Source organism: Coregonus clupeaformis, unplaced genomic scaffold, assembly GCF_020615455.1.
Source record: "Coregonus clupeaformis isolate EN_2021a unplaced genomic scaffold, ASM2061545v1 scaf0919, whole genome shotgun sequence".
Classification (NCBI taxonomy): domain Eukaryota; kingdom Metazoa; phylum Chordata; class Actinopteri; order Salmoniformes; family Salmonidae; genus Coregonus; species Coregonus clupeaformis.
The window spans coordinates 95928-167770 of NW_025534373.1; the positions used below are offsets into that span (position 1 = coordinate 95928).

The window sequence follows — 71843 nt, forward strand, 5'->3', positions numbered from 1 at the left end:
CTTGCTTGGTGCGAGGAGCAGGAACAGGCCGGGCCGGGCTGGCGACGCGCACTACTGGCTTGGTGCGAGGAGCAGGAACAGGCCGGGCCGAGTTGGCGACACACACCACTGGCTTGGTGCGAGGAGCAGGAACCGGCCGGGCTGGGCTGGTGACGCGCACCACTGGTTTGGTGCGAGGAGCAGGAACAGGCCGGGCCGGGCTGGCGACGCGCACCACTGGCTTGGTGCGAGGAGCAGGAACAGGCCGGGCCGGGCTGGCGACGCGCACCACTGCCTTGGTGCGAGGAGCAGGAACAGGCCGGGCCGGGCTGGCGACGCGCACCACTGGCTTGGTGCGAGGTGCAGGAACAGGCCGGGCCGGACTGGCGACGCAGCACCACTGGCTTGGTGCGAGGAGCAGGAACAGGCCGGGCCGGGCTGGCGACGCGCACCACTGGCTTGGTGCGAGGAGCAGGAACAGGCCGGGCCGGACTGGCGACGCGCACCACTGGGTTGGTGCGAGGAGCAGGAACAGGCCGGGCTGGGCTGGCGACGCGCACCACTGGCTTGGTGCGAGGAGCAGGAACAGGCCGGACCGGGCTGGCGACGCGCACCACTGGCTTGGTGCGAGGAGCAGGAACGGGTTGGGCCGTACTGTGAACACGCACCACTGGCTTAGTGCGGGGAGCAGGAACGGGCCGGACCGGACTGGCGACACGCACCACTGGCTTGGTGCGAGGAGCAGGAACAGGCCGGGCCGGGCTGGCGACGCGCACCACTGGCTTGGTGCGAGGAGCAGCAACGGTTGGGCCGTACTGGGAACATGCACCACTGGCTTAGTGCGGGGAGCAGGAACGGGCCGGACCGAGTTGGCGACACACACCACTGGCTTGGTGCGAGGAGCAGGAACAGGCCGGGCTGGGCTGGTGACGCGCACCACTGGTTTGGTGCGAGGAGCAGGAACAGGCCGGGCCGGGCTGGCGACGCGCACCACTGGCTTGGTGCGAGGAGCAGGAACAGGCCGGGCCGGGCTGGCGACGCGCACCACTGGGTTGGTGCGAGAAGCAGGAACAGGCCGGGCCGGGCTGGCGACGCGCACCACTGGCTTGGTGCGAGGAGCAGGAACAGGCCGGACCGGGCTGGCGACGCGCACCACTGGCTTGGTGCGAGGAGCAGGAACGGGTTGGGCCGTACTGGGAACACGCACCACTGGCTTAGTGCGGGGAGCAGGAACGGGCCGGACCGGACTTGCGACACGCACCACTTGCTTGGTGCGAGGAGCGGGACTGGGTTCCTTTATTAACCCCCGCTCCTTCTGCTGCCTAACCAGCTCCTCTCGCCGTGCCTCTACACTTTCCTTCTCCCTTCTAGCCTCCTGTAGCGCCTCCCTCTGACCGAATAACTCCTGCTCCCTCTGAACCAATAGCCCCCGTAACATGGTGGCCTCCTCTCCTAACCTGCAGCTTCGCCCTTCCACGGCCTCCTGCTGCCTCATCATCCACCCCGTGTGCCCCCCCAAAAAATGTATTGGGGTTGCCTCTCGGGTCTCCGTCGTCGGCACGGTTGGCGCCGTTTCTCCTCTCCTACCTGGGCATCAACCTTCATCGCCTCACGATAACGGACGGCCTCCTCCTCAGTAATTATCCCCCAACCGAGGAGGACATCTACTAAAGTTACCTCCCGTTGAATCCCCAGCGGATCTTCTGTCACGTTCGTTCATAGACGGGACGGACCAAGGCGCAGCGTGATTTGCATACATGTTTATTTGAACCGAATAAACACAACGACAAAACAACAAACTAAACGAAACGTGAAGTCCAAGGTAGACACAAACAACATACCTCACACGGAACAAGATCCCATAACCCACTAGTGCCAATAGGCTGCCTAAGTATGGTCCCCAATCAGAGACAACGAGCGACAGCTGCCTCTGATTGGGAACCACACCGGCCAACATAGATCTAGACATACTAGATCCTACAACATAGAACAAACACAACAAGGAATATACACACCCTGACTCAACATATAAGCGTCCCCTGAGTCAGGGCGTGACAACGGAAAAACATATTAATTATGAAATTATTAATAACATTCCACCCATGAGGCCAAAGAGGGCACTTTTGGTAATTGACTGCAGGAAAGGGCTACAAAGCTTCTGCTCCTCCAGCCTGTATAGCTCAGGCAACAAGCTCCAGCTGCCAATTACATCGTGGTAGTACAAGGCAACAAAGCAGGTCAGGCTCTGATGCTGCGGGAGAGCAAGGATGAGAGGGTTCGCCAGCCAGAGATCAAACAGGTATGACAGGCTCAGGAAGAAAGCAGGCATGTCAGAGGGAGGTATGAAAGGCTGAGGAAGAAAGCAGGCATGTCAGAGGGAGGTATGAAAGGCTGAGGAAGAAAACAGGTATGTCAGGGGGTGGTATGAAAGGATGAGGACTAAACCAGGCATGTCAGGGGGAGGTATGAAAGGCTGAGGAAGAAACCAGGCATGTCAGAAGGAGGTATGAAAGGTTGAGGAAGAATGCAAAACATTTCTGCAGCATTGAAGGTCCCCAAGAAGACAGTGGCCTCCATCATTCTTAAATGGAAGAAGTTTGGAACCACAAAGACTCTTTCTAGAGCTGGCCGCCCGGCCAAACTGAGCAATTGGGAGAGAAGGGCCTTGGTCAGGAGGTGACCAAGAACCCGGTGGTCATTCTGACAGAGCTCCAGAGTTCTTCTGTGGAGATGGGAGAACCTTCCAGAAGGACAACCATCCCTGCAGACGGAAGCCACTCCTCAGTAAAAGGCACATGATAGCCCGCTTGGAAGAAGGAGTAGCGATTACAGTGTCGTCCGGCTCATAGAAGGCACAGGGTGGCGAGTACCTGTCAGGTGAGCCGACAGCGATGTATTTTAGATATTATACTTCCTCACAGTCAACATTTGCTAAAGATAGTCCTCTATCCAGCGCTTTTGGAATTTTCCAGGCTGCCTGAATGTCTAGGTTTTGTTAAGATTACTTTTAGCAAGCTGGGCAGAGTGAAGAAACTATAAATGTTGATCCATTATCATTTCAACACAATTTCGATTTGGTTTGAGTCATTTCACTGTCGTTTGAGATAAAAAAATAAAAAAATAATCTGAAGAATAAAATGAATTATTTTGGGCCGGATTGAATGGGCTCGCGGTCCCATATCCAATCGATACTAGCCTAAACTATACCTAGGAAAAACAAGATTACAGTAGTTGCCTAAAGAATGACTGTGACCTAAAGGGGTGATGATGATGTCACCTGGAATTATGAAGTTCACACTGTACTGTATAAATGCGTTGTGCTCCTCAAACAAAGTCTGATGTAGAGTTTCTACTAATTCTTATTTACATATGATTTGGTTTTCCTCTACCTCAACAGGCACTATTATTGTCACTATATATGACAGTTAGGATATCTCCTTAGAAGGGTTGCAATATTCCATGAATTTACAATAAATTACATGGTTTTCCCAAAATCCTGGTTGGAGGTTTCCCTGTGTCAGGAAGGAATAAGCAGGAAATCCTGAATCTTCAAACCATGATTTTTGGATAACCAGGGAATTTATTGACATTTTGCAACACTACTCATTAGGTACCCAGCGGTGTATCACATTCCCACCATTAGTAAGTCTCAATGCATTGAAGTATGCATGACATTGTGTATTTATTCATTCTGTCACTATGTCTATTTTTTATCTTTAACTCTGCATTGTTGGAAAATATGTATTTCTTTCGTCTCTGTGTTTCATAATTTTCCTTCAGTTCGCAAGAAGCTGAATGTATCTCACAGGAAAAAGCATCCTAGCGAGCAAAACAGCGCCCCTCTGTCTCTCTACATGTAGGCCATCTATCTGATGCTGTCTGGTCCAAACGAGTTTGACATTGTTTCCGCCCCATAACATTGAAGGCAAGGAAAGCCAGCAAGCATCTAGCCTCCCTTGACAATTTTTTAAAAAATAAAACAATTAGCCAATCAGCGTTGAGCTAAACTGAGCGAGCTCAACTGTGAATGGTCCTGGCGCACCAAAAAAAAGTGTCAAGGGAAGTCAGTTTGGCTTTTGGTGTCACTCCTATCAATTCCCATTGAGAGCATACTTCATTGACAGAAAAACTTGAATTGTTGGATCTGGTGTTGTTGTCCTCAAGTGGCTAGCTAGCTAAAACTGACCCTTTCCTAAATTAGTCATGGATGGAGATAGGGATTTGGATTTAGTTATTTCTCCGTACTTGCCAATGATTATAATGGCGATTCTGATCCAACCATTAATTCATACATGGTTCTGCCCCTCACCTGAGAGGATGGAAGTTCAATATGTAGCTAGATGTAGTAGGCTAATGTTAACTAGCTAACGTTGCCCATGAATGGAGTTAGGCTAGCGAGCAAGCATTTTAGCCAGGTAGTCTAGGACAACAAAAAATAAAAGCATGAACTGTATGACAGAGTGATAGACCGTTTCCTCAACATGAAAGAGAGGAGGATGGAATTGGCGTTTCTCTACAAGTAGGGTGAGTCAGCATGTCTTTCTACTTGCATGCACACAGAAATCAGAACCATTGACAGCCACATCATATCTAGCTTACATTTATTGGACTCAATTGTTTTTGGTATCTTTTAGTTGTCACTGTATTTGACTAAGCAAAGGTGATTTGATGATGTTGAAGTTTCTTTGCGACTTGTGGTAACTCTGTGGTCCGAAAAATGTCTGAAACATTAACTTGCTTGACCATGTTGTAGGCCATGTAACTGTCTGTTACTGTACACGCAATATGATTTGTGGACTTCACTGGATAGAGTTATCCGGTTTTGTGATAAAACAAAGGTGTGGTTGAATTTATTCTGCAACTGTGTCTTCTTATTGTCTCGGCCTTTAGGCCTATATATCATGCTCGCAAGGCAAATGAATTAACAGGGTATAGAGCAAACAATGCAATTATCACAACACATAGGTTGTAATATGGCTTTTTTTGACTTCCCCAGTGATTTTTACCCACGCACCGCTACTGATAAGTAAGCATTTCACTGTTAGTCTACACCTGTTGTTTACGAAGCATGTGACAAATAAAATGTGATTCGATTTTGACGAAGCCTCCTCTGTCTCTACCTTCAACTGCCATGTGGTGGCGCCAATACTCTTCCTCTAAAGGGGGGTTTCTCATGGGTAGTGGAACGGTCCATCAAAACTGTTCACCAGTCTTCCTCATTAATGTGCAGATAGGTAGAGATGTTTATGAAAACACTTTTAGCATACTCACTGTCCTTATGTATGTCTAATTTCAAGAATTCAAGGTTAATTTGTTTCATAAGGTTAATTTAGGGGTAAATTCTTAGAGAACTGCTATACATTTTGCCAGCTACTATAGGGAAAAAAGTGACAGTTCAATAAAAAGTTTTTTTTTAAAATCAAAAACAATGAGTTCAGCCTTTGATCCTTCATTAGGGCCATGCACCTTGGTTGGACTGCAAATAGCGACAGACTGTATACTTTTATTTTGCATGTCGGTTACATTTACATTTACATTTTAGTCATTTAGCAGACGCTCTTATCCAGAGCGACTTACAGTTAGTGAGTACATATTTTTTTATACTGGCCCCCCCGTGGGAATCGAACCCACAACCCTGGCGTTGCAAACGCCATGCTCTATCAACTGAGCTACATCCCTGGTTAGAATCAGCGTAAGTCATCACATCTCAGTTAGCTGTTTAGTGCGAACCATCCCTCAGGTTTGGCATTAGCGGAGGGTTCTCAGGATGTACACTGACTGGTAACAGTGAGCGAAGGGCTGACATGGCTCGTCTGCCCTTTTTTATGTGCACATGATCTGGCTCCTCTTAGCTGCCCAGGTGACGGTGAGCCAGCTGAACCTGGTGTTCCACAGCGTGGTGGCTGCTCCCTACCAGTGGGAGTACCCCTACCTGCTCAGTATCATCCCCCTCCCTCTTCAGCTTCATGGCCCTGCCCAAAAACAACATCAGCTACCTGGTGATCTCCATGACCAGTGCTGGGCTCTTCTGCATAGCGCAGCTCATCTACGGGGTATTTAATAATAAATATGGTAGAAACTCCCACTAGACCAGTGATGGACAACTTTGATAGGGGTGGTGACCACAACAAATCTGAACTCATCAGGAGGGCCGCAATGGCTCCCACACATGCAGCCAGAGCCGGCCCTAGCCTTTTGGGGGCTTTAAGTGGAATTTTCTACCCACACCCAGTTTGTTTAACTCACTACCTAACCCAGGACCGAGTTTGGGAAACGTTATTCTAGAGAAGTATACCCTCTAGTGCCCTCAAATTCTAATCCAGACCTCAAAGCCAGTTCCATTGTTTGTTTTTTTATTCTTCCCCTCTAATCAGGAGATCTAATTACACCTGCTCTAGTGGAAAAAAGTTGGCCTGTTTACCAAAATATGTACTGTACCTTCCCAGCTGCAACCAATAATGTTTTGCATATAGAAGGTTAATGCTATTGGTTGACTGGTTATCACAGTATCCATCCATGTGTATCCAATTTATTCATCCAGTCATACCTGATCTATTTTCAAAGAATTTGTGTCATTGTCTTTACTGATCCTGTTGACAACGTGGGTTGTGTTTGAGCCAATGTACAGTACTTTTCCCTTAATTTCAATAGTAAATCATTAACTGGTATCTGCACGTCACTGCAGACTCTGTAACAGGTGAAGAGCAGAACAGTATAAGACCAACAGACGTCCTAATAATGTGCAGTCTGCTTACACTGCATGCCAGGAAACAGCAGAGATGAAGGAGCTATGGATTATGGCTGTCTTTGCTACAGGTAAGACTTGCTCTATATTTGATTTATTCAGGGTGATTTAAGATGTTCAGATGTACACTGAGTGCACAAAACATTAAGAACACCTGCTCTTTCCATGACATAGAATGGCCAGGTGAATCCAGGTGAAAGCTATGATCCCTTATTGATGTAAATTGTTAAATCCACTTCAATCAATTTAGATGAAGGGAAGGAGACAGATTAAATAAGGATGTTTAAGCCTTGAGACAGTTGAGACATGGATTGTGTTTGTGTTCCATTCAGAAGGTGAATGGGCAAGACAAAATATTTAAGTGCCTTTGAACGGGGTATGGTAGTAGATGCCAGGCGCTCCGGTTTGTGTCAAGAATTACAACGCTGCTGGGTTTTTTACGCTCAGCAGTTTCCTGTGTGTATCAAGAATGGTCCACCACCCAAAGGACATCCAGCCAACCATCCAGCCAACTTGACACAACTGTGGGAATCATTGGAGTCAACATTGGCCAGCATCCTTGTGGAAGGCTTTCGACACCTTGTAGAGTCCAAGCCCTGATGAATTGAGGCTGTTCTGAGGTCAAAGGGGGGGTGGGGGTGGGGTGTTCCTAATGTTTGGTATACTCAGTGTATGATGCTGTTGTTAAGTTTCTTGTCTGATTGAGAACTGTGTAGGAAAATTGTTTTCACTTACGATGTGCAAAGATGTATGATGCATTTAACTTATCAATAGAGTATATCCAATATATGACCTTAGAGTATTTACAGTTTGGTTTATGAATTTTAAAGTTTGGTTTATAGTAAATGATTGACTGATGTTTTGTCTGTTTGCTGCGAGGGATACAATAACATCAATGAAGACATTGTTTCAGACTTTATTATTATTCAAACACTATTTAGATTTACTGTTAAGCTGTTTACATACTGTGAATAGACTACTGTCAGTTCTCAGATACAGTTTATAACAGAGTTGCTTTTGCTATCAAATGTCTACTGTTTATTGGCAGTGATAATGACTTCTTTCTCTCATAAAGTACAGTAGAAAACATTTCTACACTGGTGAAGACAATGAAACTGGAACAGTCTGGATAATCTCCAAAATGTATAGCAACTGACACTATGTACCCTTGTTTATGTGGTTTACAGAGTTATTTACATTTTTGGGCAGTCTCTTTGCTACAGGGGGATCTCACCACATCCTCTGCCGTTCCAACCACCATTGACATAACTACTCCAGCTACTGCTGCCCCTTTAACCCCTTACCCTCCAACTACTGCTGCCCCGTTAACCCCTGACCCTCCAACTACTGCTGCCCCTTTAACCCCTGACCCTCCAACTACTGCTGCCCCTTTAACCCCTGACCCTCCAACTACTGCTGCCCCTTTAACCCCTGACCCTCCAACTACTGCTGCCCCTTTAACCCCTGACCCTCCAACTACTGCTGCCCCTTTAACCCCTGACCCTCCAACTACTGCTGCCCCGTTAACCCCTGACCCTCCAACTACTGCTGCCCCTTTAACCCCTGACCCTCCAACTACTGCTGCCCCTTTAACCCCTGACCCTCCAACTACTGCTGCCCCTTTAACCCCTGACCCTCCAACTACTGCTGCCCCTTTAACCCCTGACCCTCCAACTACTGCTGCCCCTTTAACCCCTGACCCTCCAACTACTGCTGCCCCTTTAACCCCTGACCCTCCAACTACTGCTGCCCCTTTAACCCCTGACCCTCCAACTACTGCTGCCCCTTTAACCCTGACCCTCCAACTACTGCTGCCCCTTTTAACCCCTGACCCTCCAACTACTGCTGCCCCTTTAACCCCTTACCCTCCAACTAATGCTGCCCCTTTAACCCCTGACCCTCCAACTACTGCTGCCCCTTTAACCCCTTACCCTCCAACTACTGCTGCCCCGTTAACCCCCTGACCCTCCAACTACTGCTGCCCCTTTAACCCTGACCCTCCAACTACTGCTGCCCCCGTTAACCCCTGACCCTCCAACTACTGCTGCCCCTTTAACCCCTGACCCTCCAACTACTGCTGCCCCTTTAAACCCTGACCCTCCAACTACTGCTGCCCCTTTAACCCTGACCCTCCAACTACTGCTGCCCCTTTAACCCCTTACCCTCCAACTACTGCTGCCCCTTTAACCCCTTACCCTCTAACTACTGCTGCCCCTTTAACCCCTTACCCTCTAACTACTGCTGCCCCTTTAACCCCTTACCCTCCAACTACTGACACTCCAACTACTGACACTCCAACTACTGGTTACCTAAATGCTTCAGGACTTCCAACTACTGGTCACCCTACCTCTATCACTATCACCAGTACCAGTCTCCCTTCTACCACCACAACCGCTCCTTTGGTCTGTATCAATGGTGGTGAGCTGCAGAGTGGAGACTGTATCTGTCCTGATGACCGGAGAGACCTGTTCAGAGGGTACATCCACACACTTACACTATACCATACCCTGGATCTCACATTCAGACTCCGCTCTACAATACTACACCACTATACCTAACCCTGGATCTCACATTCACAGTACACACCACACCACTACACTACTATACCTAACCCTCGATCTTACATTCACAGTCCACACCACTACACTACTATACCTAACCCTGGATCTCACATTCACGGTACACACCACTATTCCCTGGATCTCACATTCAGAATGTACATTTCATGTTTGCAGTCATACATTTGGTCCATGTTGAAATGCATTTTACTTCGATAGGGAATTTCTGAAATTCCACCATCACCTATGGATTATCCTTCCCAAGAACAACGGTTGGCTGGTCTGCTTATTCAGAACAATTGTGTGGTGAGGAGACAACCAGTGGTATGTTACTTTTATTCACCTAAAATGACAAAAATGTATTCATCTGTTACAGTCCTAATTAATGTTGCATTAGGTAACACAAAATCTTGAGTATCTTTTTGTCTTTGTTCCTCCAGCCGGTTTACCAGAAGCCTCAGCAAGATGTTTGAATGACACTGGCTCTCCGATGTTTGGTCCTCCTCAGGAGCTGCAGTGTGAATTGACCCTCAGTGGCATTCAAGGAAATGTAAGTCAATATTCTTATGATCCTGATTTATGACCAGTCTCAATTATGCGTTCTTCTTTCTTTGGGTCAGTTACAGTTATCATTATGAGGAGTCGATCTTACAGTTTGAAGATCAGTAACAACTGGCTTTTACCTTCAGCTCATGTATTCTGTTCCTTTATTCTGCTTAACAGTTGATGAGGAACATTCAGTAGTGAGTGCATACATTTTCATACTTTTGCCCTGTGGGAATTGAACCCACAACCTTGGCGTTGCAATTGCCATTCTCTACCAACTGAGCCACATAGTTAGTGTTGGCAATTTTAATATCCCAATGTACTCACAGTTCAGCATGTTGCTGACACTTGTACAATGTTCTGTTGAAAAAAAATATAAAATACAAATCTCTCTCCCTATTCAGATCTCCAGCAGTGATTTATTACAGCTAGCCTTCAGTACTCAGATCCTGACCTCCCAACCAGAGCTGCTATCAGCTGACAACATCACCACAGCAGCTCAGATAGCTAACACTCTGCTTCAGTCTGCAAATATCACAGAGGTATAACATGTTTTCAAATCAACTCTTGACTATGACATGTTCTGGAGATAAACGTGAGGTTGTTACTGCAGTGATTTGAACACTTGAGGGTCATCCCCTGGTTTTGATCATGTTGCAGGACATCGCAGTGGCAGCTGTAACTACCATCAGTCAGCTGCTGAATGCCAGTGAGGAGACTACACAGGAGAGTGATGCTGTCCAGAGGTGTGTGTATGTGTGTATGTGTTTCTGCATATGTTTGAGTTTATGTGTGTACTTGTGTGTCTGTGCGTGTCTGCATGGGTGCATGTAAACTAATGTTTTTCTGTGTTTCGCTCCCAGCCTCACAGAGACCCTGGAGGAGTTTTCCCTGGACCAGCAGAGTGACGTGTCCTTGGTGGTTCAGCCCAACCTGGCAGTCCAGTCTGTCCAAGTACCAAGTGACACAGTAGGGATCCAGTTTACTGCTCTGACTGGTGGGTGGGACTGCTAGTGAACCTACATACTGGCATTTAAAGTGATAGTTTATATCTGTGTTGACAGACTGGTTAAAACTTCTCATTTTTCAAATGTTTCTCCTCTGTTGATCAATAAGGTTTGGTATGGATTTGATTTGTTGTACATTTTACATTTTAGTGTCACGATCGTCTACGGAGGAGGACCAAGGCGCAGCGTTGAATGCGAACATTTTATTAAATGAATGAACACACGAACAAAACCAACAAAACGAAAACGTGACGTCCCTGGTTACAACACGAACCAACACGGAACAAGAAACCACAAACACAAAGTGAAAGACAGACAGTTAAATATGGCTCCCAATCAGAGACAACCAGCTGACACTCGTTGCCTCTGATTGGGAGTCACTCAGGCCAACATAGAAATACAAACATAGAATTACACACCCTGGCTCAACATAACAGTGTCCCCAGAGCCAGGGCGTGACAGTACCCCCTAAAGGCGCGGACTCCGACCGCGCCAACTAAATATCACAGGGGAGGGACCGGGTGGGCACTCCGCCTTGGCGGCGGATCCGGCTCCGGGCCTGATCCCCACTCCCTCTCCAACCCCCCAAAGTACCCCTGGTCCGGTCTGGCCCCGCTGGCCGGAGCTGGACTGCACACTGATGGAGCGGATTGCTCTAGCTCCGGCGTAACGCATCTGACCGGTGCCGGACCAGGCACCAGTGGAGCAGGCACGGGCCGTGCCGGACCGACGACGCACACCACTGGCTTGGTGTGGGGAACAGGCACGGGCCGTGCTGGACTGACGACGCACACCACTGGCTTGGTGTGGGGAGCAGGAGCGGGCCGGACAGGGCTGACGATACGCACCACAGACTTGGTGCGGGGAGCAGGAATGGGCCGGACTGGGCTGGCGACGCGCACCACAGACTTGGTGCGGAGAGCAGGAACGGGCCGGACTGGGCTGGCGACAGCCGCACCACAGACTTGGTGCGGAGAGCAGGAACGGGCCGGACAGGGTTGACGAAACGCACCACAGACTTGGTGCGGGGAGCAGGAACGGGCCGGACTGGGCTGGCGACGCGCACCACAGACTTGGTGCGGAGAGCAGGAACGGGCCGGACAGGGCTGACGAAACGCACCACAGACTTGGTGCGGGGAGCAGGAATGGGCCGGACTGGGCTGGCGACGCGCACCGTAGACTTGGTGCGAGTGGCAGGAACAGGCCGGACCGTACTGGGAACACACACCACTGGCCCTACGTGGGGATCAGGAACAGGCCGGACCGGACTGGCAACACACGCCAGTACCTCTCGCCGTGCCTCTACATCTTCCACCCCCTCTTCGACCAGTGGCCCCCGTAACCTGGCGGCCTCCTCTGCCAATCCGCTGGGCCGCTCTGCCGCGGTCTCCTGCTGGCCCGTCGTCCACGGCGTTAGCCCCCCTAAACATTTTCTGCGTCTCCCTACCCGTGGACCAGGTCTCCATGTCCCTCGCCAGCCTTTCACCCTTCTGCCACAATGTCAAGCCCTTCTCTTCCTCACTCGGCTTGACCCAGTCGAGGAGGCGAAGGAGCTCTGTTAGGGATCTCCCTGGCGATGGCTCCTGGACACGCTGCTTGGTCACATCTTGGTGGTTTCTTCTGTCACGATCGTCTACGGAGGAGGACCAAGGCGCAGCGTTGAATGCGAACATTTTATTAAATGAATGAACACACGAACAAAACCAACAAAACGAAAACGTGACGTCCCTGGTTACAACACGAACCAACACGGAACAAGAAACCACAAACACAAAGTGAAAGACAGACAGTTAAATATGGCTCCCAATCAGAGACAACCAGCTGACACTCGTTGCCTCTGATTGGGAGTCACTCAGGCCAACATAGAAATACAAACATAGAATTACACACCCTGGCTCAACATAACAGTGTCCCCAGAGCCAGGGCGTGACATTTAGTCATTTTAGCAGACGCTCTTATCCAGAGCGACTTACAGTTAGTGAGTGCATACATTTTTCTTTATAGCGCCATGCTCTACCAACTGAGCTACAGGAGGCCTGTACTACGGACAAGTGCAGAAAGAACACTATATTGTTCCTCTTTAAATTTATAAATCAAATTAATCTCCTTCTCCAGGAAGTTCTGGTAATTTTGTGGCCGACAGAATTAATCTCAACACCAATACCTCTGAACTGATAGCTGACAAAGGAGGTGCTACCGATGTCCAGATTGTCATAAAATTCACACCAGGTGAGCCAATGTTGGTATGCAAACAGTATATAAACTCAAGCTTCAATTTCCTTGTAGCGCTTTCACCGAGAGCACTTAACTACTCTTTGTGGTCGCCAAAATCAGGTCAGCAATGCCAAATTGAGTCACATGGGATATGGATAAGTGAACTATTGAGAAGTAATGTGGCTTCCACGATAAGTCTACAAGGCAAAGTCAAGCTACTCATGTATATGAAGTCCTGAGATGAACACCAATCTCTCTCTCCTCCCCTCTCTTTTTCTCTCTCCCCTTCTCTTTCTCTTCACCCCCTCTCACTCTCTTTCTCCCTCACTCCACTCAGTTTTACGTAATAAAAACACAAACTACTCCATTGGTTTTGTGCTCTACCAAAACGACCGGTTCTTCAGGTCCAGGACTTACACAGCTTCTTCAGGAACCAGCAGAAGGGTCATCTCTGCTAACCTGGGACAAGTGTCTGGGTTGCATGTTGAGATGCTCTTCAAGCCAACAGTAAGATTTATCTTGGAATCAGTAAACACAAAGTGGTCCAAATTCTCTGAGAAACCTAATGGGAAGTTTTCCATTATCTAAGTCACGTGTCAAACTCATTCCACGGAGGGTCGAGTGGCTGTGGGTTTTCGCTCCTCTCTTGTAAGGAACTCCCCTCATCTGATTGTCTAGGTCTTAAATTGAAAGGAAAAACCAAAAACCAGCAGACACTAGAATGAGTTTGACACCCCTGATCTAAGTTATCCATTTTACAGAGAGTTTGTTTCTGTTCCCACTTCTCAGGCTGTCCCCAACTCCTCCCTCTATGACTTTGCCTGGGTGTGGTGGAACTACACGTTGAAAGACTGGAGCACCTCTGGCTGCTCCAAAGTCAACCACTCAGAAGACGGCCTGCAATGTTTCTGTAATCACACTACTAACTTCGCTGTGCTCATGGTGAGTAGCTAGCTGCCTTCGGCTCCCTTTTACTGACCACACTTTGACCTGTGGAAGGGGTTCCCAAACCTTTTTGGCCCACGTCACCATCTGAAAACTCTCATGACCCCAAACATGTGAATTTCTTTTTTTGTAATTAAGAGCCTATGTTTACTTTTTTATTATGACAGTTAATTGCAAAACATTCTAACAGTATTTCTGATTGTATTCTCAACTCACCATCACATATTTTTAATGTGGCGCTATGACAGTCAATAGCAAAGTGGTCTGACATAATGTCTCTTATCTCATCACCACTAATGAGATGATGAGATCAGAGACCTGATGCATGTCGCATTGGAGCTTCTCAAAGTCAAGGGGTGTGGTTGACAGTGCCCACCTCATCTCTGCTGTCACTTCCAACCTGGATCGATATTTGGTTCTAATGCAGACGAAGTGCACTAAATCCAGCCTCACACAGATATGAGCTGGCAAAGGGTACCATGAGTTTTAATGCTCGGAGGTAGACGGCAGGGTATTCCCTTTGAGTCAGGAACCAAAATGCGTTATCTGCAGCATTGGGTCATATGACGGCTCGATAAGCTTTCGATTTCACTTACAGGCATGTCAACTGAGGCAGGATCACAGTCAAACAGATTTCTCTCCAATAAGAAGTCTTTCCTCTGAATCCACTGATTCTGTCACTCACCTGTAGAATGTTTTTGTATTTCCCCACGCATGCTTGCGTTCAGTTCGTTCAGTTTCCCAAATATGTCAGTTACAAAGGGAAGGAGACACATTTTCTTTTCATTACACAGAAAGTCAAGTCTATTTTTTTTTTAACCATTCGTTACCATGGAATCTGTTTTTCTTCAGTATAGCCATGCAGCGCATCCTCTGTACAGTTTCATGCTTGAGAATCGTGAGACAGAACAATACGTCCTCGTGAATAGCATCCCCCGACAGGTAGCGAACAAAATAATATGCATGGGCATCTCGGCCCTCACAACTAACGTCCATTTGGAAAGCAAAAGCTGGGGAGTATTTGAGTGGTTCTGTAGGTTTCATTTGGATTGCTAGCTATAGCATAAATTCTTCATTTTACAGTGTTATCTGACAAAGGTATTGATTAGTGTTTCTGCGCCTCGGTATCCCCCACACCTTGTTTTCACCATATTGATTGTGGCGGTAATATCTCTGAAATAGTGTGTGGTTTCATTCTGTAGTGGGCCTAGCCATTCACCTGGGAATAGGGTGACCACATGTCCCAGATTGTGCGGGACAGTCCCGCATTTTGGCCCTTTGTCCCGCAACTAAACAATCATGTCCCGCATTTTATCAACAAATTCAAATGCCACCAATTGTAGAAAAAACGTTGATTTGTCCAGTATTTCAGTCAGACATTCCAACTTGTTTCTTGCAGTCACGTTGCCCTTATGAAAAAGTATCATAAGGATGTGGTAGCCATGGTGATGTTAAACAGTTCTCCAATCATTGTTGAGATGTGGTATTCTTTGCAGCAGAAGAGGAGACATAGGCCAATGTCATAGGCCTATCGTCAACAAATATTTCTCAAATCCTTTCAGGCTAAATTCCTGCTAAACTTGGAGAGGACAGTTAATTTCCACCTTGTTACTCACAGATTGTATAAAACATCTAATTGATTGGCTGCAAGTTCAACAATATCTCATAGTTAGGTCTCCTAACTACTTACAAAAAGCTAGAAAAGTAGGTAAATAGCCACATTAGACTGAAATATATAATCATAGCAGTGGGGAAGTAGGGTGCTGCAGCACCCCGTGAAAAAATCACAATGACATAATAATTGTCACACCCTGGCTCTGGGGACTCTAATATGTTGAGCCAGGGTGTGTAGAGTCTATGTGTTTTTGTTCTATGTCGTAGATCTAGTATTGTGTTTCTATGTTGGCCAGTGTGGTTCTCAATCAGAGGCAACGAGTATCAGCTGTTGCTTGTTGTCTCTGATTGGGAGCCATACTTAAGCAGCCAGTTTTCCCACAGTGTTGTGGGATCTTGTTCCAGTTGGTTTGTGTTAGTACCATTGGACTTCACGTATCGTTTGTTGTTTTGTTTATCGTGTGTGCACTTAATAAATTAAGATGTACGAATATCACGCTGCGCCTTGGTCCTCCTCCTTCGACGATCGTGACAGAAGATCCCACCAAAACAGGACCAAGCAGCGTGTCCAGGAGCAAGCGCCGGGTAAGGAGCTGGAGAGGTTGGCGATGGCCCAGGTGGGCCAATGGTGGTCCTGGGAGGACATGCTCACGGGGAAAGGGCCTTGGGCTAAAGTTAAGGCTCTGGCGAGAGAGGAGCAACGGCGTCAACAGTGTCGTCGTCGGACGGACGAGAGGCAACCCCAAAACATTTTTAGGGGGGGGCACACGGCATGGGCGACGGGGCAGCAGGAGGCAGCTACAGGGCGTATTGGGAGAATAGGAGAGGAGGCCACCAGGTTAAGGGGGCTATTGGTCCAGAGGGAGCAGGAGTTAGTGGTTCAGAGGGAGGAGTTACTGGAGGCGATAAGGGAGAAGGAGAGAGTAGAGGCACGGCGAGAGGAACTGTGTAGGCAGCTGAGGGAGCGGAGGGTTATGAAGAAACCCAGTCCCGCTCCTCACACCAAGCAAGTGGTGTGTGTCACCAGTCCGGTCCGGCCCGTTCCTGCTCCCCGCACTAAGTTAGTGGTGCGTGTTCCCAGTCCGGCCCGACCTGTTCCTGCTCCCCGCACCAAGCCTATGGTGCGCGTCGCCAGCCCGGCCCGGCCTGTTCCTGCTCCCCGCACCAAGCCAATGGTGCGCGTCGCCAGTCCGGCCCGGCCCGTTCCTGTTCCCCGCACCAAGCCAGGGGTGCGCGTCGTCAGCCCGGTCCGGCCCAATCCTGCTCCCCGCACCAAGCCTGTGGTGCGCATCGTCAGCCCGGTCCGGCCCGTTCCTGCTCCCCGCACCAAGCCAGGGGTGCGCGTCATCAGCCCGGTCCGGCCCATTCCTGCTTCCCGCACCAAGCCTGGGGTGCGTGTCGTCAGTCCGGCACAGCCCGTGCCCGGTTCACCGGTGCCTGGTCAGGTACCGGTCAGCTGCTCCACACCGGAGCCTAAGCAATCCGCTCCAACGATGTCCAGTCCAGCTCCAGCCAGCGGGGCCAGACCGGACCAGGGGCGCTACGGGGGGATTGTTGGAGGGTGGTGGTCAAGCCCGAGCCGGAACCGCCTCCGAGGAAGAATGCCCACCCAGCCCTCCCTGTTCGGTTATGTTTAGGCGCGGTCGCAGTCCGCGCCTTTGGGGGGGGGGTACTGTCACACCCTGGCTCTGGGGACTCTAATATGTTGAGCCAGGGTGTGTAGAGTCTATGTGTTTTTGTTCTATGTCGTAGATCTAGTATTGTGTTTCTATGTTGGCCAGTGTGGTTCTCAATCATAGGCAACGAGTATCAGCTGTTGCTTGTTGTCTCTGATTGGGAGCCATACTTAAGCAGCCAGTTTTCCCACAGTGTTGTGGGATCTTGTTCCAGTTGGTTTGTGTTAGTACCATTGGACTTCATGTATCGTTTGTTGTTTTGTTTATCGTGTGTGCACTTAATAAATTAAGATGTACGAATATCACGCTGCGCCTTGGTCCTCCTCCTTCGACGATCGTGACAATAATACATATTTTCACTAAAGTAGTGCATTGGGCCTTTACTAGTCCTGTATTAGCAGACCGATATAACCGTTTTTATAGTGCTGGCAAAAAAATAAAACATGAAGAATTATCATTCACAATTGACAGCGATGATGCATTGGCCTATTTTGAAATGATGTATCGGGTAGGCTACACTGTCCCGCAAAATCATCCTGTTGTCCCGCATTTGTGTATTTTAAATGTGGTCATCTTAAGTGGGAATGATTCAAGTGCAACGGTCAAGTGCTGCCTTTTCTCACGATCTAAGGGCGCTCTCTGGTTGAATTTTATGTTTTAGATTTGAATATTTTTCATTCAGATTTTTAAGGTTAACCACATTATAATGATTTTGAGATACAAAGACAATATTATAATATTTTTATACAAATTACTATTATATATATATATATATATATATATATATATATATATATATATATATATATATATTTTTTTGTATGATTTTGGAAATTCTCCTGCCATCCCATTTTCATATCAGGCGAACCCACATCAGGTCGCGACCCCTAGTGTTGGAACCGCTGACCTATAGTTTACCGCAGCATATCCAGACACATGAGGGAGATGACTTTATACAGTATGACTGTGACAAACTTAGTGTTGAATTTTTCTTTTTCTTTTCTTTCTACAGTCGTTCAGGAGGGATTTTAAATACGCTGAAGCTCTAAACTGGATCACCATATTGGGATGCTCCATGTCCATCATAGGGTTGAGTTTAACAATAACATTCCAGATCGCAACCAGGTAAGATCCTACAGGGTTCCAGAACCAATTCAACATATACAATAATATTCCAGATTGTGACCCGGTAAGATCCTACAGGGTTCCAGAACCAATTCAAAATATACAATAACATTCCAGATCGTGACCCGGTAAGATCCTACAGGGTTCGAGAACCAATTCAACATATACAATAATATTCCAGATGGTGACCCGGTAAGATCCTAAAGGGTTCCAGAACCAATTCTAAATATACAATAACATTCCAGATCGCAACCAAGTAAGATCCTACAGGGTTCCAGAACCAATTCTAAATATACAATAACATTCCATATGGTGACCCGGTAAGATCCTACATGGTTCCAGAACCAATTCTAAATATACAATAACATTCCAGATCGTGACCCGGTAAGATCCTACAGTATTCCAGAACCAATTCAACATATACAATAATATTCCATATGGTGACCTGGTAAGATCCTACATGGTTCCAGAACCAGTTCAAAATATTGGGTGCATCTCAATAGTGTAAAGAAGCCCTTTGATCCAACACGACTTGATAGGTGAAATCAATATGAAACCCACTATTAATGAACCAACACATCCATAGCTACGCATCTAACTTCCCTAACATAGTGTTGTCTATCACCTATCCCCAGAAAATCACGCAAAACCAACCCAACGGTCCTCCAACGGTGTCTCCTGATCTTCACCCTCCTCTTCATGTTGGGAGTGGACAACCCTCATAAACAGCTGGAGAAACCTGAAATACAGGAGGCCAACATTCTCCCCTCGTCTGACACACACACAGAGCGGGACAGAGGCCCCTGTACTGCAGTCACAGTCCTGCTGCAGTACTTCCTGTTGGGGACGTTCACCTGGAACACCTGATTATCAGAAACAGCCTGGCCACCAGCCCGTCACACTTCACAGCCTATACCGTGGCCATCGGATTGGGTAGGACAGCTTGGAGAAAAATAAAGTATTTAGTTGTTTCAGAAGCTTTGGCTGGCATTATCCCTGGGCTCCTTGAACCAAAACAAATGCTAGGTTATGTTTTATTTAGCCTGAAATAGAACTTCAAAGCAACTTGTATAGTGATGTTATGTCTTTAGAGGATGTATGTGTAGTATATAATCTGTAAATGTCTGCATGCTAATCTACCAGGAAATAACAACAACATTCTCTGTCCTTTAGGACTGCCTGCGGTTGTGGTGGCCCTCACCTTAGGAATTAGTTACAGAGTGGATGATCCACTGGGTTACAGGCAGGAGGAATTGTGAGTCAATACTGTACTATACTACTACTGTATTACTTCTCTGTACTGTATTGTACTATACTATACTGTACTTGAGCGACCCGGCTTGACGTATTTACTGGTTTGTGACCCACTGACACCAACCCCGGTTAGAGAGGAGTAAGTCAGTCCAAGAGTTAACACACACAGGAGAAGATGCACATGGGGATGATTTTTGTATTCACGCATCCCATGCACATGTCCACGCTCTGACACTGGAAAAAAACACAGTTCAGGCCCGAACTGTATTGCACTATACTGTACTGTACTACCAATATACATGTGGCCCAATTGCTTTATAAAATGTTATAACTCATACTGTAAAATATTTTCCCTGTCAATGTTTGTATTACATACTTTTAACGATGGCAACGAGCAATTTAAAAAGTTGTAAAAAACTAAAAGAATGATCCATTGTGTTGAACGGTTTCTTGTTTACTTATGCCACCCACCATGTTTACTTTATACCACGTTATTCAAATCACTGGCGTCCTGTTTTGTCTGTCACAAAGTCCCACTCTCTAACTCATTCATTTGACCTCTCAGTTGCTGGCTTGCTGCCCTCGATCCAAAGGGGACCTTTGACTTCAAGCTGCCAATGTTTTGGGGGTTCCTGATCCCTGTGGCGTTCATGCTTATCTTCAACATGGTGGTGTTGGTGTATTTTGTAGTTACCACATCCAAGACCAACCCACATATAACCAGGTAACATTAATGGGGGCATTTTGGGGGCACAAAGTAGAACCTTGTAGTCAACTGCCTGAGTCATGCTCGGACCCCCATCCCATTTTTGATCTTACAAAAAGAGTCATACTCAGACCCCCCCTTATATTTATCTAGAATACTGGCGCATTGGGTTTTCTCTAGATAAACGTCTAAAAACGGGCTACTGGGATGTCGATCCCGTTTTGGATAATTTACGGAACCTCACTACAGCAAATTTAAACTCCATATATCCTTACTGCAGGTTACAGATTCAATTCCCCCAAAATGCAATTAATAAAGATTACTGACCTTATTCTTGCAGCTCAATTTTGGTTGGATATCGTCACCGTTTCTGTCGTTTCCAGTTTGTCACCGGCCTGTATTTGAACCCCCAATCTCAGAGGGCAGGTCTTTGTCTATACGGATGTATCATCCGCCCGTGCGCGGTTTTCGGTGTCCCCCGGAACGACAGAAGACGGATATTGATATCTCAATGGTTGAAGTCAAACACTTCTTATATCTTTGAATAATTTCCTGAAATTAATTAAACAAAGACTCAATCCTGTAATGGTCAGCCTTTATTCAATGAGAGCGCTCTGCCACAAAATGGACGTACAATATTTTTATACACACACGTCAGAGGACAAATCCCACCCCGCTTTAGGCGGGCTGTGTTTTTCCACCGTACACATCTTGTAAGTTCACACCTGGGTTTAGCTCATGTGATTTTCCTCTGCTCTCCTGACCATCAGGTCACACACACACACACACACACATGTTCTTATCATTGTCTACTCCTTGCTCGGGTAAGGCGCTAGTCAATTCAGGCGCAGCTGGGAACTTTATGGACAGGGCATTCGCACGCCGTCCAGGCATTTCATTGGTTCCCCTATCCATTCCACTCCCCATCAGAGCACTTGATAGTCGATCATTAGGGTCCGGGTTGGTTACGGAAGTTACTATACCAGTCACCATGATCACCCAGGAGACTCATTGTGAGCAGGTTATTTTTTTGATTATTGAGTCTCCTGCTTTCCCTGTGGTATTAGGTATCCCGTGGCTAGCACTCCACAACCCCACTTTCTCATGGCCACAGAGGGTTCTCACGGGGTGGTCGCGAGAGTGTCAGGGTAGGTGTCTAGGTGTGTCCGTTAGTGCAACCACGGTGGAAAGTCCAGACGGTACCCCCACCGTGAGCATTCCCCCCGAATACCATGATCTGGCGCTCGCATTTTCTAAGATGCAGGCGACTAAATTACCACCTCATCAGGTGTGGGATTTCACGATAAACCTTTGGGTAGACGCTGTACCTCCCAGGAGTCATGTGTATCCCCTGTCGCAGGCTGAAACGGAGGCTATGGGAACATACGTCACCGAGACCCTGGGCCATGAGTATATACATCCCTCCACTTCACCTGCTTCCTCAAGTTTCTTCTTGAAGAAGAAAGATGGCAGTTTACGCCCGTGCATTGATTGTCTATCACTGAACAAGGCGACGATAAGATTTAGTTATCCTCTCCCCCTGCCTCTCCCCCTGCTTCTTCACCAAATTAGATCTCAGGAGTGCCTACAACCTGGTGCAAATTTGGAAGGGGGATGAGTGGAAGACAGCATTCAGCACAACCTCGGGGCATTATGAATACCTGGTGATGCCCTACGGTTTGATGAATGCTCCATCCGTCTTCCAGTCCTTTGTGAACGAGGTGTTTCGGGACATGCTTGGTCGCGGTGTGGTGGTCTACATCAATGACATCCTGGTGTATTCCGCTACGCACGCGAGCATGTTTCCCTGGTTCACAAAGTACTGGTCCGACTGTTGGAAAATGACTTTTAAGGCAGAAAAGTGTGTGTTTTTCCAGCAGTCCGTCTCCTTCCTCGGATACCGCATTACCACCTCAGGTGTGGAGATGGAGGGAGTTCGCATTGCAGCCGTGCGTAATTGGCCGACTCCAACCACGGTTAAGGAGGTGCAGCGCTTCCTTGGCTTCGCCAACTACTATCGGAGGTGTATCCGGGGCTTTGGCAAGGTCGCAGCTCCCATTACCTCCCTGTTGAAGGGTGGGCCGTCCCGGCTGCGCTGGTCTGCTGAGGCTGACCTGTTTGCTGAGGCTGACCTGGCCTTCAGCAAACTGCGGGGTCTGTTCACATCAGCCCCGGTACTGGCCCACCCTGATTCATCACTACCATTCGTAATGGACGGAGATGCATTCGAGGTAGGGATAGTAGCTGTCCTGTCTCAAAGCTCGGAAACCCCACCCAAGCTCCGCCCCTGTACCTTATTTTCTAAGAAGCTCAGCCCGGTGGAGCAGAACTACGTCATTGGTGATCGGGAGCTGTTGGCTGTTGTCCGAGCTTTGACCGTGTGGAGGCATTGGCTCGAAGGGGCGATACACCCTTTCCTCGTCTGGATGGACCACCATAACCTGGAGTACATCCAGGCAGCGAGGAGGCTGAATCCTCACCAGGCCAGGTGGGCCCCTATTCTTCACCGGTTTGATTTCACACTGTCATACATTCCGGGTACGAAGAACGTGAAGCCAGACGCACTGTCCCTGCTGTATGACACAGAGGAGAGGCCAAGCATTTTGGCGCCGGTAGTATGGGCGATGGATATGGGCGGATATAGAGCAGGCATTACACACAGATCCATCTCCACCTCAGTGCCCAACTGGGCTGCGGTACGTGCCTGCTCTTATCCGTGATCGTCTGATCTACTGGGCACACCCGTCACCCTCCTCTGGTCACCCAGGTATCAGTCGTACAGTACGCTGCCTGACCGATAAGTACTGGTGGCCTACCTTGGCTAAGGACATGTGGGTGTATGTCTCCTCCTGCTCGGTGTGTGCCCAGAGTAAGGCACCTAGGCACCTCCCAGCGGGTAAGTTGCAACCATTACCAGTTCCACAACGACCATGGTCTCACCTAAGTATAGATTTTCTGACTGATCTTCCTCTCTCCCAAGGTAACACCACCATCCTGGTCGTTGTGGACCGCTTTTCTAAGTCCTGCCGCCTCCTTCCTCTGCACGGTCTCCCCACTGCCCTGCAGACTGCGGAGGCCCTGTTTACTCACGTCTTCCGGCATTACGGGGTACCAGAGGATGTAGTGTCCGACCGAGGTCCCCAGTTCACGTCCAAGGTTTGGAAGGCGTTCATGGAACGTCTGGGGGTCTCGGTCAGCCTGACCTCTGGGTTCCACCCCGAGAGTAATGGGCAGGTGGAAAGGGTACATCAGGATGTGGGTAGGTTCCTGCGGTCCTACTGCCAGGACAAGCCGGGGGAGTGGTCGGTGTTCTTGCCATGGGCAGAATATGCCCAGAACTCTCTCCGCCACTCCTCCACTAACCTAATGCCCTTCCAATGTGTTTTAGGTTACCAACCGGTTCTGGCACCGTGGCACCAGAGCCAGACGAAGGCTCCTGCGGTGGATGACTGGTTTCGGCGCGCAGAGGAGACATGGGATGCTGCCCACATTCACCTCCAGCGCGCCGTGTGTCGTCAGAAGGCCAACGTTGACCGTCACCGCAGGGAGGCCCCGGTCTGGGATCGGGTCTGGCTCTCATATAGGTTATTACTTCCCCCTGATTACCGTATTAACCCCTAATTTCATGTGTCTCTCCTCAGGCCGGTGGTGGTTGGTCCGCTCCAGGAGTCTGAGGTGCGGGAGGTTCCTCCACCTCCTCTGGACATCGAGGGAGCCCCGGCGTACTCGGTCCGTTCCATCCAGGATTCGAGGCATCGGGTGGGGGGCCTTCGGTACCTCGTGGAGTGGAAGGGGTACGGTCCGGAGTAACGGTGCTGGGTCCCGGACAGGGACATCCTCGATCCCTCCCTGTTTGCGGGATTTCCACCGTTGCCATCCGGCTCGCACTGCTCCGCGTCCTCCTGGCCGTCCCCAAGGCCCGGGGTCAGCGCTCTGCTGGAGCTGCGTGTCGGGGGTACTGTCAGAACTTCCGCCGAGGCTGCCTCCCCTCCTTGTTTGGGCAGGCTTTGGTGCTCGTCGTCACCGGCTTACTAGCCACTGCCACTCCCATTATCATCACTCCACTTGTCTTGTCTTGTAATCACACACACCTGGTTCTCATCCCCTTAATTAGTCTGTGTATAAGTGTTCCCTCTGCCCCCTTGTATTTGTGAGTGATTGTTCTATGTGAGAGTAGAGTTGAGCTACTCTCTTACTGTTTTGCTAGGGTAGATTTTCCCCTGTGCGATATTATTGTTGTATGCTACTGTTACAGTGTATTGTCAGGGAGGATAGTTTCCCCTGTGCCTGTTTCGGTTGTCGCTATACAGCGCATTTGTGTGTCTGGACGGAATAAACTCTGTATTCGGTTTTACACTCCTGCGCCTGACTCCTTCCATCACTCACCACAGCAATACAAGACTCTATTATTATGGTGGGAGATTATAGTACGGTTTTAAATACCTCTATGGACCGTAAAGGAAGTCACAATACAAACTATTACCCTTACGAATGTCATGGATATATTGGAACTAGTGGATATATGGATCCTTAAATATCCTGACCTAGTGAAATATACAGTGGGGAGAACAATTATTTGATACACTGCCGACTTTGCAGGTTTTCCTACTTACAAAGCATGTATAGGTCTGTAATTGTTATCATAGGTACACTTCAACTGTGAGAGACGGAATCGAAAACAAAAATCCACATTGTAATTAATTTGCATTTTATTGCATGACAAAAGTATTTGATCACCTACCAACCAGTAAGAATTCCGGCTCTCACAGACCTGTTAGTTTTTCTTTAAGAAGCCCCCCTGTTCTCCATTCATTACCTGTATTAACTGCACCTGTTTGAACTCGTTACCTGTATAAAATACACCTGTTCACACACTCAATCAAACAGTCTCCAACCTCTCCACAATGGCCAAGACCAGAGCTGTGTAAGGACATCAGGGATAAAATTGTAGACCTGCACAAGGCTGGGATGGGCTACAGGAAAATAGGCAAGCAGCTTGGTGAGAAGGCAACAACTGTTGGCGCAATTATTAGAAGTGCAAGATGACGGTCAATCACCCTCGGTCTGGGGCTCCATGCAAGATCTCACCTCGTGGGGCATCAATGATCATGAGGAAGGTGTGGGATCAGCCCAGAACTACACGGCTGGACCTAGTCAATGACCTGAAGAGAGCTGGGACCACAGTCTCAAAGAAAACCATTAGTAACACACTACGCCGTCATGGATTAAAATCCTGCAGCGCACGCAATGTCCCCCTGCTCAAGGCAGCGCATGTCCAGGCCCGTCTGAAGTTTGCCAATGACCATCTGGATGATCCAGAGGAGGAATGGTCTGATGAGACATGTGGTCTGATGAGACAAAAATATAGCTTTTTGGTCTAAACTCCACTCGCCGTGTTTGGAGGAAGAAGAAGGAAGAGTACAACCCCAAGAACACCATCCCAACCGTGAAGCATGGAGGTGGAAACATCCTTCTTTGGGGATGCTTTTCTGCAAAGGGGACAGGACGACTGCACCGTATTCAGGGGAGGATGTATGGGGCCATGTATCGCGAGATCTTGGCCAACAACCTCCTTCCCTCAGTAAGAGCATTGAAGATGGGTCGTGGCTGGGTCTTCCAGCATGACAACGACCTTAAACACACAGCTAGGGCAACTAAGGAGTGGCTCCGTAAGAAGCATCTCAAGGTCCTGGAGTGGCCTAGCCAGTCTCCAGACCTGAACCCAATAGAAAATCTTTGGAGGGAGCTGAAAGTCCGTATTGCCCAGCGACAGCCCCGAAACCTGAAGGATCTGGAGAAGGTATGGAGGAGTGGGCCAAAATCCCTGCTGCAGTGTGTGCAAACCTGGTCAAGACCTACAGGAAACGTATGAACTCTGTAATTGCAAACAAAGGTTTCTGTACCAAATATTAAGTTCTGCTTTTCTGATGTATCAAATACTTATGTCATGCAATAACATGCAAATTAATTACTTAAAAATCATACAATGTGATTTTCTGGATTTTGGTTTTAGATTCCGTCTGTCACAGTTGAAGTGTACCTATGATAAAAATTACAGACCTCTACATGCTTTGTAAGTAGGAAAACCTGCAAAATCGGCAGTGTATCAAATACTTGTTCTCCCCACTGTACATGGCGGAGGCTCAATCAAGCTAGTCGTCGTGATTACTTTCTTATGTCATTCTCTCTGGCACCAAAAGTTTAAAAAGTGTTCATTGGGGACCATCACATAATTGGCATATATATTGGTCTTTCAGAATTTCCTCATGGGTGAAGATATTGGACATTTACACAAAGCCTGTTGGATGATAACTTGTTTTTAACTAGGACAGAATCACTTTTTCCGACATAACATACAGTACACTACCAGTCAAAAGTTTGGACACACCTACTCATTCAAGGGTTTTTTTTTTTTTTTTTTTTTACATTGTAGTATAATAGTGAAGACATCAAAACTATGAAATAACACACATGGAATCATGTAGTAACCAAAAAAGTGTTACACAAATCAATATATATTTTACATTTGAGATTCTTCAAATAGCCATCCTTTGCCTTGACAGCTTTGCACACTCTTGGCATTCTCTCAACCAGCTTCATGAGGTAGTCACCTGGAATACATTTCAATTTACAGGTGTGCCTTCTTAAAAGTTAGTTGGTGGAATTGATTTCCTTCTTAATGCGTTTGAGCCAATCAGTTTTGTTGTGACAAGATAGGGGTGGTATACAGAAGATGGCCCTATTTGGTAAAAGACCAAGTCCATATTATGACAAGAACGTCTCAAATGAGCAAAGAGAAACGAAAGTCTATCATTACTTTAAGAGACGAAGATCAGTCAATACTGAACATTTCAAGAACTTTGAATGTTTCTTCAAGTGCAGTCACAAAACCATCAAGCGCTATGATGAAACTGGCTCTCATGAGGACTGCCACAGGAATGGAAGACCAGATTTACCTCTGTTGCAGAGGATAAGTTCATTAGAGTTACCAGCCTCAGAAATTGCAGCCCAAATAAACGCTTCACAGAGTTCAAGTAACAGACACATCTTAGAAGTTCCTCCTCTGTAATTTGGCCTTCACATGAGTCTTTCTGTACAGCTGTTAATTTTACATTATTAGTAGAAAAAATATCCGTACAATTAGGTTCGGTTAGGGGAGATGGAAGAGACTGAAACGAAAACATGCTTAAAGTACTTCCATTTTCAAAATATTGTTTGGTGAATCATGGGTGACCCCGTCATTTTTAACAAGTTTCAGTAAATTATTTTTGTTAGCATTTCTATGTTGAATATTAATATTATTTTCCCCATATTGTTTCAATTACTTTTAGCAAGCTAGACAAACTGAAGAGACTATAAATGTTGGCCATTATCATTTCAACACAGTTTCGATTTGGTTTTAGTCATTTGAATGTCGTTTGAGATAGTTATTTTTCCTTCAGAAGATAAAAATAAATACATCAGGGCCGGAGACGAATGGGCTCGGTGTCACAATCGTCGTAAGAACCGGACCAAGGCGCAGCGTGATAGGCGTACATCTTTTAATGAGTACTTTACATCCACAACAAAACAACAACACGATACGTGAAGTCTAAAGGTTCGCCAAAACAAACCTTCCGGAACAAGATCCCACAATAAACTAGTGCCAACCGGCTGCCTAAGTATGGTTCCCAATCAGAGACAACGAGAATCAGCTGCCTCTGATTTGGAAACCACCCTGGCCAACATAGAAAACACGAACTAGAACGAAACATAGAAAATACAACATCGACACTACACACCCTGGCTCAACATTAAAGAGTCCCCCAGAGCCAGGGCGTGACAGTACCCCCCCCAAAGGCGCGGACTGCGACCGCGCCAACCAAACTCAAGAGGGTAGGGGCCGGGTGGGCATTCCGCCTCGGAGGCGGATCCGGCTCCGGGCGTGACCACCACTCTCTCGCTACCCCCCCGTAGCGCCCCTGGTCTGGTCCCGCTGGCCAGAGCTGGACTGGACACCGGTGGAGCGGATTGCTCAGGCTCCGGTGTGGAGCAGCTGACCGGTGCCTGACCAGGCACCGGTGGAACAGGCACGGGCTGTGCCGGACTGACGACGCGCACCACTGGCTTGGTGCGGGGAGCAGGAACGGGCCGGACCGGGCTGACGACGCGCACCCTTGGCTTGGTGCGGGGAGCAGGAACGGGCCGGACCGGGCTGACGACGCGCACCCTTGGCTTGGTGCGGGGAGCAGGAACGGGCCGGACCGGGCTGGCGACGCGCACCACAGGCTTTGTGCGGGGAGCAGGAACAGGCCGGACCCGGGCTGGCGACGCGCACCACAGGCTTGGTGCGGGAGCAGGAACAGGAACAGGCCGGACAGGGCTGGCGACGCGCACCACTGGCTTGGTGCGGGGAGCAGGAACAGGCCGGACAGGGCTGGCGACGCGCACCACTGGCTTGGTGCGGGAGCAGGAACAGGCCGGACCGGGCTGGCGACGCGCACCACTGGCTTGGTTCGGGGAGCAGGAACAGGCCGGACCGGGCTGACGACGCGTACCACTGGCTTGGTGCGGGGAGCAGGAACAGGCCGGACCGGGCTGGCGACGCGCACCACAGGCTTGGTGCGGGGAGCAGGAACAGGAACAGGCCGGACAGGGCTGGCGACGCGCACCACTGGCTTGGTGCAGGGGAGCAGGAACAGGCCGGACCGGGCTGACGACGCGCACCACAGGCTTTGTGCGGGGAGCAGGAACAGGCCGGACCGGGCTGGCGACGCGCACCACAGGCTTGGTGCGGGGAGCAGGAACAGGAACAGGCCGGACAGGGCTGGCGACGCGCACCACTGGCTTGGTGCAGGGAGCAGGAACAGGCCGGACCGGGCTGGCGATGCGCACCACTGGCTTGGTGCGGGGAGCAGGAACAGGCCGGACCGGGCTGGCGACGCGCACCACAGGCTTGGTGCGGGGAGCAGGAACAGGAAGGACAGGGCTGGCGACGCGCACCACTGGCTTGGTGCGGGGAGCAGGAACAGGCCGGACCGGGCTGGCGATGCGCACCACTGGCTTGGTGCGGGAGCAGGAACAGGCCGGACCGGGCTGACGACGCGTACCACTGGCTTGGTGCGGGGAGCAGGAACAGGCCGGACCGGCTGACGACGCGCACCACTGGCTTGGTGCGGGGAGCAGGAACAGGCCGGACCGGGCTGGCGACGCGCACCACAGCCTTGGTGCGAGGGACAGGAACAGGCCGGACCGTCCTGGGAAGACACACCACTGGCCTTGTGCGGGGATCAGGATCGGGCCGGACCGGACTGGTAACACACCCCAGTACCTCTCGCCGTGCCTCTACACTCTCCTTCCCCCTCATGACCAATGGCCCCCGTAAGCCTGGTGGCCTCCTCTCCTAGTCCGCAAACTCGCCCTGTAGCTGCCTCCAGCAGCCCCGTCGTCCATGCCGTGTGCCCCCCAAAAATTTTTTATTGGGGTTGCCTCTCGCCTGTCCGACGACGGCACGGTTGGCGCCGAACCTCCTCTCTCGCCAGGGCCTTAACTTTTGCCCATGGCCCTCTGCCCGCGAACATGTCCTCCCAGGACCACCATTCGCCCACCTGGGACATCGCCAACTTCTCCAGTTCCTTACCCGGCGTTTGCTCCTGAACACGCTGCTTGGTCCTTCTTTGGTGGGATCTTTTGTCATGATCGTCGTAAGAACCGGACCAAGGCGCAGCGTGATAGGCGTACATCTTTTAATGAGTACTTTACATCCACAACAAAACAACAAAACGATACGTGAAGTCTAAAGGTTCACCAACACAAACCTTCCGGAACAAGATCCCACAATAAACTAGTGCCAACCGGCTGCCTAAGTATGGTTCCCAATCAGAGACAACGAGAATCAGCTGCCTCTGATTGGGAACCACCCTGGCCAACATAGAAAACACGAACTAGAACGAAACATAGAAAATACAACATCGACACTATACACCCTGGCTCAACATTAAAGAGTCCCCAGAGCCAGGGCGTGACACTCTTTAATGTAGTTGTGACCTAAAGGGGTGATGTTGATGTCACCAGGAATTATGATGTTCACACTGTACTGTATATCTGCATTGTGCTCCTCAAACAAAGTCTGACGTAGAGTTTATACTAATTCTTATTTACATAAGATTAGGTTTTTCTCAATGTGATTAGATTTTGACGAAGCCTCCTCTATCTCTACCTTCAACTGCCATGTGGTGGCGCCAATACTCTTCCTCGAAAGGGGGATTTCTTATGGCAATAGAACGGTCCACCTAAACTGTTCACCAGTCTTCCTCAATAACGTGCAGATAGGTAGAGATGTTTATAAAAACACTTTTAGCATATTCACTTATTATAGAATGTATGTCTAATTTCAAGAATTCAAGGTTAATTTGTTGCGTAAGGTTAATTTAGGGTTACATTCTTAGAGAACTGCTATACATTTTGCCCACTATTAGAGGGAAAAAAGTGACAGTTCAGTAAAAAGTGTTTATTTATTATTAAAAACAATGAGTTCAGCCTTTGGGCCTTCATTAGGGCCATGCACCTTGGTTGGACTGCAAATAGCGACAGACTGTATAATTTTATTTTGCATGTCGGTTAGAGTCAAAGTAAGTGAAAACATCTCAGTGAGCTGTTTAGTGCGAACCGTCCCTCATGTTTGGCATCAGCGGAGGGTTCTCAGGATGTACACTGACTGGTAACAGTGAGCGAAGGGCTGACATGGCTCGTTTGCCCTTTTTTATGTGCACATGATCTGGCTCCTCTTAGCTGCCCAGGTGACGGTGAGCCAGCTGAACCTGGTGTCCCACAGCGTGGTGGCTGCTCCCTACCAGTGGGAGTACCCCTACCTGCTCAGTATCATCCCCTCCCTCTTCAGCTTCATGGCCCTGCCCAAAAACAACATCAGCTACCTGGTGATCTCCATGACCAGTGCCGGGCTCTTCTGCATAGCGCCGCTCATCTACGGGAGTATGGAGATGTTCCCGGGGGCCCAGCAGCTGTACCGTCACGGCAAGGCCTACCGCTTCATCTTCGGCTTCTCTGCTGTGTCCGTCATGTACCTGGTGATGGTGATGGCGGTGCAGGTGCACGGCTGGCAGATCTACTACAGCAAGAAGCTGCTGGACGCCTGGTTCACCTCCACACAAGACAAGAAGAAGAAATGAGGACAGAGGAGGACTTCATTATTTATTCACCCCCCTTGGCAGTTTTCCAATTTTTTTGCCTTACAACCTGGAATTTAAATGGATTTTTGGGGGGTTTGTATCATTTGATTTACACAACATGCCTACCACTTTGAAGATGCAAAATATATTTTTTTGTGAAACAGAACTTGAGCGCGCATAACTATTCCTATAACTATTATACATATGCACACACCACTTTTCTGTTATTTCGGTTTTTGAATTTTTTTAAACAAGTACTTTTTTTCATTTCACTTCACCAATTTGGACTATTTTGTGTATGTCCATTACATGAAATCCAAATAAAAATCAATTTAAATTACAGGTTGTAATGCAACAAAATAGGAAAAACGCCAAGGGGGATGAATACTTTTACAAGGCACTGTATTTGAGTGAGAGTGTCTTACAAAATCAATTGGGGCACCCCAGTCGGTAAATCGACCATGATTTCTACATGTTTACATCGCTGGGTAGACTATTACATTTACATTTACGTCATTTAGCAGACGCTCTTATCCAGAGCGATTTACAATTAGCGAGTGCATACATTATTATTACTTTTTTTAATACTGGCCCCCCGTGGGAAACGAACCCACAACCCTGGCGTTGCAAAAGCCATGCTCTACCAACTGAGCTACCTCCCCTACCCTGGGCCAATTGTGCGCCGCCCCATTGGTCTCCCGGTCGCGGCCGGCTACGACAGAGCCTGGATTAGAACCAGGATCTCTAGTGGCACAGCTAGCAATGCGATGCAGTGCCTTAGACCACTGCGCCACTAGGGAGGTTATCTTACCAATCCCCCCCAAAAAATTGCTGACATGGGCTAATTGAGTGACTGTCAGTGACTGAAATTTCAAGAGAAAAACTGCTGATGGACAACCAAATATTGAAATTGCACCTTGTGTATTCCATTGTTCTAACTCTCAACAGTAAGTTGAGACCCCGACTGAGTTCCTAATTCTTTCCTTTCATATTTGGAAATTTATCCGCGGGCCTACACCGGGCCAGCAGTTGCCCATCCCTGCGTTGGACAATGACTCTACAAATCCAATGTTTTTAGATTTGTGGGTGAAGTAGTGAAGGACTGTACACTTCAGGAGGAAGGAGATATTACTGGGACCCCCCCATGACTAGGTCAGGGCATGATGTGGCCTTAATGAGAGGAGCCTTCCAGAACTGTAAAGGAACAGGGAAAGGGTTAAAAGAAGGGAAGAGCAGTGGTCAGATTGAGTCCATATGGTTGTGTGCTGGTGTCAATGCACATGTTCATGTTGACTGTACTCAACAATTCAATTGTTTCTAAATTATATGTATATTGTTAAATAACAATAACATGGCTATGCTGCGGCAGCTTTGCATCTATTGTCTATTTCATTAATTACATGAATTAATCACAACAATGTAAAGGCACCATTTGTCATCTCTGCAGTTGGGTTCATCTTTCCTATTAACATGGTTCCTTTAGGAACAACTGCCTTTCATTGGAACTGTTTACTCTTAGTATACGATGAACTTTGTGTTACATGCACCTCAGCATAGTACCCATGTTCTAGAGAAGTACACCCTCTTGTGCCCTCAAATTCAAATCTACACCTCCAAGCCAGTTTCATTGCTTAAAAAAAAATTCTAACCCTCTAATCAGATCAAGTTACACCTGCTCTAGTGGAAATAAGTTGTTCTCTTTACCAAAACATGTACTGTACCTTCCTAGCTGCAACCAATAATGTTTTGTACAGAAAAGCTTAATGCTTTTGGTTGATATCATATCTCATTGTGGTCCTCTGTAGCTCAATTGGTAGAGCATGGCGCTTGTAACGCCATGGTAGTGGGTTCGATCCCCGGGACCACCCATACGTAAAAATGTATGCGCACATGACTTTAAGTCGCTTTGGATAAAAGCGTCTGCTAAATGGCATATTATTATTATTATTGATCTATTTTCAAAGAATTTGTGTCATTGTCTTTACTGATCCTGTTGACAACATAGGTTGTGTTGGAGCCAATGTACAGTACTTTCCCCTTAATTGCAATAGAAAATCAATAACTGGTATCTGCACGTCACTGCAGTCTCTGTAACAGGTGAAGAACAGAGCAGTATAAGACCAACAGACGTCCTAATAATGTTCAGTCTGCTTACACTGCATGCCTGGATACAGCAGAGATGAAGGAGCTATGGATTATGGCTGTCTTTGCGTACAGGTAAGACTTGCTCTATATTTGAGTTTATTCATTTTTTTTTAAAAGTCTCTTTGCAACAGGGGGATCTCACCACATCCTCTGTCATTCCAACCACCATTGACATAACTACCCCAACTACTGATGACACTATAACCCTTGACCCTCCAGCTACCGACACTCCAACTACAGACACGCCAACTACCGGCACTCCACCTCAAATTATTAGATGTTTTTATCCTACAACAGTGGGTGGACCCAGTACCACTCTCCCCACCACCCCCACCATCAACTCTCCAACCACCACCTCTCCCACCACCACCTCTCCCACCACCACCTCTCCCACCATCACCCCTCCCACCACCACCACCTCTCCCACCACCACCACCACCACCACCTCTCCCACCACCACCCCTCTTACATTCATAGTACACACCACTACACTACTATACCTAACCCTGGATCTCACATGCACAGTCCACAACACTATTCCCTGGATCTCACATTCAGAATATATATTTCATGTTTGCAGTCATACATTTGGTCCATGTTGAAATGCATTTTACTTCGATAGGGAATTTCTGCAATTCACACATAGAGGACGGATTTTCCTTCCCAAGAACAATTGTTGGCTGGTCTGCTTATTCAACAAAGTTGTGTGGTGAGGAGACAACCAGTGGTATGTTACTTTTATTCACCTATACTGAATGTATTCATCTGTTACAGTCCTAATTAATGTTGTATTATGTAACACAAAATCTGGAGTATCTTTTTGTCTTTGTTCCTCCAGCCGGTTTACCAGAAGCCTCAGCAAGATGTTTGAATGACACTGGCTCTCCGATGTTTGGTCCTCCTCACAAGCTGCGGTGTGAATTAACCCTCAGTGGCATTCAAGGAAATGTATGTCAATAGGAATATTTTTTATGTTCCTGATTTATAACCAGTTTTGATTTTGTGTTCTTCTTTCTTTGGGTCAATTACCTCTACCAACTCAACTACTTCGTATCACAATACATTGACTCGGTACTCCTTGTATATAGCTTCATTATTGTTATTTAGTGTTACTATTTCCTTGGGTGCAAATGTTCGTACTTTTTAACTCTGCATTGTTGGGAAAGGGCTCGTCAGTAATCATTTCACGGTAAAGTCTACACCTGTTGTATTTGGCGCAATGTGACAAATCTCATTTGTGAAGAGTCGATCTTACAGTTTGAAGATCAGTAACAACTGGCTTTTACCTTCAGCTCATGTATTCTGTTCCTTTATTCTGCTTAACAGTTGATGAGGAACATTCTTTTTTTATTTATTGTGTTTTACATTACATTTTAGTTTTACATTTAGTCATTTAGCAGACACTCTTATCCATACTGGTCCCCCATGGGAATCGAATCCACAACCCCGGTGTTGCAAGCGCCTTGCACTACCAAATGAGCCACATAATTAGTATTGGCAATTTTAATATCCAAATGTACTCACAGTTCAGCATGTTGCTGCCACTTATACAATGTTCTGTTGAAAAACAATACAAAAATAAACTAAATAAAAATCATTCTCTTTCCCTATTCAGATCTTCAGCAGTTCAGGTGATTTAGCACAGCTAGCCTTCAGTACTCAGATCCTGACCTCCCAACCAGAGCGGCTATCAGCTGACAACATCACCACAGCAGCTCAGATAGCTAACACTCTGCTTCAGTCTGTAAATATCACAGAGGTATAACATCTTTTCAAATCAAGTTGTGACTATGACATGTTCTGGAGAGAAACGTGAGGTTGTTATTACAGTGATTTGAACACTTGAGGGTCATCCCCTGGTTTTGATCACGTTGCAGGACATCGCAGTGGCAGCTGTAACTACCATCAGTCAGCTACTGAATGCCAGGAAGGAGAGTGCAAAGGAGAGAGTCGCTGTCCAAAAGTACAGGAGTGTGTTTGTGTGTTTCTACATATGTTTGAGTTTATGTGTGTACGTGTGTCTCTGTGCGCGTCTACATGGGTGCATGTAAACAAATTATTTTCTGTGTTTCGCTCCCAGACTCACAGAGACCCTGGAGAAGTTTTCCCTGTACCAGCACAGTGTTGTGTCCTTGGTGGTTCAGCCCAACCTGGCAGTCCAGTCTGTCCAAGTACCAAGTGACACAGTAGGGATCCAGTTTAGTGCTCTGACTGGTGGGTGGGACTGCTAGTGAACCTACATAGTGTCGTTTAAAGTGATAGTTTATATCTGTGTTGACAGTCTAGTTCAAGTACAGAAGTAACACTATATTGTTCTGCTTTAAATTGCTAAATCAAGTTAATCTCCTCCAGGAAGATCTGGTAAATTTGTGGCCAACAGATTTAATCTCAACACCAATACCTCTGAACTGATAGCTGACAACGGCGGTTCTACCGATGTCCAGATTGTTATCAAATTCCAACAAGGTGAGCTAATGTTGGTATGCAAACATAGTGTATAAACTCAAGCTTCAATTTCCTTGTACTGCTTACACCGAGAGCGTTTAACTACTCTTTGTGGTGGCCAAAATCAGGTCAGCAATGCCAAATATTTAGATCACCAATCTCTCTCTCTCTCTCTCTCTCTCTCTCTCTCTCTCTCTCTCTCTCTCTCTCTCTCTCTCTCTCTCTCTCTCTCTCTCTCTCTCTCTCTCTCTCTCTCTCTCTCTCTCTCTCCAGTTTTACGTAGTAAAAACACAAACTACTCCATTGGTTTTGTGCTCTACCAAAACGACTGCTTCTTCAGGTCCAGGACTTACACAGCTTCTTCAGGGACCAGCAGAAGGGTCATCTCTGCTAACCTGGGACAAGTGTCTGGGTTACATGTTGAGATGCTCTTCAAGCCCACAGTAAGATTTCTCTTGGAATCAGTAAACACAAAGTAGTCCAAATTCTCTGGGAAACGTAGTGGGAAGTTATCCATTATCTAAGTCAGGGGCAGGCAGCACAGTTCCTGGAGTGCCTCAGGTATTGCAGGATTTTGTTCCAACTAGTCAATACACCTGACCAACTGAGCTAATTGATCAGATCAGTGATTGCCTAAAATCAACACACCTTGTCGTCCAGGTCGGTTAAATCAAAAACATGATGTGCCTGCGGCACTCCAGGACTAGGGTTGCCTACCCTTGATCTAAGTTATCCATTGACACTTTTCTGCCATAAGGAACAAGGAAGCATACTTTGGCCAGTGAACAAGGAAGCATATTTTTTACAGTCGTGGTCAAAAGTTTTGAGAATGACACAAATATTAATTTTCACAAAGTCTGCTGCCTTAGTTTTTATGATGGCATTTTGCTTATACTCCAGAATGTTATGAAGAGTGATCAGATGAATTGCAATTAATTGCAAAGTCCCTCTTTGTCATGAAAATGAACTTAATCCCCCAAAAATATTTCCATTGCATTTCAGCCCTGCCACAAAAGGACCAGCTGACATCACGTCAGTGGTTCTCTCGTTAACACAGGTGAGAGTGTTGACGAGGACAAGGCTGGAGATCACTCTGTAATGATGATTGAGTTAGAATAACAGACTGGAAGCTTTAAAAGGAGGGTGGTGCTTGAAATCATTGTTCTTCCTCTGTTAACCATGGTTACCTGCAAGGAAACATGTGCGGTCATCATTGCTTTGCACAAAAAGGGCTTCACAGGCAAGGATATTGCTGCTAGTAAGATTGCACCTAAATCAACCTTTTATCGGGTCATCAAGAACTTCAAGGAGAGATGTTCAATTATTGTGAAGAAGGCTTCAGGGCACCCAAGAAAGTCCAGCAAGCGCCAGGACCGTCTCCTTAAGTTGATTCAGCTGCGGAATCGGGGCACCACCAGTGCAGCGCTTGCTCAGGAATGGCAGCAGGCAGGTGTGAGTGCATCTGCACGCACAGTGAGGCAAAGACTTTTGGAGGATGGCCTGGTGTCAAGAAGGGCAGCGAGGAAGCCACTTCTCTCCAGGAAAAACGAAAGGGACAGACTGATATTCTGCAAAAGGTACAGGGATTGGACTGCTGAGGACTGGGGTAAAGTCATTTTCTCTGATGAATCCCCTTTCCGATTGTTTGGGGCATCTGGAAAAAAGCTTGTCCGGAGAAGACAAGGTGAGCGCTACCATCAGTCCTGTGTCATGCCAACAGTAAAGCATCCTGAAACCATTCATGTGTGGGGTTGCTTCTCAGCCAAGGGAGTGGGATAACTTACAATTTTGCCTAAGAACACAGCTATGAATAAAGAATGTTACCAACACATCCTCCGAGAGCAACTTCTCCCAACCATCCAAGAACAGTTTGGTGACGAACAATGCCTTTTCCAGCATGATGGAGCACCTAACCATAAGGCAAAAGTGATAACTAAGTGGCTCGGGGAACAAAACATCGACATTTTTGGTCCATGGCCAGGAAACTCCCCAAACCTTAATCCCATTGAGAACTTGTGGTCAATCCTCAAGAGACTGGTGGACAAACAAAAACCCACATAATCTGACAAACTCCAATCATTCATTATACAAGATTGGGCTGCCATCAGTCAGGATGTGGCCCAGAAGTCATTGACAGCATGCCAGGGCGGCTTTGCAGAGGTCTTGAAAAAGAAGGGTCAACACTGCAAATATTGACTCTTTGCATAAACTTAATGTAATTGTCAATAAAAGCCTTTGACACTTATGGAATGCTTGTAATTATACTTCAGTATACCATAGTAACATCTGACAAAAATATCTAACACTGAAGCAGCAAACTTTGTGAAGACCAATACTTGTGTCATTCTCAAAACTTTTGACAACGACTGTTTTGTATATAATATGATCTATCATAATTGTAATTTCTTCTGTCTCACATTTACTTAATGACCTGTTATACTTCACAATTGACTTCATGATTTTTTAATATGAATAATACTGTGAATGCGTGTCTTTTGCTGAAGGATTTACAATGAGTTTGTTTCTGTTCTCACTTCTCAGGCTGTCCCCAACGCCTCCCTCTATGACTTTGCCTGCGTGTCGTGGAACTACACGTTGAAAGACTGGAGCACCTCTGGCTGCTCCAAAGTCAACCACTCAGAAGACGGCCTGCGATGTTTCTGTAATCACACCACTAACTTCGCTGTGCTTATGGCGAGTAGCTAGCTCCCTTCATCTCCCTTTAACTGACTACAGAGGGTAGTGCATACGGCCAAGTACATCACTGGGGCCAAGCTTCCTGCCATCCAGGACCTCTATACCAGGCGGTGTCAGAGGAAAGCCCTCAAAATTGTCAAAGACTCCAGCCACCCTAGTCATAGACTGTTCTCTCTGCTACCGCACGGCAAGCGGTACCGGAGTGCCAAGTCTAGGTCCAAAAGACTTCTCAACAGCTTCTACCCCCAAGCCATAAGACTCTGAACAGCTAATCATGGCTACCCAGACAATTTGCAATGCCCCCCACCCCATCCTTTTTACGCTGCTGCTACTCTGTTAATTATTTATGCATAGTCACTTTAACTCTGCCCACATGTACATATTACTTCAACTACCTCAACTAGCCGGTGCCCCCGCACATTGACTCTGCACCGGCACCCCCCTGTATATATAGCCTCCCTACTGTTATTTTATTTTACTTCTGCTCTTTTTTTCTCAACACTTTTTTGGTTGTTGTTTAATTTTTACTTTTTTGTTAAAAATAAATGCACTGTTGGTTAAGTGCTGTAAGTAAGCATTTCACTGTAATGTCTGCACCTGTTGTATTCGGCGCATGTGGCCAATAAAATTTGATTTGATTTGATTTGAACTGACCACACTCTGACCTATGGTTTACATCAGCAGGATCTAGACACATAAGGGAGATGACTTTATATTTGACTGTGACAGAAAATTAGTGTTTAAATCTATTTTTCTCTTTTTTTTCTACAATCATTCAGGAGGGATTTTAAATACGCTGAAGCTCTAAACTGGATCACCACATTGGGATGCTCCATGTCCATCATAGGGTTGAGTTTAACAATAACATTCCAGATCGCAACCAGGTAAGATCCTACAGGGTTCCAGAACCAATTCAACATATACAATAACATTCCAGATCGTGACCCGGTAAGATCCTACAGGGTTCCAGAACCAATTCAACATATACAATAACATTCCATATGGTGACCCGGTAAGATCCTACATGTTTCCAGAACCAGTTCAAAATATTGGGTGCATCTCAATAGTGTAAAGAAGCCATTTGTCTGATCCAACACAACTTGATAGGTGAAACCATTAGGAAACCCACTATTAATGAACCAACACATCCATAGCAAGGCATCTAACTTCCCTAACATAGTGTTGTCTATCACCTATCCCCAGGAAATCACGCAAAACCAACCCAACGGTCCTCTTAGTGAGCGTCTGCATGTGTCTCCTGATCTTCACCCTCCTCTTCATGTTGGGAGTGGACAACCCTCATAAACAGCTGGAGAAACCTGAAATACAGGAGGACAACATTCTCCCCCCGTCCGACACACACACAGAGCGGGACAGAGGCCCCTGTACTGCAGTCACAGTCCTGCTGCAGTACTTCCTGTTGGGGGCGTTCACCTGGAACACGCTGTACGCCACACATGTCTTCCTGATGATCAGAAACAGCCTGGCCACCAGCCCGTCACACTCCACAGCCTATACCGTGGCCATCGGATGGGGTAGGACAGCTTGGAGAAAAATAAAGTATTTAGTTGTTTCAGAAGCTTTGGCTGGCATTAGCCCTGGGCTCCTTGAACCAAAACGAATGCTAGGTTATATTTTCAGGCTCTAATATGCCTGAAATAGAACTTCAAAGCAACTTGTATAGTGATGTTCTGTCTTTAGAGGATGTACGTGTAGTACATAATCTGTATATGTCTGCATGCTAATCTACCAGGAAATAACAACAACATTCTCTGTCTTTTAGGACTGCCTGCGGTTGTGGTGGCCCTCACCTTAGGAATTAGTTACAGAGTGGATGATCCATTGGGTTACAGGCAGGAGGAATTGTGAGTCAGTGCTGTACTATACTACTTCTGTACTACCTCTCTTTACTGTATTGTAATATACTATACTGTACTATACTGTACTGTTCTATACTATACTGTACCATACTGTATTGTACTATACTATACTATACTATACTATACTATACTATGCTGTCCTGACTATACTGTAGTATACTATACTTTACTATACTGTACTGCACTGTACTATACTATACTGTATTTTACTATTCTGTACTGTACTACCACTACTACACCTGAGTACTGTTCTGTATTGCAATTTACTTCCTCTTGTGGTTATTTTATAATAGATTCAATTTAAATTAAAGTGGGGCAATTGCTTTATAAAATTGTATTACTCATACTGTAAAAGGTTATCCCTATCAATGTTCGTGTGCATGTTTATAATGCATGCTAATAATTGGCCAAGAGCAATATAAAAAGTTAAAACATTGTGTTGAAAGGTTTCTTGTTTACTTATGCCACCCACCATGTTTACTTTATACCACGTTATTCAAATCACTGGGGTCCTGTTTTGTCTGTCACAAAGTCCCACTCTCTAACTCATTCATTTGACCTCTCAGTTGCTGGCTTGCTGCCCTCGATCCAAAGGGGAACTTTGACTTCAAGCTGCCAATGTTTTGGGGGTTCCTGATCCCTGTGGCGTTCATGCTTATCTTCAACATGGTGGTGTTGGTATATTTTGCAGTTACAACAGGCAAGACCAACCCACATTTAACCAGGTAACATTAATGGGGGCATTTTGGGGGCACAAAGTAGAACATTGTAGTCATAAAGATCAGTCTTGATTTAAATGCCTACTAATGAGCTTGTTAATTTCATAGTCTTTCAATAAAAAGCTTGTTATAAATAAAATGTATTATCATTTCATTCTTATTAATTCAGTCATTAGTAACCAAATCATACTATTTAATAAGCACCATGCTCTAACCCACTCAGTCAATGGAAGCATACTGTTATTTTACCACAGCATTACAGGAGTCTATGACCGCAGTCTAAGCATGTTGGTTATATTTCCCAGTACAAGACACACATCGATGAAGAAGAAGTTCCTCAGTAGCTTTTCTCTGGCTGTGGTGCTCGGTCTCTCCTGGATCCTGGGCTATCTGTTGCTCATTACACAGAACCAGACCATGTACACCATACTCAACATCTCCTTCTGTGTACTCACCACCACTCAGGTAGTAAATGTATGCACTCACTACTGTAAGTCGCTCTGGATAAGAGAGTCTGCTAAATGACTCAAATGTTAAATATAAAGACGAGTGTGCTATTGTACCACAGAATCCAGACATGATTGAAAACTAGACAGCTACTAAACATTAATAAATTCTGCTGCTCTTTATAGAAACGCTACCTTTTGTTTGTACTTGTGTGTTCCTGAAAATACTTGATAACGTCTTTGTGTTTTTGTTTTCGCTCCACAGGGCTTGCAGATTTTCATTCTGTTCACAGCAAGAACAGCAATTGTCAAGAAAATGATGGCAGATGCTTTGAAATCTGTCTCTAGCGTTGGGATCCCGCTGCACACCAAGAGGTTCAGTCTATGGCGAGTCAAGCGCAGAGAAAAAGTAGAATCATACACACAGCTGGACACTATTCCATCAACCAATTAACCCTTTAACTGGCACAGATTAATTTTTTTTAATGCACAATTAGTCCTGAAAATGTGTGATTGAGGTTCAGTTTTGCTCACGTTCACATCCTGGTTTTTAACCATCTTTGAATGTGTGTTTAAAAAGATATAGGAGTCCAATAATGAAAACCGCATTGTCATTTTACTAAAAAATGACCACACTGTGTTGAATCAACTTTATTTAATTTTTATATTTTTTGGATCATTTGTGAGAAAGAGGCAAAGTCTCACTGCCTCCTTCTCACAAATGATCCCAAAAATATAAAAATTATATAAAGTTGATTCAACACAGTGGCGGGTCATTTTGACCCTAGGACAACGGGAGGGTTAAAGGGTTGATCTCCACCTTGTTACACACAGATTGTATAAAGCATCTAATTGATTGGCTGCAAGTTCAATCTCTGTTGTACAATATCTCATAGACCTCCATTATTGCCTATAATAATACACACACCATTTATATGTATCAAAAGTGTTATTGTCCAAGAAAATTTGGGCTATGCACATGTTTGTAAATACATTATGCACATATGTTCTTTATGAAAGTTGACTGTTTTTAATAAATGTGATTATTCTCTTTTAAGCACATGTTTCTTCCGCTATTCTTAGTGAGAATAAAAATGTTTGTTCCAATATTGTTAGTGATTTATAATTTTTATTTTTTGACATTATTTTACACAATCTCTCAGAAAATGGCTTTAGACAATATAGCCCAGGGGTGTCAAACAAATGTTCCCTGTGGGCCACATTTGGTCACTACCGAGGTCTGGAGGGACGCGCTTAAAATTGATTAAGAAGCTTTTGCTCCATCGGCCTGTAGAACACAGGCAGCAAGCTGCAGCTGCCAATTACATCTGTGGTAGAGGAGTACAAGGCAAAAAAGCACGTCAGGCTATGATGCTGCAGGACAGCAAGGATGAGAGGGTTCGCCAGGCAGAGATCGAGGTCAGAACGGGTCGCAAGTGGTAAAACAGCGGAGCGCTCAGGGAGAAGGAGGAACAGCTGCAACACGCTGACATTGTTGGGTCAGTAAACCAAGACAGGCTGGGTCTGGGATGCACAACCAGGTCAAGCTGGAAGAAAGCAGATCCAAAGGTGCGTTGTGGGTGAGGTATGGCTGAGGAAGAAAGCAGGGATGTCAGAAAGGCTGACATGCTGACCACAATGCTTGCGTTAAGTGTGAGAGCGTTGCAAAATAAATGTACACATACATGTAATTCAATCATTGCATCCAAACTGCTCGTGCGCGTCTGTGTAGCCAGGCGCTAAAATGAAACGTGGTCTATTTGTGACGCATGACGCGCTGCAAGTCCCGCCTCTCCCATCTCCTCATTGGTTTTTAGGCACATATACCCACGTGGGTGATTGAAAGACTAACTGAGGTCCACACTCCAGTCCAGTTGGTGGTGGTAATGCACCTTAAAGTTGGTTGCCAACCGCCATATAAAGTCGAAAGAAGGAGGAGGGATTACTAGAAAACTAACGTTTACCGTTTTATCTGTTAATTGTTGGAGTAGAGGACCTTGTGCATTTCAGGTAAAATAACAACACAATGTTTATATCCCAGGACAAATGATCTAACAACAGCAAGCTAGCTAGCTACATTTCCATGAATGTTTCATGCTTTTTGACCTGTCCCCAAATTAATATAGTTGGTTCAGAGTTTGTTTTGATATTTCAATCTGCGTGTCCTGATCGCATCTGGTGTGGATGGACAAAATCAACATGCCCGCGATGGGGCACGCGGACGGACGCGGGCGCCGGTCTAGTCAGCATGAGGAAGAAAGCAGTCATGTCGGAGGGAGGTCTGAAAGGCTGAGGAAGAAAGCAGGTATGTCAGAGGGAGGTATGAAAGGCTGAGGAAGAAAGCAGGTATGTCAGAGGGAGGTATGAAAGGCTGAGGAAGAAAGCAGGTATGTCAGAGGGAGCTTGGGAAGGCTTAGGAAGAAAGCAGGCATGTCAGAGTCGTAGCCATGAAAAAAACAGGGCAGCTGGACATGCTGGGGGAGCATGAGAGAGAGGGCACTCAGCTGGCAAGACATCTTGAACATGGAAGGGCAGCGGATTAATCTTCTGCTTTGCTCTGTGTACAAGGTTTTTCTATTCAGCAACAAAAATTCACACGTGGGGGTTGGCAGACAGCCCAGACAGCTGCACACTATGTGGACGACAAGCCAATCTGGAGCATGTGCTCTTCTCCTGCCAAGCAGGTCGGACCGATAGAAAATTCAGGTGGCGGCATTACCAAATACTGACTCAGCTGGCCGCGGGACTGGAGCAAGCAAGGAGAAAGCTGAAACATCTCACCCAGGGCCCCTGTTTCATCCACTTCCTCAGGTCAGGAGAGAGCTCAGCAAAGAGCACAAGGATCAAAGGGATTTTTACCACAGCAGGCGACTGGGAGATGAGGGCAGACCTCAAGAAGCAGCTCAGATTTCCAGAGATAGCCAGCACAAGCCTCAGACCAGATATCGTTGTCTGGTCTAGAGACACCAAGCAGGTGGTCCTCATCGAGCTCACAGCGCCCTGGGAGGAGAGAAATACCAGTCCCTCATCCTTGAGTCAGCAGAATGGATGGAGAGCCTGGAATCTACCAGTTGAGATCGGCTGCAGGGGCTTCACAGGCCAATCACTCTGGAGAGCCCTGGGGAGTAGCAAGGAATAAGCTAGTGGCTGGGCAAGCAGGCAGAAGTGGCATCTCGTTGGATCTGGCTGAAGAGGAATGAGTGGTGGCAGACCCAAGCAGACAGTAGGGAGTCAGGGCTGAGTTGAACGTTGGATCGAGGGGGTTGTTCCAGGACGCTGGTTCTGCCGTCAAGCCCCCAAAGTGTTTGGCTTATCAACGAAACACCGGTGAAGGGGAGTGCCCACTTGAGAACCCGATGAAGTCCCAGTTAGGTGTGGAGCTTATAGTGTTTATAGTGTAGCATGTAGTATTTAGCCTGGTATTTATAGTGTAGTCTGTAGTGTTTTGCCTGGTGTTCATTGTGTTGTCTGTCGTTTTTAGCCTGGTGTTTATAGTGTAGTCTGTGTACAGAGCGGGACAAGCAGAATATCCTTTACACTGATACTTATTGGTAACTGGTGCTTTTATCCAGCAGGATACCAAGGTCATGCCAATTAAATGATGTGTATGAGGGAGTTGATGTAGTTAATAGGATGATGTGGGTTCATAGGAGGCTAGCTGTCTCCCCACATCATGATAGTACTCTACAGTATTAAAGGACTTAAAAGACTGAATGTAAAGAAACGGAGACAACCGAAAAGTAAATATTAAAATCATTGTGGTAGGAACTGGAATGTGTGATTAACTATTTAAGTGTTACTTACTTATTTAGCCTTTTCTGAAGTCTTCAATGTTTAGTTGTCAATTAGTTACATTATACAAGCATTTCAAATGTATTCTGTTCTATTTGTATTGTAGGGGCGCAGTATAAAAACACATTTTCACTGACTTATCCATTGCACTGAATGTTTAAAAAGCAATACATTTTACTTAATAGAGTCATTATGGCATATGATTTGCATACTGGCATGTACTGGGAAAGAATGGGATTAAATGGGCTAAGCACTTTGAGATGTGGTCATGTTTGTCATTCACGGGCTTCAGGTAGCACTTAGAGGAGACCTCTGATTCCCTTAAAGCCTTGAATCAAAATTCTATTTTATTTTAGAGCGCGGAGCGACTGCGTGCATGAGAAGTAGCTACACACCTGTAACTGTAAGCCATGGACGAAGACGCAGCAACTTGGAGTGGGAATGTGAGGGCTCTGGTGAGTTGAGTAGGCTATTATAAACTAACTACCAATTTAACTAGATTTTTTGGGCAGTCTGTTACTCTGTAGATGATTTTCTATGCCTGTCCATGAAGCTAGCTAGCCATTTTAGTTACAAGACTCGTGAATCATGTTAATTATAGATATAGCTAACACAAACAGTCAAAAATGTTATAAAACCAAACTAAAACATAAGGTCAGTAAAGATTATTATTCATGTATGGTAGAAAAACGGCATGAGGAAAGGGCACTGTTTGTGGCAGGGTCGTTTTTTTTTACCTTGCCATCTAATGAACTTTATCAACAGGCTGGACCTTGAAATGAAATTGCTTAATGCCTTTTCCAAAGACATAAATGCTTTTCCTAACACTGTACCACCACAACCACCCTCACTCCAGCACAGTGTCGATTGAGAGATGGCAAGGTAAAAAAAAAAATCTATACGGAGGGCATTTAGCTAGTGTAGTTACGTCATAATACATGCACGTTTTGAAATGATTTGATTTGCTTCAGGACTATTTGCAGACCAACATGTCAATGTTTGCCTCTTAGCATTTAGGACACCCCTGAAGTCACAGCATCCATATATACAGTCAAACTAGCATTAGTGTTGGGTCTCTTTTCCAGTGTATTCATTTTACTTGATGTCTTAACCTTTTTGGATTAGTCATTAGTCGCAGTGTATTTGCTGGCTTGCAAGACTGAGAAGACCCCCAAAACATCAGATGAGCTTGCCCTAATGCAGGCAGGGATAAGGAAAAGGTTAAAACACAGTCTGTGATGAGTTCTCACGCTGAGATAAGTGCAGCATGGTTCATTGTTCGCCACAACAAATTGAATTCAATTCAGTTTTATTGAGGAACCTATCTTGTGAAAAACATGCTTGATTGCAAATTCTTTGCTTTTAGATATCAAGCCTGTTAGAGAAGTACCCCAGAATAGCCTCGATCTCAGGCGGTTGGTTGTTCTACAAGTCATCAGGTAAGAATTGCACTGCATTGAGGTTTGTTTGGTAAAGGCACAGTTCACTGTGTGTAAAAATAGTTCCCTCCTATCAATGTGTTAAAAACATAAATATTCAGGTTATTTAGCATATGTTATCACTATAATGGAGGCTAGTGGGGTCCAGCAGCCAGATGTACCCAATGTGCTACTACTTTGTAGTTGATAACCCCAACAGGTTGTCACTTGGCTGCGGGGTGGTGAGAGTATGCGCTGCATTCGCAGTGTGCAGCTAATTCCACAATCAGTGAAAGGATTGTGCCAATTTACACCTCCTCTTTAGAGGCGGAAATATTTTTCCCACAAAACTGGCAATTTGTCAGTTTAGTGAATTCAGCGGAATATGTAAAGAACCACACTTATAGTATCTCCACCTGTTATTTGCGCGATCCTCCCTTAAATGCATGTCTAAAGGAGAGAATCTGGCAAACTGCGCTCCATGGCCAAACTGCTTATGTACTCTTTAGTCCATACCACACGTTCCTCGGGCAAAATGCACTTCGTCTACGCCAAAAAAGGCGCAAACAGCTTTGTAAATCAGGGCCTGAGTTTTCTTAGTTTCAAATACCAGGTGCGTATAAGCAGGGGCATACCTTACGGTGGCATTGTAGTGCCCTGGCCCCTGTATTTTGATGTTCTTTGTTTTTCAAAAAGGGGGACCCGGCCAAAGACACCCTGCCCTTGTCCCACCGAATCCGATGGCTACTCTGGGAGACTCCTGCGATCGGCCTCAGGTGGTGGAAAGACCATTCTCTACATTGCACTGATTCAAGAAGAAATCGACACAAGTCCTCTCCCACCAGATGCACCTGAGTTTGCTAGAATGCCCGAGGCAAATTGCCACAAGTGTGGTAAACTAATGCCTGTACAGCTGCTGCCAGTCCTGTGGGTCTGCAGGTCACAGTACGGTAAGACTGGGGACTGGGGTACAAAGCAGTGTTATTGTTGTTATTTGAATTCACCAGGCTTATGTTGACTGACATTAACTTTTGTCAGACACTGTTGCGCATCCTTACAGGAGCCAGACAAGGATCTCAGCATTGCTGGAGTGGCAGAGATGGAATCTGATGTAATGGATTGTAGAGTGGTAAGTTAAATACATCGCTGTCACTTCATTAACTGCTTCCAAGAGTAAAGCTTAGCCCGGTAGACCAATCTGATCTTGCGAACTCACATTGTTGAGACATTGATCAGTCTAGCCTCTCACCTATTCACAACTGTTTGGAAGAAGCTCTGCCGTATATGGGCCCATCAGCCTGCTCTGATATGCTATGGGGTTAGGCATGATTGACTAACTGCTGGCTGACCAGTGGTGCTGTCGTGCACTTCATGAGTCATTGTTCTTAATGGACGCTGATCCTATCATCTGTGATTTCATTTGGCAACGCTCCTAGGCTCAACATGGTTTCAAGCACAGAGGCCAGACTGACAAATTATGCGCAATAAAATGTGAGTGGAGTGGTCAGTCTGGTTTACCAGGCTAAGTAAAGCTGTATTTCACTCTGAACTCTACCCCGACAGGTACAGGCATCGTGTCCGATCTGTCTGAAAATGTATCCCATCGCTAACCTTGAGGTTCATGCCAGTTTTTGTGAGAGGTAATGAATGGCATCATCACACACAAGATATATTTGATTGTAAGGCAGATTTTCCCTTATAATTACATACTTTTTTATGTAGAACTGAAGTGCAAGATGGACCCCATGTGCAAGTGATATCATGGTAAGATAATAAGAAAGCCATAAAGGGACAAAAAGAATTTTGAGACATTTCCAGGATGCAATGGCTAGAATGGGCACTCACCCACCAGAGATGTAATTACGGGAAATATTACCCTAAGTGCCAGAAGGTATATTGCACAGGAGGTGGGGAATATCTCCCAATCACTAGAGGGTGAGTGGTGCATTTGTCATCTATTACAACACACTGTCTGGCTTTTGCGAGGTTGTAAGCAGGATAGTTTTAATTTCAGTGTCGGGTGACGTGTTGAGCTGCATCAGTCAGCGAGTCAGTACAGACGGAGAGTTCCGGATCAGCGTCAGCAGAGAGAACCTCCTTCAACGAGGGCTGAGTCAATGGAAGAGGCAGAAAAAAAGTTTACGAGCTAGCAACTTGAAAGTCACCTACCTGACAGGACCTGGTGTAGACACCGGGCTCTCAAAAACACTTCCTAACATCATCAAGTGCCAATGATGATCGCCCATTTGATAGATAATGGCACTTTTAAAAAATGAAAGGAGGTGCTCATACACTGCTCCAAAAAATTAAGGGAACACTAAAATAACACATCCTAGATCTGAATGAATGAAATAATCTTATTAAATACTTTTTCTTTACATAGTTGAATGTGCTGACAACAAAATCACACAAAAATTATCAATGGAAATCAAATTTATCAACCCATGGAGGTCTGGATTTGGAGTCACCCTCAAAATTAAAGTGGAAAACCACACTACAGGCTAATCCAATCTCTGATGTAATGTCCTTAAAACAAGTCAAAATGAGGCTCAGTAGTGTGTGTGGCCTCCACGTGCCTGTATGACCTCCCTACAACGCCTGGGCATGCTCCTGATGAGGTGGAGGATGGTCTCCTGAGGGATCTCCTCCCAGACCTGGACTAAAGCATCCGCCAACTCCTGGACAGTCTGTGGTGCAACGTGGCGTTGGTGGATGGAACGAGACATGATGTCCCAGATGTGCTCAATTGGATTCAGGTCTGGGGAACGGGCAGGCCAGTCCATAGCATCAATGCCTTCCTCTTGCAGGAACTGCTGACACACTCTAGCCACATGAGGTCTAGCATTGTCTTGCATTAGGAGGAACCCAGGGCCAACCGCACCAGCATATGGTCTCACAAGGGGTCTGAGGATCTCATCTCGGTACCTAATGGCAGTCAGGCTACCTCTGGCGAGCACATGGAGGGCTGTGCGGCCCCCAAAGAAAATGCCACCCCACACCATGACTGACCCACCGCCAAACCGGTCATGCTGGAGGATGTTGCAGGCAGCAGAACGTTCTCCACGGGCGTCTCCAAACATGTGCTCAGTGTGAACCTGCTTTCATCTGTGAAGAGCACAGGGCGCCAGTGGCGAATTTGCCAATCTTGGTGTTCTCTGGCAAATGCCAAAATGTCCTGCACGGTGTTGGGCTGTAAGCACAACCCCCACCTGTGGACGTCGGGCCCTCATACCACCCTCATGGAGTCTGTTTCTGACCGTTTGAGCAGACACATGCACATTTGTGGCCTGCTGGAGGTCATTTTGCAGGGCTCTGGCAGTGCTCCTCCTGCTCCTCCTTGCACAAAGGCGGAGGTAGCAGTCCTGCTGCTGGGTTGTTGCCCTCCTACGGCCTCCTGATGTACTGGCCTGTCTCCTGGTAGCGCCTCCATGCTCTGGACACTACGCTGACAGACACAGCAAACGTTCTTGCCACAGCTCGCATTGATGTGCCATCCTGGATGAGCTGCACTACCTGAGCCGCTTGTGTGGGTTGTAGACTCCGTCTCATGCTACCACTAGAGTGAAAGCACCGCCAGCATTCAAAAGTGACCAAAACATCAGCCAGGAAGCATAGGAACTGAGAAGTGGTCTGTGGTCACCACCTGCAAAACCAGTCCTTTATTGGGGGTGTCTTGCTAATTGACTATAATTTCCACCTGTTGTCTATTCCATTTGCACAACAGCATGTGAAATGTATTGTCAATCAGTGTTGCTTCCTAAGTGGACAGTTTGATTTCACAGAAGTGTGATTGACTTGGAGTTACATTGTGTTGTTTAAGTGTTCCCTTTATTTTTTTTAGCAGTGTATGATGTGTTGTCTGTTTTCATTGAATATAGATGGGAAGGACCACTAAAATGCACTCCTCAATCTCTGCGATAATATCTGAGGTAGACAATCCAAACCACAGGGAGAAGCTTATAAGCTTCTCCCTGTGGTTTGATTGTCTACCTCAGATATTATCGCAGAGATTGAGGAGTGCTCTGAGGGCCCTGAAGGAATGGGGAAAAACCCAATATACTCAATCAGTGATTTAGACAGTGGAAATGTCAAGTATGTATGCACCTCTGACATTCATTGTTTTGATAAATTCAAGCACTGAGAAATATGTAGTTATAACAAATAAGAATTAATATGAATTCTACAAACGTTGTTGGGGTACCCATTTCAATCCAACGCCATTAAATTACGTTCTATGATTTTGGTTGATTGTAGAGCCATTGGAGAAATATTCTCTGCAAGCCTGGTTCAGGGAGGACCATCCCCCTGCTTCATGTGTGAGTGGTGCTACCAGTATATTGAGACAGGAGACATAGATCAGGTTACACGTAGAGAGGCTGATGTCACCGATGCAGAGTACAGGATCCTAATTGAAAGGGCAAGACCCTGTTGTAATACTTTTGAAATCTTTTTTCTTTTTACTTAATATAGCTGATTTTAAGAATAGGATTGGCTGTGAGTTTTTATAAGGTCTGAAGTATCCTTGTAAGATTTACTATATCAGTTATAAAATGTTTTTGCTTCTGTATTCGTGACACAACACTAACTCGAAATTGGTTCAGGTTTCAGAGGCTACTGAAAACACATTGTCAGAGCTTACAAGTGACATACTGCCTTGTGGATACACTGGCACAATTGCTGTGAGAAACAGCGACCGCATTGTCAGGTCAGTATCATCACATCAGTGCCAGTACTGACAAAGCGCCTCAGGAGTGGTACTGTACTAAGATGATATCCCCACGTCTATTAGTTCATTCATGATCAAACAACAATTTCATCAGTACTCCTGTCTTTAATTACTTTCAATGTTTTACTTTTCGCGGCTGATCCCTATTCTAAACCAGATCAGAAAAGGGCTTCAGCTGTTCGAGCTGCTGGCCATCATCCAAATATGCCAACATCAGCAGAGAGCTCTTTGTTCCTGGGCAATACCATGCAGTGAGGACTTCAGCCTGATCAAATCTAATTGCTGAGAGTTTTGACCAATCGTATGTGTGTGTGTGGTTCTTTTTCAGACCTGATAGTTAATCTTGTCAGTGAATGCAAGTCACATGCCATAGGTTGTGTGTATCCGTAAACTTAAAATCTAGTGTACTGTAGGTCTGAATAACTGTTTTGAACCTTTAGGAGCCAGATGCTGACTTCCTCCTATCCTGCTTTGTGCCGGTTCTGAGTGGAAGGGGAACTTGTCGCGGCATCTTGAATCTCAAATCATGAACCACATGCAGGACTTCTTGAAGAGATTGAGTCGACAGGTTTGTGATCTACAACACAATTCAATCTTCTTTATACTGAGCCATTTATCTGGGAGAAAATCCTGAGGAATGAATGATCTTATTTCTGTCTTAGGTCCAACTGATGGGACACAGCCAGCAGATGAGACACAGGAGAATGAGGGAGAAGGTGTGTTACTATCTACATTGCAATAGTTTATAGTAAAAGTCACTTTAGCTACCTGACAAGGTACAATGTTACCTGATTAACATTTCTACAGCCGTCGCAGCTTTTCTTGCGCCTATTTAAATGCTACCGTATACCGATGAGTAATAATCAGTAAAAAATGGAAACAACTGACCTTGTAAGCATTGTCCCTAAACAATCGTCATCACTAAATTAACTTTATTCTGTGATTTGTTGATGTAAAGACATACAAAATGGCATATTTACTTAAAGCATGGTTTTTACCATGCGTTTGTGGATGTTTGTCTCCCGACCTGTGACGCAGTCACTTTACCAACCTTAAGAACCATGCATCTGAGTCTTTGAATAAATGAATAGATGTATGAATTAATGTCTGCATTCTGTCTTTTAGGTCAAACTGATGGGATGCAGCCAGAGGATGAGATGCAGGAAAACAAGTGTACAGGTGTGACCAACTACATTACAGTACTTTGCTTAATGATATCTTAGTTTGGCAGGTAATATTGTTTGAGAGAATTATTACATTTTACAATGGAAAACTAATGTATCATATTTGCCGTTCAGGCCCAACCCAGCACAGTAAACACTATGCATATGAGCCAGAAATGAATTAATCTTGTCTTTCAGGACCAATGGAAGGCAAACGACAATATGAGCGAGTAACCATCCCATCCGTCATGCAGTGGTTGAGCGGCCAAGCCCACGTGGCCTTACTACCAAGAGAAAGGAGAGATTTTATCATCAATGTCCTCTTTGATAATGACTGTCTTGTGCGCATCCCTAGTCACAGTTTGTGTTTTCCTACAGTAACTGCTTGCTCAAAAACTGTCATGTTACCAACTGCACACGAGAACCTATGCAGAGTTTAATCATGTCTTCACACAGGCAATTTGCTATGGTGGGCAGGGGTTTCACAATGTTTAAAATGGTAAATTGAGTCCAGTAGGTTACAGTAAAATGGTTTGAGACATGAAAGTGTTGTTAAATTTAGCAAACTAATCTGGTTACATCCATTGTTCCAATGCTAGGTAACTTTAGCATAGTAAGTTTTACTATAAGTAAAGTAATCCCTCGTACTTATCTTTTTTTCTTGCCAAATGAATCTCCAATAGTAATGACAAAAATTCTACAAGTCTACATTGGATTGAAAAGGGCCAGTATTTTGATGCAATAATATTCAACAACCTTGGCGTGACACTTGATAACACCCTGTCGTTCTCTGCAAACATCAAAGCAGTGACCCGCACCTGCAGGTTCATGCTCTACAACATCCGTAGAGTACGACCCTACCTCACACAGGAAGCGGCGCAGGTCCTAATCCAGGCACTTGTCATTTCCCGTCTGGAATACTGCAACTCGCTGTTGGCTGGGCTCCCCTCTTGTGCCATCAGACCCCTGCAACTTATCCAGAACGCAACAGCCCGCCTGGTTTTCAAGCTTCCCAAGTTCTCTGTCACCCCGCTCCTCCGCACACTTCACTGGCTTCCAGTTGAAGCTTGCATCCACTTCAAGACCATGGTGCTTACCTACGGAACAGCAAGAGGAACGGCCCCTCCCTACCTTCAGACTATGCTCAAACTCTACACCCCAACCCGGGCACTCCGTTCTGTCACCTCAGGTCTCTTGGCCCTCCCACTCCTACGGGAGGGCAGCTCCTGTTCAGCCCAGTCCAAGCTCTTCTCTGTCCTGGCACCCCAATGGTGGAACCAGCTTCTCCATGAAGCTAGGACAGCAGAGTCCCTGCCCATCTTCCGAAAACATCTGAAACCCTACCTCTTCAAAGAGTATCTTAAATAATCCTCCTCACCTCGTAGAGGGTGATTGTCCTATGTATCAGAGAAACAAGTCAGGGCCTCCTGCAGTCTTGGAAGAAACACCCAGTGTGCACAGATGTGTACATGGCTGGAGATGCATAGTAGGCCATCTTCCTCAAGTGTGTGCAAGACGTCATAGAAGGTGAAGGACACAGATGACCAAACATCACGCCACAGGCGCTCCACACTGTCAAGACATGGCCAAACATCACGCCACAGGCGCTCCACACTTTCAAGACATGGCCAAACGTCGCTCCACACTGTCAAGACATGACCAAACATCGCTCCACAGAGACATGACCCAACGTCGCTCCACACTGTCAAGACATGACCTAACATCACGCCACAGGCGCTCCACACTGTCAAGACATGGCCAAACATCGCTCCACACTGTCAAGACATGACCAAACGTCACGCCACAGGCGCTCCACACTGTCAAGACATGACCAAACGTCACGCCACAGGCGCTCCACACTGTCAAGACATGACCAAACGTCACGCCACAGGCGCTCCACACTGTCAAGACATGACCATTTAGGCATGCAAAAAACAAAACACTAATCAGTTAAGTGTGTCTCAGACCAGTATAGTAGAAAAGCACCTCATCTGCCAGGCAATGCACTAAATTTAACCAAACATCAAACATTATTCCGGTACTAATCGATAAGGGAAACCAATTCCTTACTCGTAAATCCATCGATGTCTCCAAATATGACGATATTGTTCCAACTTCTCGACCTCTGACACGGTTCAGCAGTTCCGTCAAAGCTCCTAAAACGTATTCAGGGATCTGAATGACGTTAGACAAAGCACTGACAAAAGTGAGCTCTTGATTGCAGGTGAATTCCAAAAAGCCTGGTCTGAAGCATCTCCAATATGTAATTTCTCAGTAGAACCTGAAGACAGAGTGGCACAAGGTTATTGATGTCAGCTAAACTTGCGTCAGGATACTTAGCGAGCTAACTTACTCTTTGATAACTCAATAGAAAAATGAGTAACGCCAATCAATAACTTATTACTATACCTAGGTACTGGATGTGAGTCCTTGACTAGGGGCGACCTTGTGGACAGGAAAGGTTATCCTCCTTGCTAGTGTCTATTACCATAAGGGTAATTGGTAGTTTGTCAGTGACATGAGCTAACTTGCTAGGCCATATCAAATGCCACTAGCCGAGATCGACTGTGTAAGCTAGTTAGTTAGCTAGCAACGTGTCATTAGCTAGCTAGTGCTATCTAGATTTGCGCTGGCAAACAAATCCATTACATTAGCTACCTAAATGTGAAGTAAACTCAACTGAGGAGTAATAATTAACAACCCAATCCTTACATGAGATTTAGGCAGCCCAGCACCATGTCGCTCTTCTCACACAGCTACTCCAGCGGGAGCATGTGGACTCAGTTTGCACTACAAATGGAGACTTTTAAGTTGAAAACGTGCAGGATACCTATTTCTGGTTTCCCTGACTTCCGTTTTGGTTTACTGTGTTATGCTTGTTCGCGTATCCCTCGTCACATGTCGTTACGTTTTTTGTTGGTGAGATGAAACTGCCAAAACTTTTGTTCAAGCCTAAAATGTTAGTCCCTAATTGTAACATGGTGTTTGTATGTTCACAGATGAAATGTCACGTTTACGTTTCAGGCATGGATTTCTTACGATCCTAACGATACTTAAGTTAAACCTGTTGGCAGCTATCTGGATCCATACTGCCGCACCAAAAAAAAGTGTCAAGGGAAGCCAGCTTGGAAATTGGCGTCACTCCTATTAAATAGGCCCTTTTCACGATGACGTCATCTAACTTCCGCCTTTCCGCGTAGCAGGTTAACTTCACTTCCGTTCGCCCGTAACCTGAGACTTCTCAACGAAAATACAACTGTTGACCACTAACTAGCAAGCTAGCTACTTGAAGAAATTCCAAAAGGTACGTTTAAGTTAAATTAGTAAAGTTAAGAGTAATAATGTTTACGTATATGCAATGGTTTGTAACTTGCTAACGTTATTGTTAATTCATAATTGTTCACTGCCTTAGTTACTTAAAAGTGGGCTAACGTTAGCTAACAACAACTTAGTACCAGATACCGATAACGTTAAAAGGTAGCGTTACATTGCTGCCTGGCTGTAATGTAACAAGTTTACTTAGCTAGCTATCTAACCCTTTGTTAGGCAGTTAGTTTATTCATGAATGTATAGTAACTCACCTATTCAAATACTGTTGTGCATGATAGCTAGATAAATATTGATTCCTGGTCAAAGCTGAATGTTAATTTAGCTGTTTCTTTTCTCCCGGTGTCTGTATCGCAACAGTATCCCATCCAACACCGAAGCATGGCACAATCTTCGAGAAGATGCTATAGCAGTGTACCATTTTGTTCAAACAACAAACAGAAATTCCCGTATCTGAGTTTTCACGATTTCCCTGTTGATGGAGAAATACGTGCCCGTTGGGTGAGGGCGATCAGGAGAGATGAGGGACCAAGTTTTAAGATTCTTCGTGGGAGCACCTTTGTTTGCAGTCAGCACTTTCCCCCTGAGGATAGATACACATCGGCCAGTGGACGGATCCGTATTAAACAGGGATCAGTGCCGTCTAGATTCCACTGGAATGATTGGGGGTAAGGATAGGTAGACAGCGTTAAACGTAATACTACTGTAATCCAATAATATATTACTTGTACAAAATGTTTAATAATTTAATCCTGATGCAATATAGCTGCTACATTTTGTCATTTTAGGGACTGAAAAAGTGATTACCAAAATGTATCATGACAAGCATATGGTTAATTTCACACATATAGGAGGCGGCTCACAAGCTCGGGAGTCAGTTTACCAGCGAGCAAGAAAGCGCCTTGGTGTTGCTGTCCTGGATGATTCTGATCATGAGATGCCTGACAGCACAGAGGGTGCTTTGCCTGCAGTGACAAACGATCACGACTATGCCTGCCGTCCTTCTCCTGGTTAGTATTACAAATAAGAGTAACCATGTATCTGTTTGGCAAAAAAAAGTAAAAGTATATGGCAGTTAAGTAAAAATACTATTTTATACTACGATTTGGAGTAACTGGTCTCTCTGTGAAAAGACTTGGCGTTTTAAACCTCATCCATCTTAGAAGCTTCTTCAGTTTTATTTATTGAAAATGGGATGGGATAGATGAGTAATAACTAACCTACCAATGAAAAAGAAAACTTATCTATCTTAACCTATCTTATCATAATGTTAGAGAACTGTTTATCTGAGAAACCTGAAGCCGATGAGCCTCCTCATTTTCTTCATGGACCTGTAACATCGCCCTCTCACTGTCACCTCACCGTTAACTACACTTGAGACTGTTTCAATACAGTGATTGGGAGAAAGGGCGCAGCATTAGCCATTAATACATTACTGACTCTTATCTTACGGTCGATACAAACAGCAGTAATATTAAAAAGAGGCTGCAAAACAGAAACTCGTCAGCTCATAACCTTCGCTAGCATAGGGCTAATTTAAGCTAAATAAAGATAAACACGTACCTTCATAATCAAACAGGTAACCTTCAACGAAGAACTTGTAGCCTTTATCAAGCTTCGATCTTGAAGTAAGGGACCACTTGTCAGCAAGTCGTTCTACGTCGTTAAGTCGTATTGGTGGCAGATGTGAAAGGGACTGGGTGAACTCCATAATGATGTGCTACTAGCTAAGCGTTCCTAAGCGACACCGGATGTAAACATAACCTGCATCGCGGCAGAACGGAAGTTGTCTGACGTCACGTGAAAAGGGCCTATCCCATTGAGCGCAAACGTCATTGTCAGAAATTTGAACTGTTGCATCTCGTTGTGTTGTTGTCCTCTAGTGGCTAGTTAGCTAAAATTGGCACTTTCCTAAATTAGCCATGGATGGAGATAAAGATTAGGACTAGTGGTTTTACTTATTCTCTGTAATGACCAATCATTTATAATGGCGATTCTGATCCAACCATTAATTCATACATTGTTGTGCCCCTGGCCTGAGAGGATGGAAGTTCAATATGTAGCTAACTAATATGTAGAAGGCTAATGTTAACTAGCTAACGTTGCCCATGAATGGAGTTAGGCTAGCGAGCAAGCATTTTTAGCCAGATAGCCTAGGCCCTAGGACAACAAAAAAATAAAAGCGTGTACTGTATGACAGTGAGAACGTTTCTCTCAACATGAAAGAGAGGAGGATGGAATTGGCGTTTCTCTAAAAGTAGGGGTGAGTCAACATGTTTTCTACTTGCACAAACGCACACAGAAATCAGAACAATGGACAGCCACATCATATTTAGCGTACGTTGATTGGACTAAATTGTTTTTGGTATCTTTTTAGTTGTCACTGTATTAGACTAAACGGAGGTGATTTGATGATGTTCAAATGTTGGAAGTTGAAATGGTGCTGAAATAGTGGAGGCAACTCATGTTTTCTTTGCGACTTGCAGTAACTCTCTGTGGTTCTAATGCAATAGTTGTTTAGTGGTCCGAAAATGTCGGAAACATTAACTTGCTTGACCATGTTGTAGGTCATGTAACTGTCTGTTACTGTACACGCAATATGCTTTGTGGACTTCACTGGACAGAGCTATCCGGTTTTGTGATTAAAACAAAGTTGTGGTTGAATTTATTCTGCCACTGTGTCTTATTGTCTCGGCCTAACAGGTTATAAAGCAAACAACGCAATTATCACAACACATAGGTTGTAATATGGCTTTTGGCTTCCACAGTGATTTTACCCACGCACAGCTACTGATGAGTAAGCATTTCACTGTTAGTCTACACCTGTTGTTTACGAAGCATGTGACAAATAAAATGTGATTTGATTTTGACGCAGCCACCCTGTCTCTACCTTCAACTGCCATGTGGTGGCGCCAATACTCTTCCTCTAAAGGGGGTTTCTTATGGGTAGTCGAACGGTCCATCAAAACTGTTCACCAGTCTTCCTCATTAATGTGCAGATAGGTAGAGATGTTTATGAAAACACTTTTAGCATACTCACTGTCCCTTATGTATGTCTAATTTCAATAATTAAAGGTTCATTTGTTTCATAAGGTTCATTTAGGGTACATTCTTAAAGAACTGCTATACATTTTGCACACTATTATAGGGAAGAAAATGTCAGTTCAATAAAAAGTGTTTATTTTTTATAAAAAACAAAGAGTTCTTCATTAGGGCCATGCACTTTGTTGGACTGCAAACTTCTATTTTGCATGTCCCGGTTAGAGTCAGAGTAAGTCATCACATCTCAGTGAGTTGTTGTGTGCGAACCGTCCCTCATGTTTGGCATTAGCAGAGGGTTCTCAGGATATACACTGACTGGTAACAGTGAGCGAAGGGCTGACATGGCTCGTCTGCCCTTTTTTATGTGCACATGATCTGGCTCCCTTTAGCTGCCCAGGTGACAGTGAGCCAGCTGAACCTGGTGTTCCACAGCGTGGTGGCTGCTCCCCACCAGTGGGAGTACCCTACCTGCTCAGTATCATCCCCTCCCTCTTCAGCTTCATGGCCCTGCCCAAAAAACAACATCAGCTACCTGTTGATCTCCATGATCTTCTGCATAGCTCCACTCATCTACGGGGGTATGGAATAATAAATATGGTAGAAACTCCCACTAGACCAGTGATGGACAACTTTGATAGGGTCGGGGGACCACAACAAATCTGAACTCATCAGGAGGACCGCAATGGCTCCCACATGCAGTCAGAGCCTTTTGGGGGCTTTAAGTGGAATTGTCTACCCACACCCAGTTTGTTTAACTCACTTCCTACCCCAGGACCGAGTTTGGGAAACGTTATTCTAGAGAAGTCTACCCTCTAGTGCCCTCAAATTCTAATCCAGACCTCCAAGCCAGTTTCATTGCTTTAAAAAATCTAATTACACATGCTCTAGTGCAAAAAAAGTTGGTCTGTTTAACAAAACATGTACTGTACCTTCCCAGCTGAAACTAAGAATGTTTTGCATAGAGAAGGGCAGTGCTATTGGTTGGCTGGTCTCACAGTATCCATCCATGTGCATCCATTTTATTCATCCTGTCATACCTGATCTATTTTCAAAGAATTTGTTTCATTGTCTTTACTGATCCTGTTGATAATGTGGGTTGTGTTGGAGCCAATGTACAGTACTTTCCCCTTAATTTCAATAGTAAATCATTAACTGGTATCTGCATGTCACTGCAAACTCTGTAACAGGTGAAAAGCAGTATAAGACCAACAGACATCCTAATAATGTGCAGTCTGCTTACACTGCATGTATTTAAATGGCAGAGATGAAGGAGCTATGGATTATGGCTGTCTTTGCACAGGTAAGACTTGCTCTATATTTGATTTATTCAGGGTGATTTAAGATGTTCAGATGTACACTGAGTGTACAAAACATTAAGAACACCTGCTCTTTCCGTGACATAGACTGGCCAGGTGAATCCAGGTGAAAGCTATTATCCCTTTTTGATGTAAATTGTTAAATCCACTTCAATCAATGTAGATGAAGGGGAGGAGACAGTTTAAATAAGGATGTTTAAGCCTTGAGACAGTTGAGACACGGATTGTGTTCCATTCAGAAGGTGAATGGGCAAGACAAAATATTTAAGTGCCTTTGAACGGTGTATGGTAGTAGGTGCCGGTTTGTGTCAAGAACTGCAACGCTGCTGGGTTTTTTACACTCAGCACTTTCCCGTGTGTATCAAGAATGATTCGCCAACCTTCCAGCCAACTTGACACAATTCTGGGAAGCATTGGAATCAACATGGGCCAGCATCCTTGTGGGATGCTTTCGACACCTTGTAGAGTCCATGCCCTGATGAATTGAGGCTTTTCTGAGGTCAAAGGGGGGTGGGGGTGGGGTGTTCCTAATGTTTGGTATACTCAGTGTATGATGCTGTTGTTAATTTTTTCTTGTGTGATTGAGAACTGTGTAGGAAAATTGCTTTCACTTACGATGTGCAAAGTTGTATGATGCATTTAACTTATCTATTGATTATATCCAATATGTGACCTTAGAGTATTTACAGTTTGGTTTATGGATTTTAAAGTTGAGTTTTTAGTCAGCGATTGACTGATGTTTGGTCCTTTTGCTGCGAAGGATATGTTAGTGTCTACGAAGACATTGTTTCAGACTTTTTTTTAAATGCAGACACTTGATGGTGAATAGACTACTGTCAGGTCTTAGATACATTTGATAACAGAGTAGCCTTTTGCTATCAACTGTCAACCGTTAATTGGCAGTGATAATGACTTCTTTCTCTCATAAAGTACAGTAGAAAACATTTCTACACTGCTGCAGACACAATGAAACTGGAACAGTCTGGATCATCTCCTAAGCTTATAGCAACTGACACTATGTACCCTTGTTTATGTGGTTTACAGAGTTATTTTAATTTTTTGGGCAGTCTCTTTGCTACAGGGGGATCTCACCACATCCTCTGCCGTTCCAACCACCATTGACTTAACTACTCCAGCTACTGCTGCCCCTTTAACCCCTGACACTCCAACTACTGGTTACCCAGAAATGCTACTGGACTTCCAACTACTGGTAACCCTACCTCTATCCCTATCACCAGTACCAGTCTCCCCACCACCACCTCTACTGCCACAATCCCTCCTCTGGTCTGTATCAATGGTGGTGAGCTGCAGAGTGGAGTCTGTATCTGTCCTGATGATTGGACCGGAGAGACCTGTTCAGAGGGTACATCCACACCCTTACACTATACCTCAACCCTGGATCTCACATTCACAGTAACACCACTACACTACTATACCCAACCCTGGATCTCACATTCACAGTACACACCACTTCACTACTCCCTAACCCTGGAACTCACGGTCACAGTACACTACTCCTAACCCTGGATCTCTCACATTCACAGTACACACCACTTCACTACTCCTAACCCTGGAACTCACGTTCACACTACACTACTCCTAACCCTGGATCTCACATTCACAGTACACACCACTTCACTACTCCTAACCCTGGATGTCACATGCACAGTCCACACCACTGCACTACTATACCTAACCCTGGATGTCACATGCACAGTCCACACCACTGCACTACTATACCCAACCCTGGATCTCACATTCACAGTACACACCACTACACTACTATAACCAACCCTGGATGTCACATGCACAGTCCACAACACTATTCCCTGGATCTCACATTCAGAATGTATATTTCATGTTTGCAGTCATACATTTGGTCCATGTTGGAAATGCATTTTACTTCGACAGGGGAATTTCTGCAATTCCACCATCATTGCTGATTTATCCTTCCCAAGAACAACGGTTGGCTGGTCTGCTTATTCAGAACAATTGTGTGGTGAGGAGACAACCAGTGGTATGTTACTTTTATTCACCTAAAAATGACAAAAATGTATTCATCTGTTACAGTTCTAATTAATGTTGCATTAGGTAACACAAAATCTTGAGTATCTATTTGTCTTTGTTCCTCCAGCCGGTTTACCAGAAGCCTCAGCAAGATGTTTGAATGACACTGGCTCTCCGATGTTTGGTCCTCCTCAGGAGCTGCAGTGTGAATTAACCCTCAGTGGCATTCAAGGAAATGTAAGTCAATATTCTTATGATCCTGATTTATGACCAGTCTCGATTTTGCGTTCTTCTTTCTTTGGGTCAGTTACAGTTATCATTATGAGGAGTCGATCTTACAGTTTGAAGATCAGTAACAACTGGCTTTTACCTTCAGCTCATGTATTCTGTTCCTTTATTCTGCTTAACAGTTGATGAGGAACATTCTATATTTATTTATTGTGTTTTAGATTACATTTTAATTTTTACATTTAGTCATTTAGCAGACGCTCTTATCCAGAGCGACTTACAGTTAGTGAGTGCATACATTTTCATACTTTTGCCGTGTGGGAATTGAACCCACAACTCATGGCGTTGCAAGTGCCATTCTCTACCAATTGAGCCACATAGTTAGTATTGGCAATTTTAATATCCCAATGTACTCACAGGTCAGCATGTTGCTGACATTTATACAATGTTCTGTTGAAAAAATAAATATAAATCATTCTCTTTCCCTATTAAGATCTCCAGCAGTTCAGGTGATTTAGCACAGCTAGCCTTCAGTACTCAGATCCTGACCTCCCAACCAGAGCTGCTATCAGCTGACAGCATCACCACAGCAGCTCAGATAGCTAACAAGCTGCTTCAGTCTGTAAATATCACAGAGGTATAACATCTTTTGGAATCAAGTTGTGACTACGACATGTTCTGGAGATAAACGGAGGTTGTTACTGTAGTGATTTGAACACTTGAGGGTCATTCCCTGGTTTTGATCATGTTGCAGGATATCGCAGTGGAAGCTGTAACTACCATCAGTCAGCTACTGAATGCCAGTGGGGAGATTACACAGGAGAGTGATGCTGTTCAGAGGGTGTGTGTGTGTTTCTACATATGTTTGAGTTTATGTGTGTACGTGTGTCTCTGTGCGTGTCTGCATGGGTGCATGTAAACTAATGTTTTTCTGTGTTTCTCTCCCAGCCTCACAGAGACACTGGAGAAGTTTTCCTGGACCAGCAGAATAATGTGTCCTTGGTGGTTCAGCCTTAACCTGGTAGTCCAGTCTGTCCAAGTACCAAGTGACACAGTAGGGATCCAGTTTACTGCTCTGACTGGTGGGTGGGACTGCTAGTGAACCTACATACTGGCATTTAAAGTGATAGTTTATATCTGTGTTGACAGACTGGTTAAAACTTCTCATTTTTCAAAAGTCTTTTTGATTTGTTTTACATTTTACATTTTAGTTATTTTAGCAGACGCTCTTATCAGAGCGACTTCCAGTTAGTGAGTGCATTACATTTTTCTTTAATAGCCATGCTCTACCAACTGAGCTACAGGAGGCCTGTACTACGGACTAGTGCAGAAGTAACACTATGTTGTTCAGCTTACATTTATAAATCAAATTAATCTCCTTCTCCAGGAAGTTCTTGGTAATTTTGTGGCCGACAGAATTAATCTCAACACCAATACCTCGAACTGATAGCTGACAAAGGAGGTGCTACCGATGTCCAGATTGTCATAAAATTCCCACCAGGTGAGCCAATGTTGGTATGCAAACAGTATACAAACTCAAGCTTCAATTTCCTTGTAGCGCTTTCACCGAGAGCACTTAACTACTCGTTGTGGTCGTGCCAAAATCAGGTCAGCAATGCCAAATTGAGTCACATGGGATATGGATAAGTGAACTATTGAGAAGTAATGTGGGTCCACGATAAGTCTACAAGGCAAAGTCAAGCTACTCATGTATATGAAGTCCTGAGATGAACACCAATCTCTCTCTCTCCTCCCCCTCTCTTTCTCTCTCCCCCTTCTCTTTCTCTTCACCCCCTCTCACTCTCTTTCTCTCACTCCACTCAGTTTTACGTAATAAAAACACAAACTACTCCATTGGTTTTGTGCTCTACCAAAACGACCGGTTCTTCAGGTCCAGGGCATTCACAGCTTCTTCAGGAACCAACAGAAGGGTAATCTCTCTCTGCTAACCTGGGACAAGTGTCTAGGTTGCATGTTGAGATGCTCTTCAAGCCTACAGTAAGATTTATCTTGGAATCAGTAAACACATAGTGGTCCAAATTCTCTGGGAAACGTAATGGGAAGTGTTCCATTATCTAAGTCACGTGTCAAACTCTCATTCCACGGAGGGTCGAGTGGCTGTGGGTTTTTCCTCTCTTGTAAGGAACTCCCCTCATCTGATTGTCTAGGTCTTAAATTGAAAGGAAAAACCAAAAACCAGCAGACACTAGAATGAGTTTGACACCCTGATCTAAGTTATCCATTTTACAGAGAGTTTGTTTCTGTTCTCACTTCTCAGGGGGCTGTCCCAACGCCTCCCTCTATGACTTTGCCTGCGTGTCGTGGAACTACACGTTGAAAGACTGGAGCACCTATGGCTGCTCCAAAGTCATACCACTCAGAAGACGGCCTGCAATGTTTCTGTAATCACACCACTAACTTCGCTGTGCTCATGGTGAGTAGCTAGCTGCCTTCGGCTCCCTTTCCCTGACCACACTTTGACCCATGGAAGGGGTTCCAAACTTTTTTGGCCCACGTCACCATCTGAAAACTCTCATGACCCCAAACATGTGAATTCGTTTTTTTTGTAATTAAGAGCCTATGTTTACTTTTTTTATTATGACAGTTAATTGCAAAACATTCTAACAGTATTTCTGATTGTCTTCTCAACTCACCATCACATACTTTTAATGTGGGGCTATGACAGTCAATAGCAAAGTGGTCTGACATAATATCTCTTATCTCATCACCTAATGAGATGAAGTGAGTCAGGAATGATGCAGTGTCGCGACAGAGCTCCCCTCAAAGTCAGGGGGTGTTGTTGACAGTGCCCACCTCATCTCCGGTTTCACTTCCAACCTGGATCGATATTTGGTTTTAATGCAGACGAAGTGCACTAAATCCAGCCTCACACAGATATTAGCGGGCAAAGGGTACCATGGAGTTTTAATGCTCAGAAGGAGACGGCAGGGTATTCCCTTTGAGTGAGGAACCAAAATGCGTTATCTGCATTATTCGGGTCATATAGACGGCTCGATAAGCTTTCGATTTCACTTACAGGCATGTCAACTGAGGCAGGATCACAGTCAAACAGATTTCTCCAATAAGAAGTCTTTCCTCTGAATCCACTGATTCGGTCACTCACCCTGTAGAATGTTTTTGTAATTCCCCACGCATGCTTGCGGTTCAGTTCGTTCAGTTTCCCAAATATGTCAGTTACAAAGGGAAGGGAGACACATTTTCTTTTCATTACACAGAAAGTCAAGTCTTTTTTTGTTGTTTTACCATTCGTTACCATGGAATCTGTTTTTCTACAGTATAGCCATGCAGCGCATCCTCTGTACAGTTTCATGCTTTGAGAATCGTGAGACAGAACAATACGTCCTCGTGAATAGCATCCCCGACAGGTAGCTTAACAAAAGTATATGCATGGGCATCTCGGCCCTCACAACTAACGTCCATTTGGAAAGCATAAGCTGGGAGTATTTGAGTGGTTCTGTAGGTTTCATTTGGATTGCTAGCTATAGCATAAATTCTTCATTTTACAGTGTTATCTGACAAAGGTATTGATTAGTGTTTCTGTGCCTCCCGGCCTCCCCACACCTTGTTTTCACCATATTGATTGTGGCGGTAATATCCTTTCTGAAATAGTGTGTGGTTTCATTCTGTAGTGGGCCTAGCCATTCACCTGGGAATAGGGTGACCACATGTCCCAGATTGTGCGGGACAGTCCCGCTATTTTGGCCCTTTGTCCGTAACTAAACAATCATGTCCCGCATTTTATCAACAAATTCAAAACGCCACCAATTGCTTAGAAAAAACGTGATTTGTCCAGTATTTCAGTCAGACATTCCAACCTGTCTCTTGCAGTCACATTGCGTCTCATGACAGTTAAATTTCCACCTTGTTACTCTCAGATTGTATAAAACATCTAATTGATTGGCTGCAAGTTCCAACAATATCTCATAGTTAGGTCTCCTAACTACTTACAAAGAGCTAGAAAGTAGGTAAACAGCCACATTAGACTGAAAGATATAATCATAGCAGTGGGAAGTAGGGTGCTGCAGCACCTCTCCTGAAAAAATCACAATGACAAAATAATAATAATACATATTTTCACTAAAGTAGTACATTGGGCCTTTACTAGTCCTGTATTAGCAGACCGACATAACCGTTTATAGTAGCGGGCAAAAAAATAAAACGTGAAGAATTATCATTCACAATTGACAGCGATGATACATTGGCCTATTTCTAAATTAGGTATAGGATAGGTTACACTGTCCCACAAAATCATCCTGTTGTCCAGACGCATTTGTGTATTTTAAATGTGGTCATCTTAAGTGGGAATGATTCAAGTGAGAGCTGTCAAGTGCGGTCTTTTCCCACGATCTAAGGGTCGCTCTCTGGTTGAATTTTGCTCTCTGGTTGAATTTTATGTTTTAGATTTGAATAATTTTCATTTTAGATTTTTAAGGTTAACCACATTACAATGATTTTGAGATACAAAGACAATATTATAATATTTTATACAAATTACTATTATATATATTTTTATGATTTTGAAAATTCTCCTCGATCCCATTTTCATATCAGGCGAACCCACATCAGGTCGCGAACCCCTAGTGGGAAACGCTGACCCATAGTTTACATCAGCATATCCAGACACATGAGGAGATAACTTTATACAGTATGACTGTGACAAACTTAGTGTTACATTTTTATTTTTTATTTTCTTTTCTACAGTCATTCAGGAATGATTTTAAGTACGCTGAAGTTCTAAACTGATCACCACATTGGGATGCTCATGTCCATCATAGGGGTTGAGTTTAACAATAACATTCCAGATCGCAACCAGGTAAGATCCTACAGGGTTCCAGAACCAATTCAACATATACAATAACATTCCAGATGGTGACCCGGTAAGATCCTACAGGGTTCCAGAACCATTTCTAAATATACAATAACATTCCAGATCGAAGCAACCAAGTAAGATCCTATAGGCTTCAGAACCATTTCTAAATATACAATAACATTCCAGATTGCAACCAGGTAAGATCCTACATGGTTCCAGAACCAATTCTAAATATACAATAACATTCCAGATCGTGACCGGTAAGATCCTACAGTATTCCAGAACCAATTCAACATATTCGGGTGCATCTCAATAGTGTAAAGAAGCCCTTTGTCTGATCCAACACGACTTGATAGGTGAAACCAATATGAAACCCCACTATTAATGAACCAACACATCCAAAGCAACATCTAACTTCCCCTAACATAGTGTTGTCTATCACCTATCCCCAGGAAATCACGTAAAACCAACCCAACGGTCCTTTTAGTGAGCGTCTGCGTGTGTCTCCTGATCTTCACCCCTCCTCTTCATGTTGGGGGTGGACAACCCTCATAAACAGCTGGAGAAACCTGAAATACAGGAGGACAACATTCTCCCCCGTCCGCACACACACAGAGCGGGACAGAGGGCCCCTGTACTGCAGTCACAGTCCTGCTGCAGTACTTCCTGTTGGGGACGTTCACCTGGAACACGCTGTACGCCACACATGCTTCCTGATGATCAGAAACAGCCTGGCCACCAGCCCGTTACACTTCACAGCCTATACTGTGGCCATCGGATGGGGTAGGAGCAGCTTGGAGAAAATAAAATATGTAGTTGTTTCAGAAGCTTTGGCTGGCATTAGTCCTGGGCTCCTTGAACCAAAACGAATGCTAGGTTATATTTTATTTAGACTAAAATAGAACTTCAAAGCAACTTGTATAGTGATGTTATGTCTTTAGAGGATGTATGTGTAGTATATAATCTGTATATGTCTGCATGCTAATCTACCAGGACATAACAACAACATTCTCTGTCCTTTAGGACTGCCTGCGGTTGTAGGTGGCCCTCACCTTAGGAATTAGTTACAGAGTGGATGATCCACTGGGTTACAGGCGCAGGAGGAATTGTGAGTCAATACTGTACTATACTACTACTGTATTACTTCTCTGTACTGTATTGTATTGTACTATACTATACTGTACTTGTAGCGCCTGGCTCAACATACAGTGAGGGGAAAAAGTATTTGATCCCCTGCTGATTTTGTACGTTTGCCCACTGACAAAGAAATGATCAGTCTATAATTTTAATGGTAGGTTTATTTGAACAGTGAGAGAACAAAATAACAAAACAAAAATCCAGAAAAACTCATGTCAAAAATGTTATGAATTGAAATAAACATTTGACCCAAATCAGAAAGATTTCTGGCTCCCAGGTGTCTTTTATAAGAATGAGCTGAGATTGGAGCACTCTTAAAGGGAGTGCTCTAATCTCAGCTTGTTACCTGTATCAAAAACACCTGTCAACAGAAGCAATCAATCAATCAGATTCCAAACTCTCCACCATGGCCAAGACCAAAGAGCTCTCCAAGGATGTCAGGGACAAGATTGTAGACCTACACAAGGCTGGAATGGGCTACAAGACCATCGCCAAGCAGCTTGGTGAGAAGGTGACACCAGTTGGTGCGATTATTCGCAAATGGAAGAAACACAAAAGAACTGTCAATCTCCCCTCGGCCTGGGGCTCCAGCAAGATCTCACTCGTGGAGTTGCAATGATAATGAGAACGGTGAGGAATCAGCCCAGAACTACACGGGAGGATCTTTTCGCAGCTGGGACCATAGTCACCAAGAAAACAAGTGGTAACACACTACGCGTGAAGGACTGAAATCCTGCAGCGCCCCGCAAAGTCCCCCCTGCTCAAGAAAGCACATATACAGGCCCGTCTGAAGTTTGCCAATGAACATCTGAATGATTCAGAGGAGAACTGGGTGAAAGTGTTGTGGTCAGATGAGACCAAAATTGAGCTATTTGGCATCAACTCAACTCCGCCATGTTTGGAGGTGGAGGAATACTGCCTATGACCCCAAGAACACCATCCCCACCGTCAAACATGGAGGTGGAAACATTATGCTTTGGGGGTGTTTTTCTGCTAAGGGGACAGGACAACTTCACCGCATCAAAGGGACGATGGACGGGGCCATGTACCGTCAAATCTTGGGTGAGAACCTCCTTCCCTCAGCCAGGGCATTGAAAATGGGTCGTGGATGGGTGTTCCAGCATGACAATGACCCAAAACACGGCCAAGGCAACAAAGGAGTTGCTCAAGAAGAAGCACATTAAGGTCCTGGAGTGGCCTAGCCAGTCTCCAGACCTTAATCCCATAGAAAATCTGTGGAGAGAGCTGAAGGTTCGAGTTGCCAAAGCGTCAGCCTCGAAACCTTAATGACTTGGAGAAGATCTGCAAAGACAGTGGGACAAATCCCTCCTGAGATGTGTGCAAACCTGGTGGCCAACTACAAGAAAACGTCTGACCTCTGTGATTGCCAAAAAGGGTTTTGCCACCAAGTACTAAGTCATGTTTTGGCAGAGGGGTCAAATACTTATTTCCCTCATTAAATGCAAATCAATTTATAACATTTTTGACATGTGTTTTTCTGGATTTCTTTGTTGTTATTCTGTCTCTCACTGTTCAAGTAAACCTACCATTAAAATCATGTCTTTGTCAGTGGGCAAACATACAAAATCAGCAGGGGATCAAATACTTTTTTCCCTCACTGTATTTCCTGGTTTGTGACCCACTGATACCGCCCCGGTGAGAGAGGAGTAAGGCAGTCCAAAAAGTTAACACACACAGGAACTTTATTCACACAGGAGAAGATGCACATGGGGATGATTTTTGTAATCACGCATCCCATGCACATGTGTCTACGCGCTCTGACACTGGAAAAAAACACAGTTCCAGGCCCGGCTAATACTGATACGCTAGAAAGTGCATGCAGCGGACCCGACTAGCCAGTGCTGGGCTGGCTTAGAGCATCTGACCAATCACAGGGTGCATGGTCAGTGCATGGGCAGAGTGTGGGTGCATGGGAACAGTCTGATTGGCTGATGCCACGAGCTGGAAGTGATGGATATCGCTCACATGAACTGAACTGAACTCTATTGTATTATACTGTACTGTACTACCAATATATATGTGGGGCAATTGCTGTATAAAATGTTATAACTCATACTGTAAAAGGTTTTCCCTGTTTTACCTGTCATTCTTTTAACGATGGCTAAAAGAATGATCCATTGTGTTGAAAGGTTTCTTATTTACTTATGCCACCCACCATGTTTACTTTATACCACATTATTCAAATCACTGGTGTCCTGTTTTGTCTGTCACAAAGTCCCACTCTCTAACTCATTCATTTGACCTTTCAGTTGCTGGCTTGCTGCCCTCGATCCAAAGGGAACTTTGACTCAAGCTGCCAATGTTTTGGGGGTTCCTGATCCCTGTGGCGTTCATGCTTATCTTCCAACATGGTGGTGTTGGTATATTTTGCAGTTACCACATCCAAGACCAACCCACATATAACCAGGTAACATTAAAGGGGCATTTTGGGGGCACAAAGTAGAACGTTGTAGTCATTAAGATCAGTCTTGATTTAAATGCCTACTAATGAGCTTGTTAATTTTGTATTGTCTTTCAATTAAAACTTTTTATAAATAAAATGCATGCTTTTTTTTATTATTAATTCAGTCATAAGTAAGCAAATTATACAATTTGATGAGCACCATTCTCTAACCCACTCAGTCATTGGAAGCATAATGTTATTTTACCACAGCATTACAGCAGTCTATGACCGCAATCTAAGCATGTTGGTTATATTTCCCAGTACAAGACACACATCGATGAAGAAGAAGTTCCTCAGTAGCTTTTCTCTGGCTGTGGTGCTCGGTCTCTCCTGGATCCTGGGCTATCTGTTGCTCATTACACAGAACCAGACCATGTACACCATACTCAACATCTCCTTCGTGTACTCACCACCACTCAGGTAGTAAATGTATGCACTCACTACTGTAAGTCGCTTCTGGATAAGAGGAGTCTGCTAAATGACTCAAATGTTAAATATAAAGACTAGTGTACTATTGTACCAC

The 71843-nt window shown here is 45.3% G+C and overlaps 3 protein-coding genes and 5 long non-coding RNA genes across 9 annotated transcripts; all 8 read left to right on the plus strand.

Annotated features, from left to right (window-relative positions):
• The first annotated feature begins 6705 nt into the window (after window positions 1–6705).
• LOC121547830 (adhesion G-protein coupled receptor G7-like) lies at window positions 6706–38925 on the plus strand. Its single transcript, XM_045217104.1, has 9 exons — window positions 6706–6795; window positions 34305–34409; window positions 34521–34630; window positions 35298–35441; window positions 35560–35645; window positions 35763–35896; window positions 36035–36148; window positions 36401–36570; window positions 38669–38925. The coding sequence occupies exons 1-9, from the start codon at window positions 6759–6761 to the stop codon at window positions 38831–38833; spliced, it is 1065 nt and encodes a 354-aa protein (XP_045073039.1). The 5' UTR covers window positions 6706–6758; the 3' UTR covers window positions 38834–38925.
• On the plus strand, window positions 10767–13460 carry LOC123485973. Its single transcript, XR_006659202.1, has 3 exons — window positions 10767–10825; window positions 12951–13064; window positions 13387–13460. It is a non-coding gene; the product is annotated as an uncharacterized LOC123485973 (long non-coding RNA).
• Window positions 31112–31560, plus strand: LOC121547832 (protein jagunal homolog 1-B-like; the record flags this gene model as incomplete). The annotated part of the gene is made up of 1 exon (XM_045217103.1): window positions 31112–31560. A coding segment is annotated over one exon (426 nt), but the record flags the coding sequence as incomplete, so codon positions are not given.
• A 504-nt stretch (window positions 38926–39429) lies between the features above and the next one.
• On the plus strand, window positions 39430–42495 carry LOC121547833 (adhesion G-protein coupled receptor G7-like). Its single transcript, XM_045217105.1, has 6 exons — window positions 39430–39708; window positions 40028–40359; window positions 40608–40689; window positions 41271–41429; window positions 41729–41888; window positions 42135–42495. Exons 1-6 carry the CDS (start codon window positions 39659–39661, stop codon window positions 42321–42323), a joined length of 972 nt encoding a protein of 323 aa, XP_045073040.1. The 5' UTR covers window positions 39430–39658; the 3' UTR covers window positions 42324–42495.
• A 1644-nt stretch (window positions 42496–44139) lies between these two features.
• On the plus strand, window positions 44140–47101 carry LOC123485976. Of its 2 annotated transcripts, XR_006659206.1 has the most exons (4): window positions 44140–44174; window positions 46018–46116; window positions 46787–46881; window positions 47028–47101. It is a non-coding gene; the product is annotated as an uncharacterized LOC123485976 (long non-coding RNA). The 2 variants fall into 2 exon arrangements; XR_006659205.1 differs by having other exon boundaries at window positions 46787–47087.
• Window positions 47102–47846: 745 nt separating this feature from the next.
• Window positions 47847–48719, plus strand: LOC123485975. The gene is made up of 3 exons (XR_006659204.1): window positions 47847–48029; window positions 48140–48208; window positions 48643–48719. It is a non-coding gene; the product is annotated as an uncharacterized LOC123485975 (long non-coding RNA).
• Window positions 48720–52310: 3591 nt separating this feature from the next.
• LOC123485972 lies at window positions 52311–53243 on the plus strand. The gene is made up of 3 exons (XR_006659201.1): window positions 52311–52373; window positions 52931–52984; window positions 53167–53243. It is a non-coding gene; the product is annotated as an uncharacterized LOC123485972 (long non-coding RNA).
• Window positions 53244–62568: 9325 nt separating this feature from the next.
• LOC123485974 lies at window positions 62569–63513 on the plus strand. The gene is made up of 3 exons (XR_006659203.1): window positions 62569–62670; window positions 62788–62897; window positions 63382–63513. It is a non-coding gene; the product is annotated as an uncharacterized LOC123485974 (long non-coding RNA).
• The last annotated feature ends 8330 nt before the right edge of the window (window positions 63514–71843 follow it).

Coding starts and splice junctions, on each gene's coding strand:
- LOC121547830 (XM_045217104.1), top strand. CDS start 6,759: ATGAAGGAGCTATGGATTATGGCTGTCTTTGCTACAG. Junction 36,149..36,400: donor TGTTATCAAATTCCAACAAG/GTGAGCTAATGT, acceptor CTCTCTCTCCAG/TTTTACGTAGTAAAAACACA. Junction 36,571..38,668: donor AGATGCTCTTCAAGCCCACA/GTAAGATTTCTC, acceptor CTCACTTCTCAG/GCTGTCCCCAACGCCTCCCT.
- LOC121547833 (XM_045217105.1), top strand. CDS start 39,659: ATGTCCATCATAGGGTTGAGTTTAACAATAACATTCCAGATCGCAACC. Junction 40,360..40,607: donor TACCGTGGCCATCGGATGGG/GTAGGACAGCTT, acceptor TCTGTCTTTTAG/GACTGCCTGCGGTTGTGGTG. Junction 41,430..41,728: donor ACCAACCCACATTTAACCAG/GTAACATTAATG, acceptor TATATTTCCCAG/TACAAGACACACATCGATGA.